Source organism: Rutidosis leptorrhynchoides, chromosome 1 (genome assembly GCF_046630445.1).
Source record: "Rutidosis leptorrhynchoides isolate AG116_Rl617_1_P2 chromosome 1, CSIRO_AGI_Rlap_v1, whole genome shotgun sequence".
NCBI classification, from domain to species: domain Eukaryota; kingdom Viridiplantae; phylum Streptophyta; class Magnoliopsida; order Asterales; family Asteraceae; genus Rutidosis; species Rutidosis leptorrhynchoides.
In genome coordinates, this window is record NC_092333.1 from 684,704,100 (window position 1) to 684,776,188 (window position 72,089).

Here is a 72,089-nt window from a genome sequence, read left to right on the forward strand (position 1 = left end):
CTCAAAACAACAAATCGAGCAAACTAAACACATATTCATGTTAGACTTAAGCCATAGACCCTAATTAACACCATTTCAAGTCAAAAACACTAAGAATATGAAATCTAGAGTTTTAGAAAAGTTACCCAAACGAGATGAAATTGGTATCAAATTGTAGAGGATGAAGAGAGGATCACGAATATGTAATTTGTTTTGTAGCAAGCTTTCTAGATTCGAAATGGATGATGAATGAATGATTTGGGTGTTTGAGTTCAAAAATGGAAGTAGAGAAAGAGAGAAAGAGATGAGGAGGTGAAAATGGAATGAGTGGTGGAAAGAGTGGGTTGACTAGTTGACCTAGTCAACTAGTTTTCCCACTTGGCAACTTCAGCCCCTCAAGTTTCAAAGCCGGTGCGTGAATTAACCAAACGAATATTTTAAAAACGCTAGAGTAACCGGGAGATGTTATAACCAAATAACGGAAATATTTAGAACGTTAATGAACGAAAGGTACGAATTTAGATAACGAAAGATATTATCTAGAAAAAAAGACGGGCGTTAAAATAATTTAACGGAAAAATGCGGGATGTTACATTACCTACACCTTAAAAGAAATTTCGTCTCGAAATTTAGTTGGAAGTAGTAGTCGTTGTTTCTTCCTCGAGATCTTGCGTTGCCAATTCTACTAATAAGTGAAGGTACTTCCTTGGGCATTTCAACGAACTTTGACAGTCGGGATCTTACGTTGTTTCAGAGTTTGGTTACACGATTCATAGTTTCAACCGGTTCTCCTAGGAAGTGAAGTTTATCATCGATAGTAATTTCATCGAAGAAGATAACAAGTTCTTGTTTCGCAAGACACGTCTTTAAGTTTGATACACAGAATGTAGGATGAACGGAATTTGTTTGAGTTTGGGAATTCGAAACGGTAAGCAATGGGTCCAATACATCCCAAGATTTCAAAAGGATTAAAATATCGCGGATTTAGCTTCCTACATTTCCTGAAACGGATTACACCTCCTCAAGGTGCAACTTTTAACGTTACGCGGTTTTCCACTCGGAATTCGAGAGGTTTACGTCTAACATTTGCATGGCTCTTTTGGCGGCTACGGATCATCTTGGGCCTCTCTTGGATTTGAACGATCTTAAAGGTTATTTCATGAATGAGTTCGATTCCGGTGGTTTGATTGTTGCCTACGTCGGCCCAACAAATTGTAGAATGATAATTGTGGTCATATAAAGTTTCGAAAAGGTGCGGCGTTAATACATGAAAGAAAATTTTGTAGTAAGAGAATTTGACTAAAGGCAAGTACTTTTCCTCAAGTAAATTTGAAGTCGATAACACGAATTCGTTTTATGGCTTCCGAGGTTTGACTCGTACATTTACTTGGTCTGTCGGTTTGTGGTTGATACGCCGTACTCATGTCTAAACGTGGTCCCGATGTTTTTTGTAAGTCTAGAAGTGAAACGAGCATCTCGATCCGAAATGAGGTACATTCCTTTAAGGTATATTTGAACAAGTTTTCGTTTCCCAAGAATTTCGCGCCGCTGAAGATTTATAGGTTTCCGAAAACGTTTGTTAGAGCAAGTTTCTTATCGGTTTCTGAAAATGTTCGTTAGGACTATTCCCCCTCGTGGCGAATACTAGTATAATGTGAAGAGTCTCTCTCTCCATTGAGAATTTAGATAAAAGATTTCCTTAAACGAAAGTACGAGTGTAATGCGAGAGAAGTTTCCGCCTCGATGTGAACATACCAAACATTTTGTAGTTCGTCGATAAAACTGTGCGAAAACGAGATAGTATACGCGTGTAACACATGTTTGAAGTTGAAAGAATTTGTCATTCATTCGGAAGTATAAATATGGTTCGAAAATAACCGAAGATGTGTCCCTAGTATGGTTGTTATCAATATTCTCGGAGTTTTCGAATATCCATCCAGAAAAATGAAGTCATGTACATGGCACATGGTGGTGATTAGGTTGATCGAGTCCAATCACCATCATGAGTCATTAGAACTTTGGTATGACTTACCGTAATATAACCACGTTGATCGAGTGTCGTTATATTACGCTAACTCATACCTCCATTCCCACATCACTCCGTAGATTCAAGTTCGTATAATCGTGAAGTTTTAAAATGAACAAAGTGTAACGACGTCTCTAACGTGACTCGTATTGAATCGAAAGAATTAGTGCAACTCTAAAGAAGCGTTTCCCGAGGGAAGTGTATAAATGATTGTTCACGTCAATGCGGTTCAAGTCAAACAATAATGTATTCCGGTACGAGAAGTGTAACGAATCATGATAACGAATAGTACGCAACCGTAGTGATAAATAGTGATGACGATACTCACCTAGAGTAGTGATGGTAGTAACAAGAAGTGGTAGATAGTAAGGAACACCGGTGTGACACCGATAGTAAGTTAAAACGGTGGCGAATAACAATCTGGGATACAGAGTTCCCTAACAAGTATGACTAATGAAGTCGTCTTCGTCCTTACGCGTATGAATCTTAAGTTTACGTGTGTTACCTGAAAGTTTCAGAATACGAGTTCGTATGATGAAAGTTTGGTACCACTAAGAAGTTTGCTTAAGAATGATTCAAGTATAATGCACAAGTAGTCAAGTAAGTGCTATCTATAGCAAATGTATGTCAGAATGCAATGGCTAACTATCCGGTTGTAGTCTAGATTTACTAATGCGTCCTAACGACTCTGTCAGACACACTAATGCACATCCTAGATCCTTACAACCAACGCTCTGATACCATCTGTAACGACCCGACAAAATCGTCATTGACTTAACTTAGATCCCGTTACGTGGTCATAGTCCCTAAATGAGACGCGTTTGACCAAAATTATGTCGCATTCATTTGAAACGTACAAGATTTACAAAGTTTAGTTTACCACACGGTTCGACAACAAGTTTAAGTTTACAAAAGTTATAAAGTATAAATGAAATAACTTGCGACATAATTAGTTTAAAATCACGGTTGCTATAATTAGCGTAAGTATGTAAACATTTGTTTGCATCCCAAGGTGCTATCACTAGCGTATGCATGTATGTTTGACTCCAAGCAAGTAATCAAAGTGTATGCATGTATACTTGACCTCAAGCAAGTATGAGTGTACGCGGAAGCATGTGTCAATTAGCCATTCATGAACCTGAGAAACATATAGAAAACTGTCAACGAAAAACGTTGGTGAAATCATAGGTGTATTTGTAAACGTATGTTTTTGAACCACAAGATTTTGTATTTTCATAACGTTGATTATCTGAATCATTTGCATTCCAAAAGTATGATCGCAAGCACCCAATTATCAAGACTTAACTGTTTTGTACCCTGTTACATAGTGTTAGAACATACACTAAACCCGAAAATATATTTCATCCGCTAACGGTAGCGAACCGTTCGAATGAGGCTCGTCAAGCCCATGTGATCACATAATATAAGCTCTCGCTTACACCCTACAAGTGTAACTAATGATAATTGAATTGAGACTTTTTGTTCTAACTCGTTGTGGAATGTTTGTTTTCGTATTTGTGTTCAAAGTATAAAGTATGTAGTATAAAACTGTATATGTTTCTCATCCCATGATTTAAAAGTATAAAAGTTGTCGAAAGATGGGGCTATGATCTCACCTCAAGTGCACGAGTATAAATGTACTTCACAAAGTAAACGTGTGCATGAAAGTTGCTTAGCCTTGACCTAAACAAGTAAGCTGTATCAATTAATCGGTTACGACACAAGGTCGGGCGAAATGTGCTCAATTAGTCCTATGGCTCGTTTCGACTTGATTAGTATAGCATGTGAATCACGTTGTCAAGTTTCATGCAAGAATCAAGTATAAAAGCACGTTAGAACGATCGCATAAGTATTTGGTTAAGTTTGACTAAAAGTCAAACTTTGGTCAAAGTCAACGAAAAAGTCAACACGTTCGGGTCGGGTCTCGGACTATTTTTCTGAGCTAATAAATCATATATAAGCATGTTAGAACAAGTTATATGTTAATCGGAGGTGCGTAGCATAGTTGGAATTAAACGAAAAAGTGCAAAGTTGATCAGCCCCTGAACAAGGCAAATGTCGCGCCGCGACATATGGTGGCCGCGCCGCGACAATGAGCGTGGTCTGGTGCCTGGTCTGTTTCAAATGTTCAAGTCTCGAATCAAACTTCATTCAAACACATTTTATGAACCGAAAACACTTACAACACGTATCTTATATCGTTGGAAAGGTAATTTAAAGAGGAATACAACTAAACACCTTTCATAATCCAAAAACATCATTTACAATAATCAAATCCAAGTTGAATGCTCGTTAAAAGTTCATCATTAGAGTTTCTAGTTCGTAAAACGCATTTCATGATTCGGGAACTTACTACACGCATATAATATGTCGTTTCGAAGGTAATTGAACATACATTGCAACTAAACACTTACTAACAACATTAACAAGCATTCAATGCATCAAAAGTTCATTTTAAAAGCTATCAAACCCTAACCAAGAATCACAAAATCAATAATCATGTTAGTGATGTTTTTCAAATCAACCTACACATCAAATTGAAGCTAATGATGCTAGTAACACATTTAATACATGAACTTTAACATTAAAACAACATCTAATCATCCAAAATTCAAAGATTAAGCACACCCATTTCAAGTGTTCATGCTAGTTACTCAAAACAACAAATCGAGCAAACTAAACACATATTCATGTTAGACTTGAGCCATAGACCATAATTAACACCATTTCAAGTAAAAAACACTAAGAATATGAAATCTAAAGTTTTAGAAAAGTTACCCAAACGAGATGAAATTGGTATCAAATTGTAGAGGATGAAGAGAGGTTCACGAATATGTAATTTGTTTTGTAGCAAGCTTCCTAGATTCGAAATGGATGATGAATGAATGATTTGGGTGTTTGAGTTCAAAAATGGAAGTAGAGAAAGAGATGAGGAGGTGAAAATGGAATGAGTGTGTGATGACCCAGAAATTTCGACTAAATTTAAACTTAATCTTTGTATGATTAACATTTCCGACACGATAAGAAAAGTCTGTAAAACTGAATCTCAAAATTTTTGAATTACTTTTATATATTTAAATACCCTTCGGTTGTTTTCGAAGATTCGCGAACAATTATATGTAAATAGATACATATATACTATAACATGAAAAGGTAACAATGTATTAATTGTTTGATACCGTACATTAAACTTATTGGTTTAAATATATTTGAATGTATATGATAAGTTGAAATATTTATTATTAAAATTTATTTATAAATAACTTCCAATGTGTATTTAAAAACTGATTTATGTATATTAAAAAGATATATAAATATATATAATAAACGATAGTAACATTCGAATATTGATTCAATTGATATTTAGATAAGTTAACTAAAGCGTTTAAGATGAACCAGTTAAACACTAATTTGCTACAGTGTTTTCAAATTGCCACATTACTCAAAATGCTACAGTGTTTTCGAAAATCACTATTTGCTACAGTGAATTGCTACAGTAAAACACTATTTCAAAATGAAAATGTATATATTATATATATATTAACAAATAGCGAGACGATGATTTATAGAAGTAAATGACCAAAACATTTGAAAGTTTAAGTTATACTATGAGTGGTATAGTTTATGAATAATTTAAGGCTATATTTTGACAAAGGTACGTGACACGAAACGTAAAATGCAAGTGTTCTAAAGGTACGAAAGGACATTCGAAAAACCGGAACCGGGACATAAGTCGAGTGATGACGTACGACTTATCGGAACAAAAATTACAAGTCAACTATGCACGTGAATTTAATATAATATATAATTAATTATATAAATTATATATATTATATTTATATTAATTTAATATTATGTCGACAAACAAGAAAACAAAAATTTGTGAGCTGGAATCTGAGGCCATGCGATCGCATGGCCACAAGCCTATAAATCCATGCGATCGCATGGAGGCAAAAGTCTGGCCTGATGCTATAAAATGGCATTTTGCTCGACACATTAACACACACACATACATATTGCTCCGTATTTATTTTATTATTATTATTATTATTATTATTATTATTATTATTATTATTATTATTATTATTATTATTAAGATTAATATTATTAATAATCTTATTATTATTATTAATTAGTATTATACATAAAATACTACGAAGAGGTTATGAGCTTGTCACTTTCAAAATGGTTTCCAAGCGAGCTAGAGCTAAGAAAATTATGGGTTATTGCCAAGAAAATTATGGGTAATGTTCGGGGGTATTTTTGTGAATCAAACCTCGTGTTTATCATCTCCGATGTGTCTACGTGCTTTCCTACAATATTGTATATCAATATTAAACAGTGAGTTTCATATGATCCCTTTTACTCTCTACATTTTTGGGCTGAGAATACATGCAAATCCTTTATTAACCGATATACAATATTTATATGCGTGAGTTTCATAAGATCCCTTTTAAATCTATATTTTTGGGCTGAAAATACATGCACTTTATTTTAAACGCAATGGATACAAGTACATACTAAATTCTACACCGAGTTTGAACCGAAAATCCCTTAGCTTTGGTAACTAGTAACTACCAGTTATAAGAACTGGTGGGCGCGGGTAGTAGTATATGGATCCATAGGGCTTGATATCCCCGTCTGAGCTAGAGCACTAGCCTTTTAATGGACGTATGCTATTTGAGAAGCGTACACGTTGGTTTGTGTGTATTATTAAGATGATTATACAAAGGGTATAAATTATATATACGTTAAGTTTAGTTACCAGGGTGCTCAATTTCGTAGAATATTTTGATAAACGTTTCGGATGAAACAACTGAAATCTTGTGATCCACCTTTATATACAGATTATGCGAAACACTAAAACTATGAACTCACCAACCTTTGTGTTGACACTTGTTAGCATGTTTATTCTCAGGTTCCCTAGAAGTCTTCCGCTGTTTGCTTAGATGTTAAGCAAGCTATGTGCATGGAGTCTTACATGACATATTTTTCAAGGAGACGTTGCATTCACCAAATCATCACCATGTATCATATTTTGACTGCATTGTCAACGAAAATACTGTTGTAAACTATTATTTATGGTGATTGTCTATATGTAAAAATCATTAGATGTCGAAAACCTTTGATTTAAATATTCATTTATGGTGTGCCTTTTCAAAAGAATGCAATGTTTACAAAACGTATCATATAGAGGTCAAATACCTCGCAATGAAATCAATGAATGACGTGTTCGTCCATATGGATTTAGAGCGATCGTCACAGAGTGGTGGAAAGAGTGGGTTGACTAGTTGACCTAGTCAACTAGTTTGCCCACTTGGCAACTTCGGTCTCTCAAGTTTCAAAGCGGGTGTGTGAATTAACCAAACGAATATTTTAAAAACGCTAGAGTAACCGGGAGATGTTATAACCAAATAACGGAAATATTTAGAACGTTAGTCAACGAAAGGTACGAATTTAGATAACGAAAGATATTATCTAGAAAAAAAAGACGGGCGTTAAAATAATTTAACGGAAAAATGCGGGATGTTACACCATTGAAGCCATCTTCTTAACCGCCTCATAATCTGTCGGTATCCTTAAACTTGACTAACTTATTCTTCTTGTGAGATTTGCAAACAAGAGCTACATCGTTTGAGTCATTAACCGAAAGCCTAAGGTCCTCATGGATACGGACATTATTCTTAAATGTGTCGCAACAAGACCATTATTTACCGTCTTCGAGGCCTAAGCACTCGAAACAACAGCACCACAATCATGCGTGTTTACTTTTTTATTGGCGATAAATAAATAAATATATTAAAATAGGCTAAACATTTAGATGATGGAAAACCCACCAGTTACAAAACAAACCATAAACAAGAGCTCTACACCGACAAACACATACATCAAACACCATAAAACGAACCCGGACATTAATTAAGACCTGACAAGAAACAACCTCTAGCTATCTGCCGATCTACGCATACGTGAAAATGATGCCCATTACAAATTTTGCACTAGAAAACGCCCAACATACAAAAACGCATAAAAAGCACCTAACCCACAATAAACACAAAGCAAATAAGCGATCTGAGGAAAGGAGAAACAAAACAAAAGGTCTAAGGTCCTGATAAGTTTAAACCTTCAAACATTTGATCCATACTTTTTCTAAAAAAAATTCAGTTCCGCATTAACAACTTTGTCTTTGAAAAAAAAATATATTAAATATTAAGTATAGACAATAAGTATAAAATATCATTTATTAATAATAATAATAATAAATAATAAAAAGAGATGTTTCTAAATTCAACCATAAATATTCTATTACCTTATCATTTTAAAATATTCTATTACTGTCATTTTCATTTTTTAATACTGTCACCAAGATAAGTTTTTAACTACAACCATAACTTTTAATAATGTCATTATCATTTATTAAATGATACCCGTAAAAATTAAGTGATAACAAATTAATTCCTCTATACGTAGCCAATATCTATATGTTCTAGGGGTTTCTTAATTACCTTGTTACTACTTGTACTATTTAGTGTATTTTTGTGGGACTATTATTTTTCTTTTTCTCTTACATTAAAATACCTTTAACTCAAGTTTGCTTAAAATAATAATGTTACGTTAAAGAAATTTAACCAAATCAAGTTAATATAAAAACGTCAAGTAGTTTGTTTATGAACTCATATTTCAGACCCTGAACTTTTTAGAATGTTACATAATAATTACAACAAAAATTGAATATAAGCAAACTTTCTTTTTTTACATGAAATTTATTTCAATAGTTTTTTTTTTTTTATATATATACTTTGGTAGAGTATACATGTACTTTTTTACTTTTCATTTAATAAAAGATTTGTACCAACCGTCGGTACGTGAAATGTAATTATAAATGTATAAAGCGAAACTCCAGACCTTGTGTGCATTGTTGTAGTCCCTGAGAGTCGAACTCTTGACATCTAACAAAGAGTGTCAGGTCACTACCACTTGAGCTACAAATACAACACAAGGTTTGTGCTTATACATATTATTGGATTATGAGAACTAAAACTTATTTTTTCTATAAGATTTAACTTTTAACGCTGTTTGGTAAACAAAAATTTAAGAATTCACTGACATCCAACTTTTACGAGGTAAGTTTTTAGAATGAAATATAGGATTTGAGTGTTCTTGCCGATCTATACCTTTTGTCAAATTTAAGAGTTTATAGCAAAAATAAGTTGTGGAAAAATTAACTAATCAAATTAGCTTTTAAAATTAATTATGAGCTTATAAAAGATAAAATTACATTATTATTCCTATCATTTACTTTCTCATAGAATTTTACGTATTTAAGCTAGAGTTAGTTTATCTAAGTGTCTGACCCTTATAAACTTTAGGTTTCAACTTTTAACTTAGAAATATAAGGCTTCAGTATCACCCACAATTATAAATTTATAGTTTCAACTATCATTTAGTTTTAAGTTTTAACAAACTCACCCATTATAATTTATAAGCTATTAACTAGGAATAGTAATATGGTGTATTGGAATATGTTTAAAGGCCATTAATGATATTCACCATATATTTTTTCATATTTTTTTGACCGTTTCTTGAAATATGTTGATGTATAAACTCTTTGGTGTGTTTGGATGACCTATTTTTAGGAGCTTAAAAAAGTAAAGCTTATGGTTTTTAAGAGCTTGTGATTTTTAAACTTTGTTTGATAACTTTCGAAAAAGTAGAGTTTAAAAAAGAAGCTCCTCCTATCAAGCATAAAAAATAAGCTCATAGCTTATGATATGTTAAATTACATAACTACCGTTTAAATAATTATTTAACATATATTACGTTATCCTTTTTAGTCAATTTACATGTATAAGCTCCAACTCCAACTACTTTATCAAACACTTATGAAAAGTAATAAGATTCAGATTCAAGCTTAAAAAATTAGCTCCAGCTATAAGCTACAACTCCAGCTACCAGTTTCAGCTATAAGCTCGTTTCACCCAAACACGACCTTAGTGTACAAATTTAGTGAATCTCATAAAAAAATTATGATGAATATATCATCAACCCTGGATCGATTGTTGATGTTGTTCTATGTTTGTTTACAAAACTGCATTATAGACGACAGCTGCCTTTATAGTATAGACTAAGACTAAGTTTTGCCATAAAAATCCCCTACAAGAAAAAAGGGGTTTAGTGACGAGAGCTTTTTAGTCACTAACTAAACAAAAATGGTCACTAAATCAAATTAGTGACCAAAATTAGTTGGTCACTCTTCGTCACTATAGGTCCGTCACAAATTTTAATTAGTGACCAAAATACTAACTTGGTCACTATACTGACCAATTGATTATGGTCACTAATATCAGTGACGAAAAAAAATGGTCACTCTCACTTACCATTTGTGACCAAAAAGTGGTCACATTTTTCTTGTTAATGACTAAAAAGTGGTCACAATTTAGAGACCAAAAAGTGGTAACTATTTTTTTATTAGTGTCCAAAATATGGTAACAATTGTTAATCCTTCTTAGTGGCACAATATGATATAAATTCTCAAATTATGCAATAATTGTTTTTGCATTTAATTATAGCTCAACTTATATATCAAACAAAAATATCTCATTTCTAAAATGTACCAACAATATGATAATTTCTAATCTTCCATGCTTTCTATCTAACAACAATGCATACACCAATAAACTCTCAACATAATCCTAAAATCTATAGCTACAAATATAAAGAAACAAGTTTAATTTTGTGCTTGGTCAAATCTTTAGTCGCACCAACTCTTTTGTTCGTGCCAAGCTTTGGGTGATTTTGGACGTGTTGTTGGTATCTACAAACATAAAACCATATGTTAAAAGAGAACCACGAAAACAACAATCACACGAAATGTTTACCTAGTTCAACTATATGACAGTATTAACCATGCAGAAATCATACATAATCTATAGTGCAAAATTTTATTAATATTAATAACATGATATACTGGAAATCTAAAGCAAGGGACTGAACTGATTGATATTGCTTTAAACATACATATTATTCGACGCAATATCATTTATATTTCATAGGTTTTTACTGTTTACTAAGACATTCAAATGTATAAATCACGAGAAAACGACAAAAGATAATACGAGCTCGAAGTTTGAAGAAAAGACGATAAACGATGGATTTAAACCAAATATATGTCGAGATAACATTACCCGAATACAAGTTCAAGATGAGCAAAGAATAAAAGTTCAAATGAAAAGTTCCAAATCGATAAACGTCAACGCGGGATCAAAAGAGAACAAAACATAAAATAAAAACAAAGAAAACTGTCGATTACTCCTACGCGAAACGTGTAAAGCTACGCGAAACGCGTAGTATTTTACACCTACGCGATACGTGTACTCCTACGCGAAACGCGTAATGTTAGGCCAACTTTAATCATGAATCAGAAATGGGACGGTGGCTTTTGTGATTAAAAATTACTTCTTTTTCAAGTGCTACGGCAAGGAAAGCCAGTTTAAAGCTTACCTACTACTGGATCAACATGTTAAATACGGAGGACTAGTACACATATCAAGGAGACAAGAATTACTATACACATACAAAATTTATTACTCTAGTTACTTTGTATTTTGAAGTACTCTGTATAATTTAGTTCTGTACCAATTTAATTCTCAAGTCAAGATTAGGATAGTTTCAAATATTAAGGGTGTATTGTTCGTGATTAAGGGTGTTATTGTACGCGTGAAAGGGTGTTGTTATTGTAATTTTCTACCGTTTGAAGTTAATGAAAGTGAAGAATTTTTAGTAAGTATATCCTGTTAAAATTATCGTTATTATTATGTTTGCATATTTATGTTTTTATGTTTACCCTAGTATAATGAGTAGCTAAATACCCTTAGTGTTTGCTTAGATGTAGAGCCCCTAGTGAAATGGATTGTTATCATTTATAAAAGTTAAAATGTAACTTAAGTATTTTTAACATTGAGCCTAGTTAAAAGAACCATTATTATATAATTAGGTATTTAACCCTTGTCACTTAATTTATTAGATTTAAATAACGAAAGTTATTTTTAGCTATATAAATTAAGCTTCAACACTAAAAAGTGATCTAGACGAATTTATGAATAAGTTATTAACACTAAGTTATAAATAAACTTCGGTGGTTTCGGTAATATCAATAATTATATGATAGTGAAATTGTAAAAAGGGAAACCGTTATGATTTGGGTTTTGGCGAAGGTCAAAACTGGGTTGGTCTCAATTTAAATACTTAAGGACTAGTAACTATCTAAATATAATCCAATGAAAATTAGATTTAATTTAGTTAGTCAAAACTTATTATTTTTTCGAAAGGAAAATATAAGTTTTATACTAAACATTTTAATACGAGCTTAAACTTAAAACAATCCATGGACCTAGAGGTGACACATTTAAGTAAACACTCCCTTTTATTTTATAAATCATTATTATTATTATTTACGTTCATTTATTCAGTAAAGTTAAAAGTAAAATAAAAAAAAATATTACACAACATTATATTCCAGTTTATTCGTCACTGTTTTGTCACCTGGATTATAACATACGCGGATCGCGTATATCTCTACACGATACGCGTACATATTAAACCATACTCGAAACGCGTATTATACTACGCGAAACGCGTAAGTATAATACGGGTACTGTACGAACTAGGTTAAAAATCTAGGGTTTTAATTATTTTATTATTATACTTAAGTAATTAATATATAATTTGTATTAGTTATTATAAATTATTTAATACATGTTTTAATCCTACTAATCAGTGTTAAAAATAATACTTTATAATTAGTAATTAGTTTATAATTAGTTAATTATTATAATTCCTATTAAATTGTATTAGTTTCATTAAAACATGTCATTTAGTTAATTTAAATAAATTTATATTATAATTGCTCAAAACAAAATTCTAATCATATAGTTTTATTAAAAGTTATTATTTTACTAATTACCATTTAGTAATAAAATTGTTACATCATAATTAGTATAATTTCATTTAATTCACTTTTTAGTTAATAATTGTAATCTTGTAATCTTGTAATTTTATTTATGAAGTAAATTAGTTAAGTTATTTTCCATTATTGTTATATTATAAATTCCTAATTCAAAACTCCCTTAAAATAAGTTTGACTTCAAAGATTATTAAAAACCATTAAACACTCCATCTCCCTGTGGAACGAATCGGATTTACCTACAAACTAAACTACACGAATAGGACTAGTTGCCTATATATGCGTGAAATCAACCTGAATTCATTAAAACACCATATATACAATAAATCAATTCGTGTAACAAAACAACTCAAATCCGTTCATAAATAAAGGTACTGTTTCAGCACATCAACTTTTTGGCGTCGCTGCCGGGGAGTTGGCAGTTAAATAAATAGATAATTTTTCTGATTCGTAGTAGTAGTTGGATTTGTACGTGGACCGGGTTGTTGGATCACCAATTTTATTGGTCAATAGAAGGATCCTGCCCCTCTGCTGCATCTTTTGGCTATTCGAAACGTGGGCAAAATCAGAAGGAAAATCTGTTTGTTTAAGGGTTTTTATCATTGTTTTTATGTTATTCGATCCTCTCGAGGAAATTCATTTCCAAGAAAGTTCAAAGTTTATGAATAAATCCTTTAGTTCTTTGTACAATTTCCCAATTGTATGATCCGTTCAGAAAATCCTAAACTCGTTAAACTTAATCCGGAACCGCAAAGAATTAATAAAGGATAAAAACAACAAAAAGAAGCAGGAAGTACTAGTAATTTTAAAACACAGAAAAACACTAAAAAAGAAACAAGTAAGTAACACTAGAAAAGCTTTTGGTGTTATGATCTCATAATAGAAATTAATGCATGAACTTACGTTCCTCCAACACTGAATTAACTCCTTCATATCCTGAACCCGAAAGGGAATTCCACGAACGCTTAAGAGCTCAAGAAGTAAAATCTCTTGCTGAGAATTTACAATCACTTTCCTTAGAATCTGACTCTGAACCAGTTATCCAACCAATCATAGAGCCATTTATTAAAGAAGAAGAAGAGATGGCGGCTACAAATCAAACGATGGAAGCATTAATGAAGGCAACAAGAACAGGTCAAGACCACGCAATTATTCAACCCACTATGACTGACGGTTTTGAAATAAAGGGTCAATTTCTCCACATGGTGACTAATACATGTCAATTCGGTGGAGCCCCAAATGAGGATGCTAACTAGCATCTTCGTAAGTTTGTAAGCATTTGCAAGCTTTTCAAAATCAAAGATGTCACCGATGAAGTTGCATGTTTAAAAATCTTTCCATGGTCCTTAAAGGATGATGCAAGAGATTGGCTAGACTCATTACCAGAAGGTTATATTGAAGACTGGAATGATATGATGGATAAGTTTTTGTCAGAATTCTTTCCTGCTTCAAAAGCAGCAAAATTGCAAAGTGATATAAACCACTTTATGCAAAAGCCTAATGAAACTCTTTATGAAGCTTGGACCCGATTCAACAAAATGCTTAGGGTATGTCCTCAACACGGGTTGAATACATTCCAAAAGGTCCAAATATTCTATAAAGGAGTCAATGTGGCAACTAGAAAAGATATAGATGTTGCAGCCGGAGGTTCGATCATGAAGAAAACACCTGAAGACGCTCACACAATCATTGCCGATATAGCAGCCCATTCCCATAATTGGCATCAAGAGATGGAATTCTCTAGATCATCAAAGGTTGCTAGTATCGAAAGTAATGATGAAATTGCTTCTTTAAAAGTCCAAATAGCAAATCAAGCAAGGCAAATTGAGAAGGTAACCAAAGAAATGCACGCTATCAGAGTAGGGTGTGAACTGTGCCAAGGTCCCCATCTTACTAGAGATTGTGATCAAAGTACAATGGAAGAGCAAGCAAATTTCTTAGGTTACTTGCGAAAAGGTGAAATGAATTTCAATGATTTTCCAGCAATAGAAGCAAACAACCGAAAATATCCTCCTATAAATAGCTATCAAATAGGAGGACCTTCAGGTTCAAATAATAATAACTATCAAGGAGGAAATCCAGGTTACCAAAATAACCGGAATTTCCCAAATCAAAATCAAAGAAATGCACCACCATGTTACAATCACTTAAATAACCGAAATCAACCTCAACGAATTTATCAAAATAATTTCCAACACAATCAACCACAACCACAAGCACTCATACAACCACAACCCGAGAAGAAATCCGGTTTAGAAGATCTCTTGAGAGATTTTATGGTTAAGCACGAGCAAAATGCAGAGCTCCAAACTCAGCAAATTCGAAATCAACAAGCCACAATTCAGAATTTAGAAAGAGATGTTGGAAGGATCTCACAGTTACTATCAGAGAGACCACCAGGTACTCTCCCCTCAAATACTCAAGTGAATCCCAACAACAACCAAACAAGAAATGAGCATGTAAATGCTATAACTACTAGAAGTGGTTTAACTATTAACCCGGAGACTCTAAAGTCCCCGGAAGTTCCTTTATCTCCTTCTATTTTACAAGTACCGGTTGATAAAAATGAGCAAGTTGACAACGAACAAAAAAAAGATGATCCACCAGAGGTCATATCGAAGAAAAGTGAAGAACCACCAGTAAAGGTGTATAAGGAACCTATTCCATACCCAAAAGCATTGAAGAAAGATAGACTCGCGAGTCGATATCAGAAATTTGCGGACATGATCAAGCAAATTAGCATTAACATGCCACTCGCGGAGGTTCTTAGGGATATGCCCAATTACGGGAAGTTTTTGAAAGATCTCATATCTTCGAAGGGTAAATACCACGACGTTTCTGCCACATTCCTCCATGAGGAGTGTTCGGCCATCTTGAAGAAACAAAATGTACCTCCAAAATTGGGAGACCCGGGTAGTTTTATCATTCCATGTATGATGGGTGATTCGGTAGTGTACGATGCACTAGCCGACCTAGGTGCAAGTGTTAACCTAATGCCTTACTCGTTATATTTAAAACTTGACTTAGGAGACTTAAAACCAACCCGGATGGGTATTCGATTAGCAAACCAATCATTTGATACTCCCATAGGTATAGCCGAGGATATTCTTGTAAAAGTTGGCTCACTTATCTTTCCCGTCGACTTTGTTATTCTAGAAATGCAAGAGGACACAAAAGTTCCTATCATTTTAGGACGTCCTTTCCTTAACACTGCAGATGCTATCATTAATGTCCAAAAAGAACAATTGAGTCTAGGTGTGGGAAACGAGAGAATAATTTGTCACATTGACAAAGCCATGAAAAGACCCACTTCCACCGATGACTCTTGTTTTCAAATTGATGTTATAGATCTTTGTGTCGAGAATGAATTGCAGGAGCTACTGGAAATTGATATCCCGGGGTTAGCCCCGGTAAGTGAGAATGAATACTTCAATATTGATAAAGATTTTGATGAGTTGATGAAGGTGGTCACGGATGTCGAGACCATCAAAGAAGAAATTCCCAAGGAAGAGGAATCGTTTGAGGAAATCAAGAATGAAGATAGATTCCGTATAAAGAATTCCTTGGAAGAACCACCCGTACTAGAGCTTAAAGAGCTACCCAAACACTTGGAGTATGCTTATCTCGAAAGTACATCTCAATTACCGGTAATTATTGCTTCACATCTTTCCGGTAACGAGAAGGATAGGTTAATCTCTGTTTTAAAAACCCATAAAAAGGCTATAGCCTGGAAAACAACCCACATTCCAGGGATAAACCCGTCTTATTGTACACATAAAATTCTCCTTGAGAATGACTTCAAACCAGTAGTACAAAGACAACGCAGGCTAAATCCCAACATGAAAGAGGTTGTTAAAAAGGAGGTAGTCAATCTTCTTGACGCCGGGTTAATCTATCCCATCTCCGATAGTCCTTGGGTTAGTCCAGTACAAGTAGTACCCAAAAAGGGTGTACAACCGTTATTCTAAATGAAAAGGACGAACTCGTTCCAACTAGAACGGTTACCGGCTGGAGAGTCTGTATTGATTACAGACGTCTCAATGATGCCACAAGAAAGGATCATTTTTCGTTACCTTTTATTGATCAAATGATTGAACGATTAGCGGGGAAAGAATATTATTGCTTTCTAGATGGTTTCTCCGGTTACTTCCAAATTCCAATTGATCCCAACGACCAAGAAAAGACCACATTCACTTGTCCTTTTGGTACCTTTGCCTATCGCCGCATGCCGTTTGGTTTATGCAATGCACCCGGAACCTTTCAAAGGTGCATGATGGCAATTTTCGATGATATGGTAGAGGATTGTATGGAAGTCTTCATGGATGACTTTTCCGTGTTTGGAGATTCCTTTGAATCGTGTCTTTTTAACCTTGAACGTATGCTTATCCGATGTGAGAAAGCAAATTTGGTCCTAAATTGGGAAAAATGCCACTTCATGGTAAAGGAGGGCATTGTACTTGGTCACAAAATATCTCGTGCGGGAATAGAGGTAGATAAAGCTAAAATTGAAGTTATATCTAAGCTACCTAAACCGTCGAATGTTAAGGCCATTAGAAGCTTTCTTGGTCACGCGGGATTCTATAGGCGATTTATCAAAGATTTTTCTAAAATCGCCCGCCCATTGACCAAGCTTCTTGAAAAGGATGCTCCATTTGACTTTGATTCTAATTGCGAAAATGCATTCTCGATTCTAAAGTCAAAACTCACACAAGCTCCCATTATCGTATCTCCGGATTGGAGTATGCCATTTGAGCTAATGTGTGACGCAAGCGACTATGCCTTAGGTGCTGTCTTAGGACAACGACCCGATAATCATTTTCTTCCAATTTATTATGCAAGCAAAACGCTAACGGGGGCTCAAATTAATTATACCACCACGGAAAAGGAGCTCCTAGCGGTTGTTTATGCGTTTGATAAATTTCGGTCATATTTGGTGTTGTCCAAGACCATTGTTTACATGGACCATTCGGCACTTAGGTACTTATTCTCGAAACTAGATGCAAAGCATCGTCTCATACGTTGGGTTCTTTTACTTCAAGAATTTGACATTGAGATACGTGACAAGAAAGGAGCCGAGAATCTAGCTGCCGACCATTTATCCCGACTTGAAAACCCTGAATTAGATAAACTCGATGATACAATCATCAAGGACACATTTCCAGACGAATCTCTAATGAGGGTTGACAAGGAATCTGAAATCCCATGGTTTGCTCATTTTGCAAACTATCTTGCTTCAGGCATTCTTCAAAAAGGACTTTCTTACCAACAAAAGAAGAAATTCTTTGCGGATTTGAAATCCTATTTCTGGGAACACCCCGACCTATTTCGTGTTGGTGCAGATCAAATAATTCGCCGTTGTGTGTACGGACAAGAGGCTCAACAAATTCTTGAGCATTGCCATCAAGGGCCCACCGGCGGTCATTTCGGACCAAACCACACTGCAAGAAAAATCCTTGACTCGGGCTTTTATTGGCCCAAGATCTTTAAAGATGCCCATAATTTCGTTCGGACTTGTAATGCATGCCAACGAACGGGTAATATCACAAAAAAGGATGAGATGCCTCAAACCGGCATCCAAGTTTGTGAAATCTTTGATATTTGGGGAATCGATTTCATGGGACCATTTTCAAGTTCCCATAAGTGCAAGTACATCCTAGTAGCCGTTGACTATGTATCCAAGTGGGCTGAAGCAAAAGCTTTGCCTACAAATGATGCTAGGGTGGTGGTGAACTTCTTGAAAAATCTCTTCTCACGATTTGGAATCCCAAAGGCGCTCATATCCGACCTAGGAACACATTTTGCCAACAACCTTCTTGAAAAGGTGTTGAAGAAGTATGGCGTAACTCATCGTTTCTCTACTCCGTACCACCCGCAAACAAGTGGTCAAGTGGAGAACACGAATCGTGCCTTGAAACGCATACTTGGGAAAACGGTTAATAACAACCCTAAGATTTGGCAACGCAAGTTAGACGACGCGTTGTGGGCTTTTAGGACTGCGTATAAAACACCAATCGGTACCACACCCTTTAGACTTGTATATGGTAAAGCATGTCATCTACCTGTAGAAGTTGAACACAAGGCATATTGGGCTCTGAGAGTGTGTAATACTGACCTTGTGCAAGCCGGAGAAAATCGTTTCTTACAACTTCACGAACTAGATGAATTAAGATTACAAGCATATGAAAATTCTAAAACATACAAAGATAAAACTAAAAAATGGCACGATGCACGATTAAAAAAGAAAGAATTTGAACAAGGGGATAAAGTATTAGTATTCCAATCACGTTTCAAGTTTTCACCTGGTAAACTTAGATCCCGATGGACTGGGCCATATATAATAAAACAGGTTTTTCCATCTGGATATGCAGAATTATATAGCAAAGACGGTGGAACTTTCAAAGTGAACGGTCATCGACTCAAATTATACTTTGAAGGAATCAATACTATGGAAAGAGACGAGATCACATTCTACCCTAAGGACAAGTAAATTCAGGGTAACTTTAAGGTTTTAAACTCCATTCTCGATTTTTATTTTTATCTTTAAGAGTGGGGTTAGATTGGTCTTTCCCTAGCAAACCCTAAAGAACTAGTCTTCTCCCTCCATTCTACCTTTTTATTTTCTTCTTTTCGTTTTTATTTATTGTTTATTTTCAAGATGCGCAATCAATATGTCTACAACCACTTCTTTTTAATGTGCGATAAAATTTTACCGAGAGATGTGGTGTTAGATATAAAGAGAAGATGCGATCAGGCGAGTAAAGAAATAAGGCAAGAACTTAACGAGAAAAATTATGCCAAAGGAAAATCAAAATCAGCTAAGAAACGTCGAGCGCGTCATTTGGGCAAATGTGTAAAATGCGGAAAACCAGCTCATTATGGAAATTGTCCAAAGAACCAGACAGACTCTAATTTCGAGTACGTAACCTTATGCCGAGAAGGACCTTTTAAATGTTCAAAGGAAAACCTCTTAAACCAACGAGGTTACGCCTACGAAGCCATGGGGGGCGAAATGATGCGACTACACTACGAGGCGAGTCAACGCGGTTTCACAATCTAAGTCTTTTTCTCGCCAATTGTGTTTTTGTGCATTTTTTGTATTTTTGTGCATTTTTGTATTTTTGAATTTTTGTGTGTTTATGTTTTGGTGTGTTTTAGTTTGTATTTGTTTGCTGTGATGTTATTAAAAAGGGTCTACCGTTTAAAATTGATAAACCTTGAGTTTAACCTGTTTTCATTGAAAACGATAATGCTAAGTGTAATAACTGAATTGTCGTTCTTCAAATTGCACGAAATTTATTATTGGATTCATAATATATCTTTTATATGGTAAACCACCAAAAACAGAAGAAAAATCAAAACTACTAAAATTATACTTTTTTATCAATAACTGTAAAAATATATAACTTATAAACCTTTGTAGTGGGTAATGATAGGTGTAACAACCGAGATTGTCTCTACCTAGTTGATAGGAAACAAAGTTTTAAGTTTGAAAATTAGTTGGTTTAAAAGTATATATATATATAAAAAAAATATAGTGTGTATTTTAAATTCATTTAATTTTTATTTTTCATGTACTTGTTTTTAATTCTAAATATTAATTTTCTTTTATAAAATTTTTTTTTAAAAAAAAAAATTAAAAAAAATTGGAGTGTTTTATTTTCAAGTTGTTTTTGAAAAATATTAAAACGTTAACTTTTGAAGTATTAAATTATAAATTGAAATTGAAAATTTATAAACGGATAAAAACTAGGTGTAACAACCGAAATTTCCGTTACATCAAATATGAATTTAAAATTGATATTTTGAAATTTTAAGTACTTATAAAGTTGAGAAAAAATATATATATATATATATATATATATATATATATATATATATATATATATATATATATATATATATATATATATATATATATATATAATAAAAAATTTAAATAAATAAATAAGAATGATTTTGTTTTTATTTTTATTTTCATAAAATTTTAAAAAAATTTAACTTTTAAATTATTAAATTTTATAAATTAATTTTTAAAATTTATAAACGGATTAAGACTAGGTATAACAACCGAAATTTCCGTAGCAACACATATTAATTTATAAAAGAAATTTTAAAGTTTTAAGTACTTATAAAGTTGGAAAAAAAAAAAAAAAAAAAAGGGGACAGAAAACTTACGCGAATCGTGGGGATATCCACACGAAACGCGTATAATCAACATCCACGCGAAACGCGTAAGACTACGCGAAACGCGTAGGTTCAAAAATAGGTCCAGATAATCAGTCGATTTCTTTCTCTCCTTCACACATCATTATTGTTTTTGCTTACTGAGAGGACGAAGGAGAAGCACAAAAATCACCAAAATCACACCCAAACACTAAATTAACACTATCAATCTCCTTCAATTCATCTATCTTTCAACATGCCGAGATTGGTAAGGGTCCTAAACCCGTTTTTTACCACTTGCTTTTCAAATTTTTCATTATTTATTGGTTTAGTCTTAATCCGAATTAATGCATGATATTGTTGAATTTTGTTTGATTAATGCTATATCTATATTGTTAGTGTGATGTTAAACCCGATTAGCATAAGAATTTGATGTTTAAATGGATTATTGAAAAATTAGTGTTTATGTAAATTGGGGAAATTGAAGAATTGCTATTAAATTGTGTTATTTTGAGTCTAATTAGATGTTTTTAGATGTTTTGATAGTAGTAGAAGCTTTGAATTTAAATTTGATTGATTGATTGTGTGATTTTTATTTTCGTCTAAATTTGATAAATTTTTGTAATTATCATGAATCGAGTATAAATTGTGATGATGATTAGAAGCTGGATTATACACAATGTGATTGAATTGGATTATATATACTTAGCTCATTGCGTATTTCCATTTGTGATTCACATTTTTGTTTTTGAAACTTAATTTTTGATTAGGAATTTTTGATTTATTTTTGTTTGTTTTTATTTGTTGTTAAGATATTGATTCATGTGGTGTTGAAACAAGCTTGTATGTCAAGAATAAATTCGTTGCTAACATTAACATACCCAATTGGGACGGTTCTCTTGTTTTAAAATGTTATGCAGGGATTATTCAGAATGAGAGCTGTTAACCAACAGCAAGGGGAAGAACAAGTAACCCCAGAAATGGAACAACAACTACAGAATCTACACCCAAACCTGAGATTTCCTGATGATGTACCTAACCGATTACAAAAGGTTAAGGACTTACTTTCTCTGGTCACTAGAAACATCTCTCCAGTATACGTTGTGGACTGGGCTCCTTTAGGACCACCAGTCAATTTAGATTTGCAAATAAAGGGAATTTTAAACCAAAGTTTTACAAATGAATTTGGAATGACTTTGGTTTTTAATGATTTTGAGAGATTGTTTAGTTTAAATAGCCCTGTATACAGAGAATGGTGTTTAGAATTCTACTCTACCGTTAGAATAAGTTTACACCCAAAAAATATCGATGATATTAATTTTCTACAATTTAGGCTGGGTGGGGTAGATAGAGCAATGTCCCTAAGTGACGTGACTACCGCATTAGGGATTTACACCGTAGACGAGATGATAGCTCCCGGTTTTAGGGAATATATTTTTACAGGGGCTAGATATACAGGTAACTATGATTCTGGTATAGTCTGGCGATCTTTCACTAATAGAAATACATATGAGCCAGGCCAGGAATCTTATCTAAAGATCACTGATGTTCGCTTCAGAATAATTCATAAGTTTATAGCGAACACAATAAACCAAAGGTCATTTACTAATACAGATAAAATTAATTATATTGACCTTTGGTACTTAGATGCGATCAGAGATAGGGATACATTTATTAGTATACCCTATGGAGTTGCTTACTTTTTGGCCCATGTTGGTAAGGGTGCTCGAGGGACGAGTGACATGTCAGGGGGTCACTATATCACGTGTCTAGGAAGCTGGTTCGGACTCGACCCGAGTGAATCAGAACCTCCAATCCAACCGGTAAATCAAGCTGTTAGAACTTTAGGATTGGACGTGTATAGGACGGCTAAGGCCATACAAGTGAGGGGTGGGGTAATTAGTTTGAGACGGCAAGAAGTAGTCGCTCACGCTCCTATGGAGGAGGATGAGGAACCCGCTAGGGAAACTAGGAGGAGACGAAGACAGCCAGATGAGGCTAGTACGTCTAACGTAGGTGTTTCTGATTTCGATATGCTACAAAATTCGTTTAATTCATTGAGTTTAGATTTAAGGAACTCGTATGATAATTGGGGACGGAGATCAGAAGAACAGTACACTAGTTTGTCTAGGCAAATAGGGGATATTAGGCATACCCAACTGGCCCAGGATACTATGTTAGAAAACATCCGCTACGATCAGAGGGGCCAGGGAGCACAGTTAGAGTGGGCGCATCATCAGGCTTATTTATACGCAGCTAACCCACAACAATACGCTCCCTCAGCTTTTCCATCATACCCCCAGTGGCAAGAACACGGTGACCCTCTACCTCCACCTTATGATCCCAACGCTGCCCTTGCCGCGAGTCAGGAAGCCTATAGGCGTTTTTACGAGGAACAACGCCTAAACGAACAACGGCAGCAACAGGAGCGAGAACAGGAAGATCAGGGAGGCCCTGCGTGGTCATTTTTCTAGTTTTTCTTTTCATTTTTAGAATTATTTATTTTGTATTTGTTTGTATAAAATGATTTTTATGGTGTGTTAATTTATTCTTATCTTTAATTATCTTTACAAAAACTCTAGTGTGGGGTAAAATTTTTGTACTACTAAAGTACAACCCCATCTCGTTTGTGATTGACATATTTGTTGACAGGTACTTATGATGATGAGATTCGACATAGCGAAACACGAAAGTTTTATTGTGATAAAACGGATTGGATATGTTCATACGATAAGCATTTTACAATATCCAATTACTTAACAAAGGAAGTTTTATATACTGTACACTTTTTGTCCTCTCAAATTTATACATTTTAATCTGATTTTATGTAATGAGGGCATTACATAATCTTAAGTGTGGGGTAGGGAATATATAAATTCTCGAGAACTTATTACTTGGTGGTTTTTATGAAAAATTTTACATTTTTTAAACAAATATAACTAATCAATTTTTAAGGTAATTACGAGCAATTAAAGATTAGGTGTCAAAAACCGAAATTATTGTCTCCATACATTAAAAATACATAAGTTTATCTGATTGAAATATATAAAAGAAAACCAAGTATAACAGAATTTATAAACTCTATATGTTTAGAACTATTTATCACATGTTTCTATGAAGTATTGCAGATATCATCGCTTTGGAATATATAAACCTGAATATCTCGTTAAGGAAGTAAAGTCTTCCAAAATGACACACTTGTTAACTTATGTTAGAAGATGTAGTCCAGAACAGCTGTAGGTTGACGAAAAATCTTGAAAAGTCATCTCTATCATCGGCTGGAAATCCACCTCACCTCAGCATCAAACAGGGTTTTTGGTGGTCAGACTTATCCTAACCATGAGATGGATCTGTCTCGTACAATGGGGGGGCACATTGCAAATTAGCTTTTAAGACTAATGAATCTAATCCCCAGATGGATGATCTCCGTAAAGATCAACCGCATCTATGTTTGACCGCGGTCAACATACATATGCCATAACAAATTGAGGTGTGCAAACTCATGGTTCACCGATGATATTTGGACACGATATAATTTTACTCTAAAACTTGTGCTATTTTATGAATTATATTGTGTAAAACCATTTTTAGGACATTCGGTTTCAAGTTCCATGATACTTCAATTATGGGGGCGGATAGCTTGCTAATCGCCGACTGAGACTTTGGTTTTCAGTTACCCTCAACCGGAATTTGAGGTTAAAACCGGAAAACGTGTCTAGTGTAAAAACTAGCATGACATTTTATAAAATCATAAAACGTTTTCACAAGGTCCAATTTTCCCTAAGGATCCAAATTTTTAAACCTTAATCACGAGTTTCAACTTTGTTTCTGTTGTCAGAATTTCGTTTCGTGTGGTGTGCGTGTGATTCAATAAAAATTGTGTAGTGTTTCCAACTTATTCCTTATAGCGTGTGTTTCATTTCGTGTAGCGTGTGTTGTGTGATTTAATGATCGATAAGGAAAAATATGTAATGTTCCGATTCTATTTAGAAGATGTAATTGCTAGAGGACAAGCAACGTTCAAGTGTGGGGTATTTTGATATTGCTTTAAACATACATATTATTCGACGCAATATCATTTATATTTCATAGGTTTTTACTGTTTACTAAGACATTCAAATGTATAAATCACGAGAAAACGACAAAAGATAATACGAGCTCGAAGTTTGAAGAAAAGACGATAAACGATGGATTTAAACCAAATATATGTCGAGATAACATTACCCGAATACAAGTTCAAGATGAGCAAAGAATAAAAGTTCAAATGAAAAGTTCCAAATCGATAAACGTCAACGCGGAATCAAAAGAGAACAAAACATAAAATAAAAACAAAGAAAACTGTCGATTACTCCTACGCGAAACGTGTAAAGCTACGCGAAACGCGTAGTATTTTACACCTACGCGATACGTGTACTCCTACGCGAAACGCGTAATGTTAGGCCAACTTTAATCATGAATCAGAAATGGGACGGTGGCTTTTGTGATTAAAAATTACTTCTTTTTCAAGTGCTACAGCAAGGAAAGCCAGTTTAAAGCTTACCTACTACTGGATCAACATGTTAAATACGGAGGACTAGTACACATATCAAGGAGACAAGAATTACTATACACATACAAAATTTATTACTCTAGTTACTTTGTATTTTGAAGTACTCTGTATAATTTAGTTCTGTACCAATTTAATTCTCAAGTCAAGATTAGGATAGTTTCAAATATTAAGGGTGTATTGTTCGTGATTAAGGGTGTTATTGTACGCGTGAAAGGGTGTTGTTATTGTAATTTTCTACCGTTTGAAGTTAATGAAAGTGAAGAATTTTTAGTAAGTATATCCTGTTAAAATTATCGTTATTATTATGTTTGCATATTTATGTTTTTATGTTTACCCTAGTATAATGAGTAGCTAAATACCCTTAGTGTTTGCTTAGATGTAGAGCCCCTAGTGAAATGGATTGTTATCATTTGTAAAAGTTAAAATGTAACTTAAGTATTTTTAACATTGAACCTAGTTAAAAGAACCATTATTATATAATTAGGTATTTAACCCTTGTCACTTAATTTATTAGATTTAAATAACGAAAGTTATTTTTAGCTATATAAATTAAGCTTCAACACTAAAAAGTGATCTAGACGAATTTATGAATAAGTTATTAACACTAAGTTATAAATAAACTTCGGTGGTTTGGGTAATATCAATAATTATATGATAGTGAAATTGTAAAAAGGGAAACCGTTATGATTTGGGTTTTGGCGAAGGTCAAAACTGGGTTGGTCTCAATTTAAATACTTAAGGACTAGTAACTATCTAAATATAATCCAATGAAAATTAGATTTAATTTAGTTAGTCAAAACTTATTATTTTTTCGGAAGGAAAATATAAGTTTTATACTAAACATTTTAATACGAGCTTAAACTTAAAACAATCCATGGACCTAGAGGTGACACATTTAAGTAAACACTCCCTTTTATTTTATAAATCATTATTATTATTATTTACGTTCATTTATTCAGTAAAGTTAAAAGTAAAATAAAAAAAAATATTACACAACATTATATTCCAGTTTATTCGTCACTGTTTTGTCACCTGGATTATAACATACGCGGATCGCGTATATCTCTACACGATACGCGTACATATTAAACCATACGCGAAACGCGTATTATACTACGCGAAACGCGTAAGTATAATACGGGTACTGTACGAACTAGGTTAAAAATCTAGGGTTTTAATTATTTTATTATTATACTTAAGTAATTAATATATAATTTGTATTAGTTATTATAAATTATTTAATACATGTTTTAATCCTACTAATCAGTGTTAAAAATAATACTTTATAATTAGTAATTAGTTTATAATTAGTTAATTATTATAATTCCTATTAAATTGTATTAGTTTCATTAAAACATGTCATTTAGTTAATTTAAATAAATTTATATTATAATTGCTCAAAACAAAATTCTAATCATATAGTTTTATTAAAAGTTATTATTTTACTAATTACCATTTAGTAATAAAATTGTTACATCATAATTAGTATAATTTCATTAATTCACTTTTTAGTTAATAATTGTAATCTTGTAATCTTGTAATTTTATTTATGAAGTAAATTAGTTAAGTTATTTTCCATTATTGTTATATTATAAATTCCTAATCCAAAACCCCCTTTAAATAAGTTTGACTTCAAAGATTATTAAAAACCATTAAACACTCCATCTCCCTGTGGAACGAATCGAATTTACCTACAAACTAAACTACACGAATAGGACTAGTTGCCTACATATGTGTGAAATCAACCTGAATTCATTAAAACACCATATATACAATAAATCAATTCGTGTAACAAAACAACTCAAATCCGTTCATAAATAAAGGTACTGTTTCAGCACATCACTGATATTCTATAATATTCATCATTAAGTTTCCAACAAATAAGGATGATTGAGTTTGTGTCATGAAACAGATTTTGCAACTATTAAGCACTTGTATTTCATAAGAGTTCTAACTTATATGTCAAGATTTTGGTACCTACAGGTCAGTGCTCGTAAGAGTTTTTAGCATTGTATTTAATAAAGTTCCACAAATGATTCTCTGCAGCTTAAGGCTCTAACAGAGTTTGTCAACACACAAATGTTTCTTGTAGTGATTGTTAACGAATTTGTGGTATAATAGGGTGCATAAAAGAACTTATTAGTGTGTGGACTAAAAAACTAATTGAAATAATATATCTTATTACAACATTTATTAAATTGGATGTAGGATAACAAGCACATCAATATAACATCAGATGCAAAACCTTGAGGTTATATAAACCATAAACAAATCATATCAAATGATAAGCTAAAATATTATCTAACAAGTTCACAAGCAAAAAAAGGTACCTTCATTTTCCTTCTCTCTAGACTGAGAAGATACAAGCCAAGAGTGAATAGAGGCCCTTCCATTTCCTACATAACCACGTAATGAAAAACAACACGAAGTTAAGCTGATTGAAAAAACACCATAAACGGGTAATAAACCAATAATTTCAAGAAAATAATTAGTATGCACCAGAAGGATCATTAGGCAAAGAAAATAAGCCTAAGCTAGCAATTAGCATGTAAATGCGGTGGTGTTCTTTAGTAATCCACATATTTTCTTGATTTGATCTAAAGGACCAATCTTCTCATCTTCATGTGGTTCTTCCTTTATTTGTACTTTCTCCTTTTTGACATTCATTCCATTATTAGCATTAAGCATTAAGCATTATCACTAAAGGATGACAAATGTGGTGGGGTATTTAACCTATTCAATTACATTAGATGAATTAAAAATTTATGCATTACCAGAAGATTTCCCTTTGGAGTAAACCTGAAACTATAGAAACTTATCAATTAATTGAGAGGTCTAGAAGAACAAATCATGCTCTATAGAGAATTGCATCTCCTTTACTCAGTTTAACTCAAAGTCCCTTCACCATTTTCCCATCACAGCTGCATTTACCTGCAAAATCTCAAAATAGTGGAGATAGCACGTTCATAACATGCCTCCAAGAGAAGACTCCCCCATGAAACTTATGCACAAAAGTGATCTCAAACTGACCATTTGTGTCTTGAACTTTTTCAAGTGAGTGATAAACAGCAGTTTTACGATTAAATTCTCATCAGTAACTACATATAGGTTATTAGACGTATCTTTTGACTGGTTATGTCTTTAACTTGCCATTTACTAGTTAATGGATTGGTTGTTTACTTGTTTCAAATCTGAAAAGGGTAAATGGATCAAACAAGCATACCTGTAGCGTGCTCTAACAAGAGGTCCTCACCCAGCACCTACAAGGCTACAACCATCAATACCTATACCTATTACCTATAATACCTATAAAGTAACATAAGAGGATGTAAATAAGTAGATATCTAAACAAAGAAATGGAGACAGATATGCAAGTAGAGTATGTTTAGGTTCAACTATTGTCGTCTATTGATATATGATGGGGACTGATATGCAAGGAAATCTTACAATGGTTTGAGTAGATGCATTCTCATCAGCGATCCTATGATTTATCCACGAATGCTTTACTGACAGCCCTTTGATATTTCCAATATGTTCACTGTTATCAAACAGGTAATCAATACATGAACTAACATTTTGTAGATTTAAAGATAAGGATATCGAATATACATATTGACAATTAAACAATGATATATAAAGATAAAGCTAGTAACCATAACAGATTGCAATTACATTTAATGATGGAGTGTAACCAAAACCCTAATAATGCTGCAGACCTGCAATATACAATATATACTGCAATTGTGGTGTACTTTGGTATATAAATATATGTATATAAGATGATGATAATAGTCATTAACCTTTTTCACGGCAAAATCTCCAAATTATCATAACCTCCGTCATTCAAATTATCGTCCTCGTCAGTAAAACAGAAAATTCATAGATTACATGCCGATATAAATCAGAACCTAATCAAATAAATAATAAAATTTAAGCTCTAAATGTAATGAAATAAATAAGCCACAAAACAACCGAAGTGAAAGCATGATGCAAAAATTGAATTATAAACAGTTATTTACATACCATACGAATAGCTTACTCCATCGCACTCGTTCTTCAATAACCATCTCTCAAGTGTCCGTCAATACCGACGCAATCATCCGTCAATACCGTCGCAATCGCCCCTGTCGCAATCGTCCGGCAATAACGTCAGAATAATCCGTCAATCACCGTCACAAATAGTCCTTAAATCTCCGTCAGAAAGTGAAAATCGATACTAGCAAGTAGGGGGTTCGATTGTAAGATTATCTGCCAATTTTCGTTTTCACCGGATTCAATTATATGTCAATTTATTGTATTTGTGGTTTAATCCAATTTTAGTTGTTGTCGATGGAGAGAATGAGGATATGATAACTTGTTACTTGCTGGATTTTAGGGTTTGTGACAGAGATAACATGAGCGAGTATGTGAATTAAGAAGTGAGGAATAACATGCCCGCTAATTTTCAGGCTGATTTTATTATGAAGTGAGCAGGTAATTATTTTACAAATTCATTCCATAAAAATCAACGGACTCTCAGGAAAAAGCTTATAAACGACTAAAGTATAGAAAGACAGGAAAAGACCATTATACCCTTTCAACGTGCAGCAAACAAAAATCATCAGGACTGCTTCCAAATATGAGCAAAAGCACCATCTTTTTTGGAAGTGTAAATCCTGTTACTCAAAGTAAAATTGTGCAGATTCTACCATTTGAAGTGGGTATTTTACCTATGAAGTACTTGGGAGTTCCCCTTCTTGCAAAAAGGTTGGGTATTAAAGATTGTAAGAGCTTGGTGGACAAAGTTAGAACTAAAGTTAATAACTGGAGATTAAAGAAGCTTTCTTATGCTGGAAGGCTGCAATTGGTTGCATCTGTCTTGTCTGCTATGCAAACCTATTGGGCTTATGTGTATACCTTACCTTATGGTACAGTGAATGAAATTGAAAAGTTATTAAAAGGATTCTTGTAGGCTCAGTCTGACAGTTCAAAAGGTAAGGCAAAAGTTGCTTGGAAGAATGTATGTATCCCAAAAGATCAAGGAGGGCTTGGGTTAAGGCCTTTAAAAGAATGGAATGAAACTCTTATTGTAAAGCAGATTTGGAGGTTGATTGCAAAACAGGATTCCTTATGGAGTAAGTGGGTTAATGTGGTAAAGTTAAAAGGAGTGAGCTTTTGGGATATTAATCCAAGTTATAATGATAGTTGGGGATGGAAGTTTTTGTTGAAATTAAGGGAGAAAGTTAAATTTCATGTTGGTATTGATCATGTTAATGGTGCTGTTAAAAATGTATGGGTCACTAATGAAGGCAAGAAAGTTCCTTTTTCAACCCATGACTGACCTTAGAGTCAATAGACCAAAAGTTTCATGGAGTAATGTGGTTTGGTTCAAAGGCTTTGATCCTAAACATACCTTTATCTTATGGCTTGCTATGCTTAATCGTTTGAACACTCAGGATAGAATGGTAATTTGGGTGAAAAATCGGAATTTTAGTTGTGCCCTCTGTGATACTGAGATGGACTCTGTAAATCATCTTTTTTTCAAGTGTCCATTCAGTTTGAAGGTCTGGAGTTGTTTAAAATTGAAGCTTGTTTACAGGGGCCTGTAGGATCAGTTAAATGAGATTGTACATGGTATCTCAAATTATCCTGGTACAGACAATATCTGGAATGTTGTTAATAGATTGGTTGTTGCTGCTAGTGTATATTTTCTATGGCAGGAAAGGAATAACAGATTGTTCAGAATGACCAAAAGGTCTGCTGAAGATATTTGCAAAGATATTCACAAATTTGTTCAATGTAAATTGCTGATGTATAAAGTTAAGCATAATGATGCTGTTAACAGAGTAGCTAGGGTATGGGATTTGCAGCTGAAAGATGGTAAATTTTACCTTTAGTATGTAGTTGGGTGTTGTATAGGCTGATTTTGCTGTTTCTGTATTGTTTTGTTTTCGTTTTGGGCTTTGGGATATGTCCAGCCCTTTGTATGTTTTTTTGAAAATTAATATTTCTATGTTTGCCCGGGAAAAAAAAAACAAAAATCATCGTGCAGCGTAGTTAAAAGTAAAACTAACATATGAATGGACCTAATAAGTTTTATATTCCTCAACTTGCACATATGTATTATTGGAATATCGAAGGCACAAGAGGATATACAACTATGATTATGCTTTTTCATGAGTAAAGATGTTCTGAATATATAACCATAGAATCTATCTTAGTTTTTGGTATGTATTTTTTTCGTTTTTTTCAAATGAGTGACCACTTTTTTTTTTTTTGTCTCTATTTTTATATTTTAGTGAAGATTATATTTTGGTCACTAATTACATATAGTGACCAAAATTTAGTGACGACTTTTTAATGGTAATTAAATCACATTATTAGTGACCAAATAATAAGTGGTCACTAAAAAATGGTCACTAACGATCAATTTTCTTGTAGTGGATATATATTCGAGATTTAATTTCGTGTGTGAATTTTGATTGTTGGGACTAATTCTCACACCGGGCAGTTTGTCATATGATATTTATGAGATATTTTTTTTTTTTTTTTTTTTTTTCTTTCTTCATATTTATGCATCATCTAAATGTGACAAAAGTAAGCTTTAGGTCTCACTCCTACACATTTTTAGAAGTTTGGATATTACTACTGAGACTCATATGATCTTGTCTTAATATATATTCATGCATTGAGTTGGCTCCAGTATTCCACATTTTTAGAAGTTTGGACATATAACATGAATATGAACAAACAAAACAATCGAGAGGGGTAAAAATGACCCAAAAGACCATCCATACACAATTGTTACATTTCATCATCAGTGTATGCGTATATTGTTTCAATATATCATTTCTAAACCAAATTTGTCTAAATTTTTACCTTCAATTTTGAAATCCTTCAAAAAGGTTTCTGAAATCCAAGTTTGGATTAGGAAGTGGTTTCGAGAAGCCCTTATCGATATTGAAATATGGAAATTTGACAACTTGATTCAGCCAACACTCATTCAATCTCAGCATCTTGATTGCTCTTTCGACCGCATTACCTGCACAAGTCCACACACGTTGACTTTTTAGGTAAAAAAAAAAAAAAATCCAAATTCCAACTCAATCAATAAGGAATCCTACCCAATTTTCACTAATTTTTGATGGTTTTCTCACATTACTTGCCATATCTAACAACCAAGATAATTATCAAAATGTTATACATAAATTAGTATATTAGTATATAAAGCATGTTCAATCTTTTACTTTAAAAGTCAACAAATGATTCTGAATAATAAAGAGATTCTATCTGAACCTGTTTTGCAACCGTCGTATAACTTGTATTCTACAATCTTGTCAAATTTGTGTGAGTAGTTCAGTGAGGCCGTAAAATCACGCTTGCGACACAACTCAATCATCTTTTGTTGCTCCAAATAGAATTTTAGTCGCGGCAAGTAAGAAAAGTAAACCTGCACCCGAATCATGAACAAAAAGGCAAACAATACTCGTAATTAACAAATATATCAGATATGCAATTCATAAGAAGATGCAAATAATGTGTTGATACCGTTGTTTGTCTTTTGTCAATGAGACGAATGATGTCATAAAATTGATTATTCATGATAAGATTTTTAATTGTCTTCTGAGTCTTGAATATGGAGAGATCATCTGTTCCCACTACATGTTTTCAAATATTAATGTTACCAATAGCAATGAAATATTGAATAAAAAAAAATATAGATAAAGGATCAAGTATGTTACATGAGCATCCCAGTTGTTTAGTGAACACTGTCTTTTTAAGCATCTGGCTCCAATGGTCCTCCGATGTTTGTTTCATTAATCGTACATTAACTTGTTCATCAACCGGTTGAATTTGTGGTACAACTTGATCACCTTCTTGTTCAATCTGTGGCACTGTTGGAGTGTGGAGACATTTAAACAAAACTGGAAAAATTGTCACTAAAAACTGTTTCAACACAATGGGGTCGCCGAACATATGAATCGTACGTTAAATGAAAGGGCTAAGAGTATGAGACTACATGCCGGTTTGCCTAAAATGTTTTGGGCGGATGCGGTTAACACGGCGGCTTATTTGATAAATAGGGGACCCTCAACACCGTTAGGTTTCCGAATTCCCGAGAAAGAATGGCAAGGCAAGAAGGTGAGTTATGGTCACCTTAGGATCTTTGGGTGTAATGCATATGTGAAGACCAAAGATGCGGATAAAGACAAGCTTGAAGCTAAGTCAAAGAAGTGTATTTTCGTAGGCTACGGGTCGGATGAAATGGGCTATCGTTGTTTGGGTCCTAATATCCTAACAACTGGTATCAGAGCTAGTATGGTTGAAGAACTTCTTAGGCGAGTTGGGTAAAAGACAAGACTATTGCGTCTTGTATTGTGATAATCAAAGTGCGGTTCATCTTGGGAAGAATCCGGTGTTTCATAGTCGAACGAAACACATCAAGATAAGGTATCATTTTATTCGACAACATATAAATGATGGCACTTTATTCTTGGAGAAAATCCTTGGTACAAAGAATCCTGCCGATATGTTTACTAAGGTGGTTACGACGGAAAAATTGAGGTTTTGCATTACCTCAATTGGTCTTCTCATGAATTGATGAGAGAAGACCCCAGCTAGAGATGTGAATGGTGTTACAAGTTTAACAAGTAGTATTGAAGACCTTTTATCGAAAGTCTACTCATCCGAAGAATGTGTTGAGCGGGCGTGTCCCAAATGATATTTGGCGGTAATCGAAGGTGGTTTAATGTTCTTGGTAAATTCATTGATATGAATGGAGCTTGTTCAAAGTCTCCAAGTGGGAGATTGTTGGAGTGTGGAGACATTTAAACAAAACTGGAAAAAGTGTCACTAAAAACTGTTTCAACACTTGCACGGATTTTGCAGATTTCGGTAAGCGTGAAACAGAGAAAAACAGATCAAAAACAGAGCAAATTGATTGTACGCGTTGATGGTGCGCTGCGCGCACTAGAGAAGTTTTGATCAGAAGGCTTGCTCGAATTTTGGGAGTGTGCACGGCGCGCACGTTTAAATGTGCACGACGCGCACGATGTCTGGCAGCAAGTGGGCAACTTGCACACATGGGATCCGATCTTGATTGATTCTCCTTTCACTTTAGGTGCTTAGTGGGTTGCTTTACACCACTAATTGTGGCTGTGATCATGTCATTAGTGGGTGTAAAGCATGGCTAGTTGGTTTATCTTTCATGATTACTAGCACACTTGAAGATCAAGTTGTAGTTTGGTTGGTTTCTTGTTTGCTCTATATATAGAGCTCATTCATAGTCATTGTAACACACCACTCTCAAGTATTCAGTAATATACTAGTTGGTCCGTGGACTAAAGCAATCACAACGATTGCATATAACCACGTTATATCTTGTGTCGTTTTTACATTTTCGCATTTATTATCTTTCTTTCATTAAGTGGGTTGAGTGATCTTGATAGTATCACTACTCGGCTAGTAATCTTGTAGAATTACTAGCGTTGTTTGGGTCCTAATATCCTAACAACTGGTATCTAGAGCACAAGGTTTCGTTAAGGGAACGATGGCGGAAGATGGGAAGTTTAGAATCGACCGATTCGATGGAAGAGACTTTGGCTTTTGGAAGATGCAAATTGAAGATTACTTGTATCAAAAGAAGCTACACCAACCCTTGTTAGAGACCAAGCCCGAAAGCATGGACGATGCCGATTGGACGCTTTTGGATCGTCAAGCTTTGGGTGCTATTCGTCTTTCACTTGCTAAGAACGTTGCATACAACGTTGTGAATGAGAAGACGACGTTTGCTTGCTTGAAAGCAATCTCTAACATGTATGAGAAACCTACAGCTGCAAATAAGGTATTTCTCATGCGTCAATTGTTTAATACTAAGATGAAGGAAGGTATGAGTGCAACGGATCATATCAATGAATTTAATAATATCGTTTCAAGACTTGAATCGGTAGAGATTAAGTTTGATGATGAACTAAAAGCACTTATCTTGCTTTCATCATTACCGGAAAGTTGGTCGGGTACGGTTACCGCGGTTAGTAGCTCTACGGGAACTACTAAGCTAGCGTTTGAAGCTATAAGGGATTTGATTCTTGGTGAAGATACTCGCAGAAGAAACTCGGGAGAATCGACATCCGGTTCTTTGTTAAGTACCGACAACCGTGGTAGAAAATTTGAACGCGGTGAGAAGAAGGGTAGGAAGAAGTCTAAGAAGAGGCATCCATCGAAAGATAGAAGTGAAGTTACTTGTTGGGGTTGCAATCAAAAAGGGCACTTTCAAAGGAATTGCAAAAATGGTTCCACGAAAGGTGTAAACTTGGCCGAAGGGGAAAGTGATGATGCACTTTTGTGTAGTGTTGAAAATTCTATGGAGTCTTGGATCTTGGATTCGGGAGCTTCGTTTCATGCTACTCATATCAAAAGCATGATGAAGAATTTTCGTTCATATCAAGGCAAGGTGAGATTGGCGGACAACAAGCAACTCAACATAGAGGGCATTGGAGATGTTGTTTTGAAGACTACTCTTGGTTCTAATTGAACTTTGAAGAACGCAAGGTACATTCCTAAATTGAAAAGGAAATTTATTTCGGTTGGTCAATTAGATGATGAAGGTAACGCGGTTACTTTTGAAAACCGCCAATGGAAGGTGGTTAAGGGTAGTAGTATTGTGGCTCGTGGACATAAAAGGGGAACACTTTATATGGTTGAAGTGTTTGATGAAGACACGGTGGTTGCTACGGTTAATGTTGAGTCCGAATCAACTCTATGGCACCGAAGACTCGGGCATATGAGTGAGAAGGGTATGAAGATGCTTGTTTCGAGTGGGAGAATTCCGGATTTGAAGAAGGTAGAACTTGGGTTTTGTGAACCATGTGTTTATGGGAAGCAAAAGAAGGTGACTTTTGGGAAATCGGGGAATGCACCTAAGTTGGAGAAATTGGAGCTCGTTCATACGGATGTGTTTGGTCCAACTAATGTAGAATCACATGGAGGTTCTCGTTATTATGTCACCTTCATTGACGACTCCACTCGAAAGGTATGGGTTTATTTTCTTAAAGCTAAATCCGATGTATTTAATACTTTTGTGAAGTGGAAAGCTATGGTAGAAAATGAGACTAACTTGAAGGTTAAGTGCTTAAAGTCGGATAATGGAGGAGAATATGGTAGTCTTGAGTTTAAAGACCATTGTGCAAAGCTCGGTATTAGAATGTTGAAAACGGTACCGGAGACACCGCAACACAATGGGGTCGCCGAACGTATGAATCGTACGTTAAATGAAAGGGCTAAGAGTATGAGACTACATGCCGGTTTGCCTAAAATGTTTTGGGCGGATGCGGTTAACACGGCGGCTTATTTGATAAATAGGGGACCCTCAACACCGTTAGGTTTCCGAATTCCCGAGGAAGAATGGCAAGGCAAGAAGGTGAGTTATGGTCACCTTAGGATCTTTGGGTGTAATGCATATGTGAAGACCAAAGATGCGGATAAAGACAAGCTTGAAGCTAAGTCAAAGAAGTGTATTTTCGTAGGCTACGGGTCGGATGAAATGGGCTATCGTTGTTTGGGTCCTAATATCCTAACAACTGGTATCAGAGCTAGTATGGTTGAAGAACTTCTTAGGCGAGTTGGGTAAAAGACAAGACTATTGCGTCTTGTATTGTGATAATCAAAGTGCGGTTTATCTTGGGAAGAATCCGGTGTTTCATAGTCGAACGAAACACATCAAGATAAGGTATCATTTTATTCGACAACATATAAATGATGGCACTTTATTCTTGGAGAAAATCCTTGGTACAAAGAATCCTGCCGATATGTTTACTAAGGTGGTTACGACGGAAAAATTGAGGTTTTGCATTACCTCAATTGGTCTTCTCATGAATTGATGAGAGAAGACCCCAGCTAGAGATGTGAATGGTGTTACAAGTTTAACAAGTAGTATTGAAGACCTTTTATCGAAAGTCTACTCATCCGAAGAATTTGTTGAGCGTGCGTGTCCCAAATGATATTTGGCGGTAATCGAAGGTGGTTTAATGTTCTTGGTAAATTCATTGATATGAATGGAGCTTGTTCAAAGTCTTCAAGTGGGAGATTGTTGGAGTGTGGAGACATTTAAACAAAACTGGAAAAAGTGTCACTAAAAACTGTTTCAACACTTGCACGGATTTTGCAGATTTCGGTAAGCGTGAAACAGAGAAAAACAGATCAAAAACAGAGCAAATTGATTGTGCGCGTTGATGGTGCGCTGCGCGCACTAGAGAAGTTTTGATCAGAAGGCTTGCTCGAATTTTGGGAGTGTGCACAGCGCGCACGTTTAAGTGTGCACGGCGCGCACGATGTCTGGCAGCAAGTGGGCAACTTGCACACATGGGATCCGATCTTGATTGATTCTCCTTTCACTTTAGGTGCTTAGTGGGTTGCTTTACACCACTAATTGTGGCTGTGATCATGTCATTAGTGGGTGTAAAGCATGGCTAGTTGGTTTATCTTTCATGATTACTAGCACACTTGAAGATCAAGTTGTAGTTTGGTTGGTTTCTTGTTTGCTCTATATATAGAGCTCATTCATAGTCATTGTAACACACCACTCTCAAGTATTCAGTAATATACTAGTTGGTCCGTGGACTAAAACAATCACAACGATTGCATATAACCACGTTATATCTTGTGTCGTTTTTACATTTTCGCATTTATTATCTTTCGTTCATTAAGTGGGTTGAGTGATCTTGATAGTATCACTACTCGGCTAGTAATCTTGTAGAATTACTAGCGTTGTTTGGGTCCTAATATCCTAACAGGCACAACTTGATCAACTTAGGGTGCAATTTGTGGTACAACTTGTTCATCTTCTGATTCGCTTGATGGTTGAATCTGTGGTACAACTTGATCACGTTCTTGTTCAATCTGTGGCACAACTTGAACATCTTCGGGTTCGATTTGTGGTACAATTTGATCACCTTCTTATTCAATCTGTGGCACAACATGATCATCTTCTGTACATTCATTTTCTGGTACATTATGTGGTACAACTTGGTCATTTTCTGATTCAGTTTCAGAATGTTCACCATTGACAACATGTGGTTGTTCATTTTCTTATTCACTTTCTGATTGTACCTGCAAAAGTTTCAAAATTGATAGTTACCTAAAAATGTGTACTAGTATTCCAAATCTATTCATTGAATCTTGGTTTTCCAGCATCACAAAATCAAGATTACACCAAATTAGGGTAGAACATACATAATAACAATTATTCAAAAAAGGGAATTTAGTAGAATATTCAGTGTCCTAGTTGATCAATCAACGACAGTTTACTATGCATGATGAGATGATGATGATGATGATGATGAGATGATGATGATGATGATGATGATGATGATGATACAAACAGAGAATTTATTAAAGAGACATATTCAAATAACTCAGAGGTGAAATACACAACCTGAAATGTAAAAGAAAATCGAACACGGAACGACGTACCTGTCCGTTTTCTGGCACTTCCATTGTTTAATTCTTCAAAGAAAATGAAGGTAAAAGAGTACTAAATTTCCGTGTGAATGTTACAATGCAGCCAAAAAGAATTATTATTAATGGATTCTGAATTGAAAAGATGAGTACATAAAGAGCTGTTTAATTTTGTGTATATGAAGGATATAAAGAAAGAAGGTTTCTGTTTATTGGGTGAAGGAAATGAGTGTAGATTAAAGAAATGGGGTTCTTGTTTTGGCGGGTAAATCTGTTTCTAAATTTGGAATATGCCGTTATTTCTGTTACTAGAAGAGTATCATTGAACAGCAATGATCAAAAATTATACCCCTATACTTAGGTTTTCAAAAGTACCACCCTTTAATTTGTATAAGCTTACATTTGGCTTGATATCTTTTGAATTCAATAATATTAGTAGTATCATACTTGAGGTTAAACTGTTAATTCTTATTATCAAGAAACCATTATTTACAATGTTAATAAAATATCATTATCTCGCTATTTTAGATATTATCTTATACATGGTTGACGTTGGCTTAAAAGCACTGTTGTAAAAGTCGGCCGACGCGTCATTTTTTTGGGTTCTCCGTCCCGTTTTTTCTAAAAACGACTCAAAAGATGGTCAAAACTAAAAATTCGGTCAAAGTCTGTCAAACACAGTCAAAGTTGGTCAAAACAGTCAAAATCAGTCAAATTTTCGTCAAATATGTGATATGTTTTAAAATTAGGGTTTTTTTTCATTTTTTAGACCACTCTTTTCTCTGTGTCCTTACTGATTATGTACTCGGTAACATTAATTGAGTTTGAAGTTTGATTGTATTTAAATTCAAGTTCTTATTTAAAAAATTTATGGTACAAAATCATATATTTTATACATATATAAATATATATTTAAGAAATTATTAATAAAGTCAACGTTGGTCAACGACCGACGCGTCCCCGACGCGTCCCCGACTCGGCCGACGCGTCCTTTTTAGGTCTCGACTGATGCGTCCCCGACTCGCGACTTTCACAACCTTGCTTAAAAGTAAATTTTTTTTTTAATTTGTGTTCATGTAATATACATGTTTTAAACTTATAAAATAAAGAATAGAGTTAATGAGTTATATACATGATATTTTAGCACTAGTAGATCTTATACTCTACCAACAGAACAAGAATGTCACAGCATCAATAGGTGTGATATATCTAGATATTCTGCATACTAATTATAAATGTGATTTCAGCTATTGAATGTTATTTTTCAAAAATCAAAATGATCATTCATGTTTAATAACATGCATTACTAATTGACCAACTAGGTGAATCTAAAAACTCAACTGATACTGAGTCAAAAACGACCCATAACATGAATCCTGAAAAACCAAATAACCAAAAGCATCACCAGGGAAAACATCAAAACACTATTTTAACAGTAGAATATCATGTTTGTATGTATATATTGTAAAATTATATCCAATTGTTCAACTCCATAGATGAACTCCTTTAATCGTGTTCATGTTCTTGAAGTCCGCTATCGATATTGAAATTTGGAAACTTGAGTACTTGGTTCAGTTGATCCTGCTCCAATTTCAACATTTTCATTGCCTTTTCTATCAGGCTACCTGCATAAATTCATAAACTTTGACTTCAGGTCAAACATCTTAATATTACAACTTAAAATCGTTACTGAATTAACACTTTTTTTCAGCAATACTTTACTTTCTAGCATAACTTATCATATGGTCTAGTCAGCATATCAAATTGTCTTAAATATCCAAATGTTTTACAATAATAAAGCTAAAAACTTGATCATTTATTTACCACAAAATTCAAACTTTTATTCTAAAGAAAAGTCATACTATACGAACCTGTTTCGCGACCTTGAAATTTGATCATCTCTTCGACAACATATGTAGCTAAATCAGAGCATCTCATGGGATTCAAAAGACCGGCTGAGGGGGATTCTGGATCATATCCGAATAACATCAGTATTAGAGTGTTACATAATTCTACTTTGAAATCATCATTAGGAGACTCAAATTTTTCCCACTCGTTAAACTCGAGCGAAAAGTTAATCGCATCTTCCATCTCATTCCTACGACACATTTCAATCATCTTTTGTTGATCCAAACGGAAACTTATTCGTGGCCTATCATTCAAAAAGCTCTGCACCCGAATCATGAACAGTTTTGGTTAATTTTCAATAGATAAGAAGTCCAAATAACAACTTCCTTTAAATGAATCTGATGAACACATAATTATTGTTTACTTACAGTGCCCAGTCTCTCATTGAGAAGATTCTTCGCCTCATCAAATTGACAATTGACTATCAGATTTCGCACATTCTTTTGAACATTAAGAAGGGATATATCATTGATTCCCACTACAAATTTCAAAGATAAGCGCTCAAAATTAGTGGTAATGAAACTAATAATAACGAAAACAAAAAACAAGATCAAGAATAGTACGTGGGCAGCCAGTTGCTGTATGAAACGCTTGAGCGACTGCTGGAAGTTCTCGGTTTACAAGATAATCCATAACCAACTTATCCATATCTTCTTTCTCGACCTTCACGGTTTTAAGCATTTGATTCCAATCGTGCTCCGATATTTCTTTCATTTCCGGTACAACATTAGGCTCATTGACTGGTACATCTTCTTGTTCATCGTCTGATACAATATTCTCTTGTGGTTCATGGATTTCTGGTTCATGAATACCTTGTGGTTCATCATCTGGTTCGTTTACTATAAAATGATGTGGTTCATGTTCTTGTTCATTTTCTGACTCGTTATCTGAATATACGTGCGCCGGAAAGCCGTTAACAACCAGTGATTGATTTATTAGTTCATCCATTATCTCATCTAGTAGTTCATCATCTTCTGATTCAGTTTCTGGTTCATCTATTATTACTACCTGCTCCTGGAAATCATTTGCAACATCGTGTTCATCTTCAGATTGAACACCGTTAGCAATATGTGGTTGTTCATTTTCCGATCCGTTATCTGAATGTACCTGCACTAGGAATTGGAACCAAATACTGAAGTTAAACAATGAACCAAATACTTATACTAATGATGAATTGCATATAAAAAAAGTTTGATCATCAACAACTTAAACATTTGATGAACCAATTTAACAAATTATGATGAAAATCAACAACGTACCTCTCCATTTCCAGGTTCCATTGTTCTTGAAAGAAAACGAGTAGTGATTAGTTTCTGAATATGAGTAACAGTAGGGTTATTGATTTGATGATTTCTGAATTCATCAGAGAAGGATCTATATGTATAGTTATATGTATAGGTATAGGATATGATGGAAAAGAAAGGAGGGTTTTTGTTTGTTATGTTGGCGCTGATTCTGTTTTTGAAAATATGCCAGCTGTCATTCTGTTGCAACAAACCCATTGCCTCAGTAAAAGTATGGGAATTTTATTAGAATAAATACCATTTCAGTAAAAGTATTAAAACTGTTAATATTTAAATATAAAGAATATTTTTAAATAAATAGCTCTTTAATTAGAATTTGAAACTACATCAAATTTAGAAAAATACATGTTAAACATCACACTATAGAACAAGTGATCAAACTGTCACACTCTATATGTAAATCAGAAGTAGAATGCCCCTATCATATTACGTATGAAATCTTAATATACACATGATATAAAAAACAGTCCTTTGAGTTGCATGTTACAAACCGAAAGTACCGGTGCCGACTCTAGCTTTTAACTCGTAGAGTCGCAGGATACCACTAGTTTAAAATTTATATGTAAAAAATACTCTTTAAATTGTATAGGACACCACTAAATTTACCTACGTGACCCGTGTATTTTTAAATTCATAGTTTTTTCTTTAAATTGTATAAACACCACTAATTTAACTACTCGGGCCACATATATTTTTCGAATTTGTAGTTTGTTTTTTTTAAGTAAACAACCACTAAATAAAATTCAGATATAATTAGTACCGAAAAATAATTTCGGGACCCTATTGAGTTTTGATCTTGAAATCGCCACTGACAGATACACTCCATTAAAATTTTATTGAGCACTAACTGTTAAAACTACAAACAGATCACACTTATAAGGATGCAAATACAAGATTTGTTACTATCTAAAAAATTAACTTCGTGTAGACCCACACCCAGTGACATTCAATAATCAAAATAAAAAATAATGATAAAATAGATATGAAATTTCTATTGGTGCATCCAGTAGACCAAAATGTAGACCAAAATGCAGGGCAAGTTGAGCAGCATAATAATGATAAGGGCAAAGCTCGAGCAGCAAAACTAGTTGTGCCATCTCTGAACGTTTCGTGCAGCTTGTGATAGATGATCGACACTCGACACCCTCAAACTAAAAAATATAGCAGCAAGTTTAAGTTGTCATGCATCAAGCCGGAATGCAAAACGATGAGCTTAAAGGCGGGGGTAGAACACACACCAAATGAGGAGCAGCAGGATTGCAACAAATATTTGCCCGATTAACATTTTGCAAGTCCAGTAGTGGAGGCCGAACATATCCAGCAGCAAGCGGTACACACAATATTGAAATCTCAATTTTTGAACCTGTCACAATGCAATAAAATTATCCAAAAAATTATTATCACTCGGGTCATATACATGGATCAGACCTGATCTAGAAAGATATTACACGACCCATGGACGTACCTTGCTTACTGGAGAGAGTGGCGTGACCTCGTTTTCTACCGGCAATCATCCATTTTTCGCAACTCGCTTTGACTTCATACATTATTTCCTCTTCAAAAAACTTGACTCTTTCAACTCTCCATTTCATAGTGATTAGCTGCCCAACTCTAAGACCATTTGTAGGAAGAGGAACAAAACCGACCACCAACAAAGGTTCTAACACAGGACGTTTTAATACAACTACACTCTTAAAAGACAACAATGGTGTCGCATCGTCCTCAGCGCCTTTTTTTACGAGAGACATTGGGGTATGGGATCCAAGTTTTCTATCCCCAGATATTTCGTATTTTATATTTAATATTGTATCGGGATGCACAACTTTCCCTTCAGCTGTAAAACCAGAAATAATGAAGTTTGAAATGGTATATATTTGATATTGTGTTTAAGTAATTAATTGATTGATTGATTACCTTGAGTGATTGTAGGTTCCATGATTATACCAAACAAAATTCCAGTTCTAGATGTTGCGGGGACCACGAGCGGAAATATATTAGACGTTGGCCTACCGTCACCTCGTGCAGTATGAGCAAAACCATCTTGTAAATCTAACCACGCATCGTGAATAGTTAACGTGGCCTTCACCTGTGAGTGTAGTATCACCTAGAAGAAGAAAAAATGCCATAAAGAAAAGTTAGTATGATCTTTGACCCAACCCGACCCAACCCAGCCCGTTTTTGCCAGGTATACCTAATATAGAAACAGGACCAAAGTTGCTTACAATTGTATTCAATTAAACCTTTTTTATGAAAAATAAAGATTAAGATTACTTTATAAAGGAAATAGACCTGCAAAAGCGAAGAACCATCACTGCCCTGTTCTGCTATATGTGTGCTAACATGGAACGGGTCAGTGAAATGAACAGCTACAGTCCTAAATACAAAAATGGCGTTATAAAGTTTAACAACCTCCATAAAGATATTGAATAGGACTTGCGAAACCTTTTGAACATCTGATTATGTGCCACTCCAAATTCAAGTTTAAGAGGTAATGTCCTTAAGCCATCAACAATGCTTGTTCTTTGAGAAGATACTTCCCCTGAAAGAAGATGTTCAAATAGAATAAAAGTTAGTTAAGAAGAGGTAGTTGTGAACTTGTGACACTTTTGACTTATACATGTTTTGACCCATTATCCAACCCACCCATATTGCCACCTCTAAGATACGGAGAGAAACTAATGTCATGAAAACCTGTTGATGTTCCTTTTGCTAGCCCATCCTTGATGGCACATACGGGAATCCATAAAACGCTATCGATATTGCTTGCCCGATCGGGTAACTCTATACAACCGTTCTTAAGAGTAAGCTGAGCAAATTTTTTGGAATCAGCAGAATCAATGTAACTATCACCATCCGTATATTTCTCCATTTCAATGGCATACGATTCCTCAATCCTCAAGCCTGGGCCAGCGTCAATGTACAAAACAGCACCTTCGAGAGTGTAATTAACTGGCTTTACAATTATCCCGACCCACTGAGGCTCATTCATCAGTAATGCAGATGAAACTGCTGCAGTAAGATCGACAAGTGGCCTAGGTTTTAACACCTAAGATTGTAACACAACATTAACTTTGAAATATCACTAATATAGTTATATACTACTAAGAAACATGTTCAGGATAGATTAAATGGGTAATGTTGACCCAAAATACCTTTTGTCCAGAAAATTTCATAATTGTTAAAAAATAATTTGTGTCAATCATGAAGACGGAAGTTCAGTAAATAATGAGATAACACAAAGCTCCTTTGGGCCATTAGACCCAGTGTCTTTTAAGGTGATTTTATTTCTTTTGACCCATTAGAAATAGAATATAACCCAAATCAACCCATTTGGGTTAAAATCGCCACCCTAGAATCGCAGTTATGACTTGTATGTATAGAGTGCAATAATATCCTTTGGCAGTTTTGCGTATGAAAACAGGTACTACCTTCAAAATGGGCTTAGTTGGCTTATCGTAACTCATGAGATCGTCACTGTCTGCGGGCCCACCTCTAGAATACCCATGAGACCTAAATCGTAAATGACCTATCTGCCCTGTAAGAACACCCAAGACATACGAACCAGGCTTTTGTGGGGGCAACGAAAGAGTTATTGTATTTCTACCGGGGTTCAATATTGTAGCACCACAGCTCCTGATCGCCTAAAAAATCATAAAATATTTATAATAATTTTACCTTTGTAAATTTAAGTTATTATTGAGTGTGTATGCAACATACCTTAACACGAGCATCTGCGTTATTGGTAGCTGTCAAGGTAAGTTCAAGTGATTCAAGAGTGATGTCATCAGGAAACTCACTACATAAGCTTACCGACAATGTACCCGGGTCCCCATCACATAGCTCCAGGGGTGGCCCACAATTACCAGAAAACGTTATCAAAGATGAAACATCTAACGGTACGGGATCTTCCATTTCACTGTGTGCAAGGCGCACTACTTCTGACTGAAACGCTTGGCGTTCATTGGTCAAAAACAAAGTTTTATCTAAATAAAGTAATCTAACACAAGACGTTAAGTAACCGGGTCGATCGTCGAGTAGTTTCTGGCATTCGGCTAAATTGGGAAGCACGTCTGATAATAAATCTTGCCATCCTTCACCAGAGTAAAGCGCACAAACTTTTTCGTATAGTTTTGCGGCTAAATCATAATTACCATGCTTAAGTAAAATAGCTGCGATTTCACCGTCGAGGACAACCCCGTGCCGTTTCCACCATGAAAGATGGTAATTATCAGCAGCACCCTTTGTTAGCTCTAGATATTTTAGCTGTTGGTAACATAAATAAATAATGGTTAAAAGTATTAAAATATACTCGTATCATACAACTAATTTTGATTGTACCTGGCAATTGATACCCATTTTCTCAAATTTGGGTCAAATGGGTCAAGCTTTCGGGTCAATTGGGTCTTGAAAAGACTTAGGCCTAACAATATAAATCAAAACTTAAAAAAAGGTCCAGTGAGTTTTTCTTCAACCTAATGGGTCTTATACAAAATATAAAAGAACGGGTCAAATGGGTATCAAATCCTAAAGTTCAATAAATAGACAGGTCTAATGGGTCTTGTGAATGGGTCAAATGGGTTGAGTATAACAAGTTTCTTGCACTAATCATTTATGAAAGCATTAATGATTATATCTATTAGTATGTATATTAATATTTTCTTATATATAATAAATATTAATAATAACTAAAACAATATAATAAATGTAAAAGTATATGACTTGTTTGGACCTATTTGACCCATTATCCGTGTCGACCTGCTACCCAAACCGACCCAACCTGACCCATTTGGACCCATTTAAATTTTTTTTACCTGTTTGACCCATGACCCATTTCAACCCAAAACCGTTTTGACCCGTTACCCAAACCGGCCCAACCTGAACCATTTCCCAGGTAATTTTGATACTGACATGTAGCAAGTACCTCGAACTCCTCTAAAGAAGACAACGATTTCCATAAATCAGAATCGGATATAGTTTTACGGAGAGCGTGTTCGGCAGCTACAAAAGCTTCTGCGAGTCTCATAGTATCAATCGAGCTCTCAAAGTTAACAGGTATAGAACTTGTCTTTGATAATGAAGAAGAAGAAGAAGGTGGTTTAAGTGAAGAAAATGTGTCTGCTTCTGAACCTGAGCTGGCAGTTTATAACATGTTCAACCAAACAGGTGACAATAATTGGAACTTATGGGGTTCATTTAATCATAAAGCATATATTTCGATTGAAATTTTTAACAATTATCAAATTCGGTATTAGTTTACGTGCCTGACACTTCAAACATATTTCCAGCAGAAACGGATGGTCTTCGACGATTAGCTTCGCGCAGAAGAAGCGAGGGTTCAAGAGGCAATTGTTTCTTCTGAATACCAAAGTGCTTCATCCTCGGAGTCTCTTGAAGAATTTTCTACAAATCATGTTTATTGTTTAGAACAAAAATGAATTTGTCATCATAAAAGTATATATCATACAGGATATTAAAGAAGATATACCTTTTCTTTCGTAAGGACCTCAGATGAAGCGTCAGAAGGAACTGACGGCCAAATTGCTGGCTTCGGCCAAGGTACCATACTAAGTGACGCGCTGTACAAGAAAAAAGACACATTTGGAAAAAATAATAACACTATTACAAATGCAAGTCGAGGTCGAAACTGAGGGGCCCACCTGTTGACTGGACTTCTTTCAATATCAGATCCATAACCAAGCAAATATGCAAGCCTCAAGAACTAACAAGTTGATGAATGAAACTTCAGTAGGATAGCATCTTATGCATTCAGATAAGATACTCAGCATATCAATTAGGTTTACCTTAACTCGGCATAGAGAATATAATTCTCCCCTTACACGATAATATTCTTTTTGTATCTCCGGTGTCACTAATCTATCTCTGTAATGGTCAGAAGTTGCCTTCACCAAGCTCAAGCATGAGGTTAGAACCCAAACCTCCCTCAAACAAAAGGGTAAAATACTCTGTTAAGCAACCACAGATAATAAACGGAAACAAATGAGAAATTTTGAAGTGGCCAGAATCATTAAAAATAAATACGAATAATTAATCTATATTAACCTCATGCATGGCCATTGCTTCGGAAAAAGTAACTATGAATGCAAAACCCCTAGTTGCAACCTCGAATGGACGGTCTAGATTGAACAACAGCTGCATAAAACTGGACTCATCAGTCGAAACATTTTTGAGATAATCATTCATGCTAAAATGAAAGATGATACAGTTTTCAGATACAAGAATAGAAAACATATCTTAGATAACCTTAGCTTGACGGGAAAATAAATACTGTCGAAATTCAAACTCCCTAAATGAGCTATCTTGAACAATCTGTGTCAGTTGTTTGTTTCCAGGGTTTATTATTGTAGCTTGATCATCTCCGTGGTCCATTCCTCCAAAGTCCCTCGGTTTGCCTACCTTGTTGACTGTCGCACGCAAAAGAAGAATAAAAAGATTAAGAACCTCGATTAATTTATTATACTAGTTAACGTAAAAGAATTTTAGATAGTAAATCAACTTTAACAGATACATCAAGCACCTGATTCCGAGTAACATAGCTCTAGCTCATCATATTCCCCCAATGCATCTTCATAAAGATGAGCCATCTCAAACATGAATGCCAAGCTTTCCTATATGTACATTTAACGATTTACAAAAAAGGTCGACTAAAACATACATTTAAAGTTTTATACTGACAATGTGATAAAGAGTTGGGTACCTTGAGGATGAAAAGATTACAGAAACTCCAAATTGGCATCAAACGTAGTTCAGTGAGCTTACGAATCTCGTCCTCGTAAAACTGGATACGCTTATCAAGAGTGTTTCTAAGGCACTCCATAACTTTGACTTCAAAATCTTCCCAAAAAGTTACTTCAGGCTCAAACAGATCAAGTTTTAAGCATCTGATGAACCAGTAGTCCTCAGTCAGAACACAGACTCAAATCTCTACTAACTATCAGTAAATTACATATTTGATCATGCACATGATCAAATCATGTGAATATATTTTTATTTATGCCACTGATGTTCCAAAATGAACTCACGAAAAAAGTAACGGTGCATGTAACTTTACCTTTCTCTCCTTCTTGAGTTAAAATCAACTTCAAGTCTGGCATAAACTTTTTTCGCCATCTTATAAGCTTGGTCGTTATCTGGTGAAGCTTTGGACACAAATACAATGAACCACTCCTCGTCATTTTGCATGATTAATTTCAGACGTGGTTTTAAAATCGTCTTAAACTCATCTAGGTCCTAGAGAAACACACACAGTGTTATTCAAGATACAAAATTTAGACATTTCCAACTAACTTGTTTACTAATAATGTAAACTTGTACAGATAACGAAATATTTAGATGTTACCTCGCACGTCACAAGAACTAAAGTTGCATATGGTTCTTGAAAACAAAAGGACAACTGCTCCTGCGAGAAGCGGCTACGAAGCCTTGGATCTGTTGTCAGTACAAATTCAGCTGGCAGGTTATCCACGGTTACAGGATTACGTGTTTTGTTGTTGAATGTAACTCTTTTAAACGGAAGCCGTTTCTCAAATTCCTCCTTCACAAGGGGCCACAAATCACTTGCATCTTTAACTGAAAAAGCAGTTCATTTTGAATATTTGAGTTTACACCTTTAGTCCTAAAAATAGTTAAGCATAAACTTGTATACTAAAGATATAAACAGTAAAAAAAAAAAGCACCTGGTATTCAAATTATTATTATTCATTTATTTCAGTTTTCAGTATATTTGTTTTTGCATTTGTAGCTCCTTTTGGTAATCAAATTAAATTTTGTTCTTTAATATTCGAAATGCAGCTTCTAATCATGTTTTGATAATGTGAATAGCTCAACAATACAACATTTATAATTGCGTTATTAAAACTAGGGTTTATAAACAAGAAACTGCAGGTAGGTAAATAGGAATTGGTAAACGTACCGGCGATAACAATGTGATCCCGTGAGTTTTTGACAGACTGAAATCGAGCTAGAAAATTAGCCATTTATTTACATAATCAATCAATCAATTAAACTGAAAATGATTAAAACCGTTTTAATTCATCAGTGTGAGAATGAAAGTGGATTGATTTGACTGTAAGCGGTTGATCCGGATCATTGCAAGACTCATTCAAACGGTTTAACGGATCGGATCTTAACCTAATGTTTATATGTCTCAATTCCATTTTAATTGATGAACCGGGTATCATTAACATTAATTAATTAAAATCAACGGTTGATCCGGTTTAATTGTAGAGCCGCGTTAAATTATTATTCTAGAATAAATAAATAAATAAATAAATAAATAAATAAATAAATAAATAAATAAAAAACAGCCCAAGCTAAATCACAGAAATACAAATACAAATAACAAATAGTTGAAAATTGAAATTGAATAAATGAATTATCAATTACAACACTGAATTAATTTAATTATAAACAATGATTACAAATGGAAAATATATCCTAAGCAGCAGCAGCCATTGACATAACCGAAAGGCGACTAGGAGTTGGCAGGAAATCGAAAAATCGCCGGCTAAATTTCCGACCAGGTGGCGACAACGCTCTCCTTATAATCTCTTTACTTGCACGCCGCCGTCTAGGGACCATTTCACGACTATTGTTTCTTCTAACCAACGATGAACTTATCCGGCAAGACCTTGGCGATGGTGAAGTCGAAGCGTTGATCAGATCGTCGGAAATTGTTGACCGTTTGATCGGAGATCGGTGTCGAAGGCTAGACATATATGTGTTCTCTTTTTTAATGATAATGAAGATGAAGATGAATATGAAGAAAACAAGTTTTTTTATGAGTGATCTGCAAGTGCTTTATATACGTCCCAATTGCATAGTGTTGAAATTTGACTTGTTGAATTTTGGTTTGACTTTGAAGATGTCAGCCTTTTTGATGTACTCGTTGTAACATATAGTTATGTGTTGGTTTATTCGCCACTTGTAACCATTAATCGATTAAACAACAAGTTTATTAGCGATTTGTTTGTTGTTTAGTTTAAAACTTACAAAAATTTAATTTTATCGTTATTATTGCGCCTCACACTTTTTTTGAACATATTTATTAATCGAAGATCCATTCATAATTAATCACTTTATTCATAAAACATTGAGAAAAATAATTTTTTTACTTTTCAAGTGTTTCATCATAAGATTGAGTTTTGTTATTGTTGTAACATAGTTTTAGATATTTTTATAAATTTATCCAACTAGTAGACTATTATTACACTATAACGTGTCATTGTGGTGGGCCTTTTTTTTAGCTTAGAACATAGCGTTCTGAATCACTACCTTGTGTCTTTAAAAACAAATAAACTGTTGGTGATTTTAGCATGATCCAACATTTATTTTAGGGATTGGATTACTATGTTGAAAGTGTTTTTCGAACCATTGATACGTTACACGAATTCGGAGAGTGTGGAGTACACGTCCGTAAAACGTGAGGTGGTTTGAGGATTCTTTTGGACTTGAAAATGACATTTGGAACTTAAGGAATGCAAAACATGACTTGAAAGAATGCAAAACGCGACTTGAAAGGCTAAACTCACTTGAAAATAAGCTTAAACTTAATTTTGGTGTGCAGTAGCTTTAAGCCGCGGCGCGGCTCCTGGGCCCGCGGCGCGGCTTAAGGCATGATTTCAAGTTCGAGAGTTTTTGCATGTTGGGAAGTATTTTGCTTTGTTAGCCCGCGGCGCGGCTCCTGGACCCGCAGCGCGGCTTAACACTGAACTCGCTGAAAATGTGCCTTTTCAACCCAAAAGGCACATTTGAACCCCAAACGTTTTAGGGTTGTTTCAGGGCATTTAAACTGCGTTTTTACATGTTTTTAGACCATTTTAAGTCTAAATACATGAATGTAAACTTCCAAGACACTAATGGGAATGAATCAAAGGTTGTGACTTTTCAAGAACCTTTTGACCCGTTATAAATACACCCTTTGTGTATTTGAAAAAAGGTTCCAGATTGTAACGACCCAACCCGTTATCCAACCGAAGGTGCAACAATTTTTTATTTTTTTATACAGAAGGGGTGCGCGGCGCGCAGCCCCATATGTGCGCGGCGCGCACATAGCCTGACAGCTTGCTGTCCAAAATTTCCAATTTTCGGTTAAAGATCTTCTACTTCCCGACACTTTTAGACAAAACGGTTTTCACAACACATTATAATAGTTATAACTAGCACGTTCCAATAATAAAACGAGTTTTACGACACCGAGCCCACATCGACCGTTTTACGACTTTCGTACAAAAATACAAGTTTCGACCACATGATTTTAACACAATATAAAGACCGAGCATGGCGATTGGGGATACGATACCCAATCCTAATCAATCCAAAAGCACGTCTTCTAAAGCAACTACGCGAGTCCACTAGTCCCCATGCTTACCCGAGCCACCGCCTCCACGCGAATCTATAAAAATGTAAACAACGAGAGGGTAAACTAACGCTTAGTGAGTGAGAATATACTACATACATATATATGCATAAAGTGGACACGTCACACAACGATAATCAAATAGCACATACCGGAGCATCCAAGCATAAAGGCAAGTTAGTCTAAGCATACCGTACAATCACTATACAATAAGCTAACAATAACAACAAAGTAAGTTCACTAACAACGATATGAACAACGCCATCAAGCTACACCCGGAGGGCTAGCTACATCACAACAGTATGACGATATATAACAATAAAGCGTAAAACGCCCAAGGTTAACCCCTTAACCCATTACCGAAACCAACTACCAAATACCAAAATGAAGATTGGCCGAACTACACGAGCCTTGGTAAATCCGCATCCACAAGAGACTACCATCTTCAATAACACAACGACATCGAGGTTGGCCGAACTACACGAGCCTTAGTAAATCCGCAACCACACGAGATCACTACCTCAATAAGATGACCGAACTACACGCGTCATCGTGAATCCGCATCCACACGTGATTCACTTCCCACATCAAAACCCACATCATCGGGGTATTCAATTCACAACACAATATCAACCCTTCGCCATTGGGGTTCTATAATCCACATCACAAGCACATGTGATAACGTACACACAAAGTGTGCACCTCGCCAAAGGTGGCCAACCAAAACGCACAACCGTGCTAATTGGACCCATACGCAAGTCCATCAAATCCACCTATATGTGAAGTGAGCTCTATAACCGAGAACCACTTCACCCGACCCGCACCCATCCTACACATACATATGCACATAGGATATTAACACTCACCTTGTCGTCTTGAAGAGTGCTACCGAATAATCCACAACTCGCCAATGGAAAGTACCTATTCCATTATCACAATACAAACAACACACTTAGAGTGGATTTACAAACCAACTCAAGTCGACACTTAGTGCAATTTCGACCTATCACACTTTCAAGCACAAACCGCACCCAAACTAACCAATAATCACTAACACTAGTGACAATGGTCTTAATATGCTAATTTAACCCAATCATAAGTGTTAAACACTTATCATTCTCAAAAGCACCCATAAACCCTAATTTTGACTCATTTCAAAATTAGTCTTTCAAATACACTAAAATGGGTTCCAACACTTCCATAATTACCAAACCTAGTGATTAAACTCAATTCCAAGTTCTAAATCATGGCCAAGTAGGTTTCCAACCCAAAACCCACCAACAACAGCAATAAACCCGATTACTAGCAACACTAAACTCACCTCATGAGTTTAAATGGGTTTCTCAACAATTTAAGTTCAAACCCTAACTTGAATATCAAAATCAAACAATGAAATTCGGAGTTAGAACTTACCAAAACAACCAAAACATAGCTAGGAACGAGGTGAACAACTTTAACACTCTAGCTCTTGATTGAATCAAGCTTCTTCTTCTCCAATACAAGCTTTCTCTCTCTAAACTCTTCCTCTCTCTCTCTCTCTCTCTCTCTCTAAGATGGATGAGAGTGTTGTGGATGTGAAAATGATCCAAAGTTGGATCTAATTCTGCTAAAATGGCCATAGATCCGTGAAATGTCCCGTTCATATTGATTATAAACTTTCCATATTAATTGATTTCGTTACGAGGTTTTGACCTCTATATGAGACGTTTTTCAAAGACTGCATTCATTTTTAAAACAACCATAACCTTTATTTTATCAATAAAGGTTTCAAAAGCATTACGTAGATTATCAAATAATGATAATCTAAAATATACTGTTTACACATGACCATTACATAATGGTTTACAATAGAAATATATTACATCGACATATGTTTCTTGAATGCGGTTTTTACATAATATCATACAAACATGGACTCCAAATCTTGTCCTTATTTTAGTATGCAATAGCGGAAGCTCTTAGTATTCACCTGAGAATAAACATGCTTTAAACGTCAACAAAAATGTTGGTGAGTTATAGGTTTAACCTATATATATCAAATCGTAACAATAGACCACAAGATTTCATATTTCAATATACATCCTATACATAGAGATAAAAATCATTCATATGGTGAACACCTGGTAACCTACATTAACAAGATGCATATATAAGAATATTCCCATCATTCCGGGACACCCTTCGGATATGATATAAATTTCGAAGTACTAAAGCATCCGGTACTTTAGATGGGGTTTGTTAGGCCCAATAGATCTATCTTTAGGATTCACGTCAATTAGGGTGTCTGTTCCCTAATTCTTAGATTACCAGACTTAATAAAAAGGGGCATATTCGATTTCGATAATTCAACCATAGAATGTAGTTTCACGTACTTGTGTCTATTTTGTAAATCATTTATAAAACCTGCATGTATTCTCATCCCAAAAATATTAGATTTTAAAAGTGGGACTATAACTCACTTTTACAGATTTTTACTTCGTCGGAAAGTAAGACTTGGCCACTGGTCGATTCACGAACCTATAACAAATATGTACATATATATCAAAGTATGTTCAAAATATATTTACAACACTTTTAATACATTTTGATGTTTTAAGTTTATTAAGTCAGCTGTCCTCGTTAGTAACCTACAACTAGTTGTCCAACGTTAGATGTACAGAAAAAAAAAATTGATATATATTATCTTGAATCAATCCACGACCCAGTGTATACACGTCTCAGGCTAGATCACAACTCAAAGTATATATATTTTTGGAATCAATCTCAACCCTGTATAGCTAACTCCCACATTACTGCATATAGAGTGTCTATGGTTGTTCCAAATAATATATACACATGGGTCGATATGATATGTCAAAACATTTGCATACGTGTCTATGGTATCCCAAGATTACACAATATATTAGAATACATGTATAATACAATATAAGTTAACTAGGATATGATTAATATAGATTTGTTACCAATTTTCACGTTGCTACAACAAGAAAAATTATCCAATCTTGTTTTACCCATAACTTCTTCATTTTGAATCCGCACCACACGCGACTCACCACCTCCACCGCAACAACAATCGGGATTGGCCGAACTACACGCGCCGTAGTGAATCTGAACTACACGAGACTCACTATCCCAATAGAATGACCGCATCCATACGTGTCATTGTGAATCCGAACTACACGAGACTCACTTCCTCAATAAGATGACCGAACTACACGTGTCATCGTGAATCCAGATCCACACGTGATTCACCTCACAAATCTCAACACAGGAATGGTACTCCCATTCCCCATCGGTACTCGCATTTCCCGATATCGTTATACCATACCGATATAACACTACTCCCAAGGTGAAGTTAGCGGACCACGTCAACGGTCATAACCCACCAATCACACACGCTCTTTTGGCCTCATATGTAGTAACCCGAACTCTTCCATGATTATATATTATATGAGATTAATAATTACATGAATAAATGTTTCCAACATGTTAAATAATCAAACTTGTTAAGACTTGATTAATTGAAACGGATTTTGTGTTAACGTTTGACCACCCAATTTGTCCGATGATTCACGAACGTTATAACTTGTATATGACTTGATATTATATATATATATATATATATATATATATATATATATATATATATATATATATATATATATATATATATATATATATATATGTATATATATATATATACATATATATGTATATATATATATATATATATATATATATATATATTTGTTTAACATGATGAAATGATAATTAAGTATCTCATTATGTATATTAACAATGAACTTTATACATAAAACAAGACTACTAACTTAAGAAATTCAAAACGATATCTATACGTAACGATTATCGTTGTAATAACGTCTTAATATTTATATATCATATTAAGACATATTATGTAGCGACCCGATAAAATCGTCATTTGACGGCGCCGCTAACTTAGGTCCCGTTACGTGGTCGTAGTCCCTATATGAGACTCGTTTGACCAAAACTATGTCGCATTCATTTGAAAAGTACAAGACTTGCAAAGTTTAGTTTACCAAACGGATTGACAACAAGTTTAGGTTTACAAAAGTAGTAATGTATAAATGAAATAACTTGCGACATAATTAGTTGAAAAATCACAGTTGCTATAAATAGCGTAAGTATGTATGTATGCTTGACTCCAAGCAAGAAATCAGAGTGTATGCATGTATGCTCGACCTCAAGCAAGTATGAAAGTACGCGGAAGCATGTATCAAATAGCCATGTATGAACCTGAGAAACATATAGAAAACTGTCAACGAAAAACGTTGGTGAAATCATAGGTGTATTAATAAAAGTTATATTTTGAACCACAAGATTTAGTATTTCCATAAAATTGATCATCCAAAAGTTGCATTCCAAAAGTTTGTTCGCGAGCACCCAATTATCAATACTTAACATTCCTTCCATAGAACCCCATCACAATAGTGTTAGAACATACACTGTTTCTCGAAAATATATTCCATTCGTAAACGGTAGCGAACCGTTTGAATGAGGGTTTGTCAAACCCGTATGGCCACACAATATAAGTTCTCGCTTACACCCTGCAAGTGTAACTAATGATAATTGAATTGAGGATTTTTGTTCTAACTCGCTGTGGAATGTTTGTTTCATCGTACTTGTGTTCAAAGTATAAAAGTAAGTAGTACAAAATGTAACAAAGTATATATTTCTCAGCCCACAATTTAAAAGTATAAAAAGTTGTTGAAAAGGTGGGACTATGATCTCACCTCGAGTGCACGAGTATAAATGTACTTCACAAAGTAAACGTGTGCATGAAAGTTGCTTAGCCTTGACCTAAACAAATAAGTTGCATCAATTAACCGGTTACGACTCAAGGTCGGGTGAAATGTGTTCAATTAGTCCTATGGCTCGTTACGACTCGATTATATAGCATGTGAATCAATTTGTCAAGTTTTGTCATAACCCGTCCTTAACCATAAGAACGCGTTAGATAACGTATGATTTCATTGCGAGGTATTGACCTCTATATGAGACATTTTTGAAAGAAAACTGCATATATTATACATTACAAACCATAACCATTATTTTTGTTACAAGCTTAAGACAATAAAAAGAAGATTAACGTTTAGCGATAATCTTCGACTTACAAACTTTACAAATGATGACAACAACACGGTTTCTAGCATATTTTACAATACAACATCTCGGATATGCAGTTTTATTTTTGACACAAACATGCATACGCAAGATTCTGGTTAGATCCAACATGATGCAGCGGAAGCTTTAGAAATCACCTGAGAATAGACATGTTTTAAAAGGTCAACATAAAGTTGGTGAGATATAGGTTTAATGCCGGCAGCAATATATATAGACCACAAGATTTCGTATATAAACAGTTTAATAAAAGTATTCTAAGTGGTTGAGCACTTGGTAACCATACTTAACATTTTCACGTCGCATATTCCCTTTAATATGAAATCTTACTACACCGTACCAAGTGTAGTCACAAAACGAAGTACTGTGCAACCGTTGAATACTGGTCGTCCAGTCCGGTTGGGGTTGTCAGGCCCGATAGATCTATCAACAGGATTCGCGTTTACAATACCGCTGTAAATATTAGTTACCAAGCTACAGGGAAGTATGCCAGTGGTACAACTCAACGTAGAACATATTTTTCAGTTACTTGTGTCCATATCGTAAAACATAAAATACATGTATTCTCATCCCGAAATATTTAGAGTTTAAAAGTGGGACTATATACTCACTCTTGTCTTGATGATATATATATTTTGACTCGGTCTTCCGGTTGATATCACGAACCTATCCATATATAATATATCAATATGTTTTCATTTTAAAACAAACGTTATATATATATATACTTGTTATACTTTTAATACTTTGAATATTTCCTTAGTCCGAAGTTAGCTGTCCGAGGTTAGCAATTCAATTTTTAATGGTTCATTTTTAGATGTTTAATATACCCGCAATAAATAAAACCCCCAACGAAATAAATAAAACCCCAACGTATATGTATTGGTCGAGATTAATCTTGACCCATGGTACCGGTGTTGTCAAATGACGTGTTGCGTACATAAAGTACCGGTGTTGTCAAATGACGTGTTGCGTACAAACATGGGATCTTATGATTAATCTTCTCGTGTTGTTTGCGGGTGATCCTGAACCATATGAAATTGAATTATGAGTACATATATATAAAATATCATGTTATCTTAGAAGTATGTGATTTTATGTAAATTTTTCCAATGAATCCCGAAGTTGAAAATGTCTAGGATAGCCAATTTTGTTTCGGTCATAGTTTCTTCGTTACAAGTCCGTTTTCGTTGATTCAAATTGCCATCTTCTTGGATCGAGTTCTTCTTTAAGACTATGAACTGTAAATACCTTGGTTTGTATTCAAAATCATACGGCATAAGTGAAAGTTTAGTGAAACATATAAAGTTAAACATTTTGTTACAACAAAATCATTTAATGACCATTTTTCCCAAAAATACTAATACTTTGAAAAACCAAGTTTTACCTTGTTAAATTAGCATATACATAAGTTATATTACAGGTCTTGAAGTATTTTAAAAGTTAAGTTAGAAGGATCTATTTAGTTTGCAAACAAGTTTGAAAACATTCAAACTATGTTCTTGTTGTTAAACTTGTATACCACAAAATATGATAGCTATATATATATGAATCGAATAAGGTTATGAACATAGATTCTACCTCAAGTTCCTTGGATGAAGTTGCTGTAAAAGAGAAGTAAGAAGCTAGAATCAAAAGGGTGATAGAAGTGGATGAAAGATTGGAAGTAAGTTGGTGTTCTTGGAGGGTTTTCTTGAAGTGTTTTTGTATGGTTTTCTTTATGGTGTTTAAGTAAGGTTTTTATGGCTAGATCTTCTTGGTAAGTTACTGAATTGTTATGGAGTTCAAAGGGTAAGAGAGAATGTGTGTTTAGCTTAAGAAATTTGAAGTTAAAATGAATGAAAATGATGATACATATAAGCTAAAAAAAAACGTGGCCTTTAGTATACATGGACAAAATTTCAAGTGATAATTTTATGTATCTAGTCCTAATTGCTTCCAAGTTCAATTACCTAGCCCTCATGGCATGAATAATGGCTGGTTAGGTGGTGATTTTGATGTGTATTTACTATTAGTAAATACGTATAGGAGCTTGGTATGATACGAGTACAAATACTCTAGGTATACGTATAGAAATTTTGTGAAAAATGGAATGAGGATTCAAATATAGCTATCTTTTGTGAATACACTTATATGGTTTTATGTATTTAAGTCTTTAAAAGTGATTAAATACATTACTTATACAATATATGTATAAACATTATATGTCTTAAGTATTTATGTCAAATAACGTTACGTATAGTTATCGTTTTGAAAACTTAAGTTAGTAGTTTCAAAATACACATATAACTTGTTGTTATTAATACAAAATGAGATATTAAAACATTTATTAATCATGTTAAATATGTATATATACATTTATATACACAAACGTATAATTATCATATATTGTATAGTTCGTGATATCATCGGTCAAACTAGACGGTCAAACGTTGTGTAAAACTCTTTTCGGAAATATAAGTCTCGACAAATTGGATTACTTATCATGTTGGCAAGGTTTAATTTATGTAAATATTAATCTTATAAGTATAGTATGATCGAAAAAGTGCGGGTCGTTACATTACCTCCCCGTTAAATAAATTTCGTCCCGAAATTTTAAAATTGTACCTATTTTGCGTCATCGAGAAACAAGTGTGGATACTTTTGCTTCATCTGATCCTCTCGTTCCCAAGTAAACTCGGGACCTCTTCTAGCATTCCAACGAACCTTAACAATCGGTATATTGCTCTGTTTGAGCTGTTTAACTTCACGGTCCATGATTTCGATTGGTTCTTCGACGAATTGTAGTTTCTCGTCGACATGGATTTCTTCAAGAGGAATGGTGAGGTCTTCCTTTGCAAGACACTTCTTAAGGTTTGAGACGTGAAAGGTATTATGTACTCCGGCGAGTTGTTGCGGTAACTCGAGTCGATAAGCTACCGGTCCAATGCGTTCGATGATCTTGAACGGGCCTACGTACCTTGGGTTCAGTTTACCCCTTTTGCCGAAACGTATTACACCTTTCCAAGGTGACACCTTTAGCATAACCATGTCCCCGACCTGAAACTCTAATGGTTTCCTTCGAAGATCGGCGTAGCTCTTTTGGCGACTACGAGCTGTTTTCAATCTCTCCTTGATTTGTACTATCTTCTCGGTCGTTTCGTGTATGATTTCGGGACCAGTTAAATGTCGATCTCCTACTTCATTCCAACAGATAGGAGATCTACACTTCCTTCCATACAATGCTTCGAATGGCGCAGCTCCAATGCTCGCATGATAACTATTATTATACGAGAATTCTGCTAACGGTAGATATTTATCCCATCCGTTTCCAAAATCGATCACACATGCCCTGAGCATGTCTTCGAGAGTCTGAATCGTTCTCTCACTCTGTCCATCGGTTTGTGGATGATATGCGGTACTCATATCCAAACGAGTTCCTAGTGCCTCCTGTAGTGATTGCCAAAACTTTGAGGTAAATCTACTATCACGATCGGATATAATGGAAATAGGTATTCCATGCCTTGAAACAACTTCCTTTATATACAATCGTAATAGTTTCTCCATTCTATCCGTTTCCTTTATAGGCAAGAAATGTGCAGACTTGGTGAGACGATCGACAATCACCCAAATGGTGTCGTAACCCCAGGCAGTCTTTGGTAACTTCGTGATGAAATCCATGGTAATACCATCCCATTTCCATTCTGGGATTTCTGGTTGTTGAAGTAACCCAGACGGCTTTTGATGTTCTGCTTTGACCTTGGAACAAGTTAAACACTCCCCAACATATGTTGCTACGTCTGTCTTTAAATTAGGCCACCAATAACGTGTCTTAAGATCTTGATACATCTTTCCAACTCCAGGATGTATCGAGTATCTTGTCTTATGTGCCTCATTCAATATCAACTTCCTTAATCCACCCAACTTCGGTACCCAAATACGATTTGCAAAATATCGAATTCCATCTTCCCGCATAACAAGTTGCTTCTCATACTTCTTCATTATTTCATTTCCTATATTTTCTTTAGTAAGTGCTTCTCGTTGAACTTCTTTGATTTGTGAGTTGAGATTCATGCGAATTTTTATGTTCATCGCTCGTACTCGAATTGGTTTTCGTTCTTTTCTGCTTAAAGCATCAGCCACCACATTTGCCTTCCCGGGATGATAACGAATTTCACAATCATAGTCGTTTATTAACTCGACCCACCTACGTTGCCTCATGTTCAATTGTTTCTGATCAAAAATATGTTGAAGGCTTTTATGATCAGTAAACACAGTGAATTTAACCCCATACAAGTAGTGTCTCCACATCTTCAATGCAAACACGACTGCTCCCAATTCTAGATCATGCGTCGTATAATTTCGCTCGTGAATCTTCAATTGTCGGGATACAAATGCAATAACTTTCTTCCGTTGCATAAGAACACAACCAAAACCTTGTCGCGAAGCGTCACAATATATTTCAAAATCATCGTTCCCTTCAGGTAACGATAAAATAGGCGCCGTAGTTAACTTCTTCTTCAGTAATTGAAATGCGTTCTCCTGCTCCGAGGTCCATTCGTATTTCTTCCCTTTTTGTGTTAATGCTGTCAACGGCTTAGCTATTCGGGAAAAATCTTGAATAAACCTTCTATAATAACCGGCTAAACCCAAAAATTAGCGTATCTGTGTTGGTGTCTTAGGAGTCTCCCATTTTTCAATAGCTTCAGTTTTTGCTGGATCAACCTGAATTCCTTTGCTATTAACAACGTGACCAAGAAATTGCACTTCTTTCAACCAGAAAGCACACTTAGAAAATTTAGCGTATAGCTGTTCTTTTCTCAACAACTCTAATATCAACCTTAAATGCTGCTCATGCTCTTGCTCACTCTTGGAATAGATAAGAATATCATCAATGAAAACGATAACAAACTTATCCAAATACGGACTACAAACTCGATTCATGAGGTCCATGAATACAGCTGGCGCATTTGTCAACCCAAACGGCATGACCAAAAATTCGTAATGACCATAACGTGTTCGAAAAGCAGTTTTCGGAATGTCCTCTTCTTTGACACGTAGTTGATGATAGCCCGATCTTAGGTCGATTTTCGAATAAACACATGATCCCTGGAGTTGATCAAATAAGTCGTCAATTCTCGGTAGTGGATACCGATTTTTGATAGTTAACTTATTTAATTCACGATAATCTATGCACATCCTAAAAGATCCATCTTTCTTTTTAACAAATAGAATCGGAGCTCCCCACGGTGAAGTACTTGGTCGTATGAATCCACGGTCTAGTAATTCTTTTAACTGACTTTGAAGTTCTTTTAATTCGGACGGTGCAAGTCTATATGGCGCACGAGCCACTGGTGCAGCTCCTGGTACTAAATCTATTTGAAATTCTACAGATCTAAATGGAGGTAATCCCGGCAATTCTTCCGGAAAAACTTCAGGAAAATCTCTTGCCACAGGCACGTCGTTGATGCACTTTTCTTTCTTTTCGACTTTATTAACATGTGCTAAAATAGCGTAACATCCCTTTTCTAAACACTTCTTGGCTTTCAAACAGCTAATGAGTTTTAGCTTTGAATTACCCTTCTCTCCATAAATCATCACCGGTATTTTATCCTTACCAGGAATACGAATTGCCTTCTTGGCACAAACAACTTCCGCTCCTATTTTGGACATCCAGTCCATGCCGACTATTACATCAAAACCTCCTAATTCCACGGGTATTAAGTCGATTTTAAACGTTTCTCCGGCTAGATTTATTTCACAATCACGACAAATTTTATCGGCTTTAATTAGTTTACCATTAGCTAACTCAATCAAGTACTTAGCATCTAGAGGTAATGATGAACAATTCAATTTAGTGTAAAAATTTATACACACGTAACTTCTATCGGCGCCAGTATCAAATAAAATAGATGCTGATAAGTTATTAATGGTAAACGTACCCGTAACAAGCTCCGGGTCTTCTCGTGCCTCTCTAGCATTAATAACAAACGCTCTTCCACGTGCAGGTCCGCCATTCTGATTCGGGCACTGGCTCTTATAGTGACCTTGTTTTCCACACCCAAAACAAGTAATGTTAGCCAAAGCAGTTCTATTTGCGTTGGTGGCAGGAGTCTTGTTACCATTTGTAACGAGAGCCTTACAATCTTCAGCAAGATGTCCCTGTCTATTGCATTTAGTGCACAACACACTACAGTAACCAAAATGATGTTTGTGACAACGGTTGCATAAAGGACTTTGTCCTTTATAACCAAAGCTTGAACCACCACCTGCACCTTGTATGGTTTCTTGTTTCTTAAAAGATTGTTGTTGGTTACCTCGATCATAATTTCCATTCCACTTTCTTTTGTTACCTGATACCTTCACATCAGTATTGGATGCTTTCTTATCCAGAATGACCTGATCCATTAACTCGTTCGCCATGGTTATAGCTTCATGAATTGTCTTAGGTTTCGATGCTGTAACGTTTGCCTTGACCTTTTTGGGCAAACCACCTTTGTACATTTCAATCTTCCGTGCTTCGGTTGGAACCAATTCAGGACATAGTAAAACCAATTCCATGAATCGCTGATTGTAGTTGGTGATTTCAGTACCAACCACCTTCAAACTTCGTAACTCATCTTCTAACTTAATAACCTCATTCCTTGGACAATACTCGGTGATTATCATCGCTTTGAATTCTTCCCATGGAGTATCATAAGCTACATCTCCTCCTACCGCCTTCACATAATTCTTCCACCATGTGAGTGCACTATCTTGTAAAGTGCACGATGCAAACTTGGTCATGTCTTTTTCATCACAACCACTGATTTTGAACACCGTCTCCATCTTTTCTATCCATCGGGTTAAACCGATCGGTCCTTCCGTTCCACTGAATGATGATGGCTTGCAAGCTTGAAACGTCTTGTAGGAGCATCCTACACGAGGATTTGGGTTAACTGCAGCAGCTCTTGCAGCTTCGACCCATAGCATTCTATCGTTCACTCGCTGGTTGATGAGTTCCTCGAGTTCTTGTTCCGTCATTCGATTCAATCGCGCCATTTCCTAATGAAAGAAAATAATTATTCACATGGAATATTATAGATGTAGTGTGTATTTATAGTACATTTATAGCTTGTTAATAATATGAACCAGGTATTATTATAAAAGCCTTTTCTTCTTATTAGCGTTTTATAATTATATCTTGGGTAGTACCTACCCGTTAATGTTCATACTTAATAGCTTAGTACAGAATCAATTACTACAATCTAAATAATACTTAACCATGGAAAATTATTGCATTTCATACTTCGCTATTTTACATATGCTTATCTTACATCAAACTTTAAGCAAACCACACTAATAATATTATACAAAACATTATATGATTCCATGGCTTAATACGGCAGTGCATCGTTCGGTCTATTTTCTAGGGCGTTTAGTTCCAATGAATGGCCTAACGCTTATCCTAGCTGTCTGCCTACGTTTTGGCTGAGGAGCCGAAGAACTAGATGCGGGGATAGCACTAATAGGAATAGCGGGAATAGGGGTGGTAGTGTTGAGTGGAATTGGTGCTACGTCATTCTCACTAAGTTCGGGATTTGAATTTTCTAATTCATTCGCTTTTCGTTTCTTTCCTTGATCGAATTTTTCTTTCGTAATTTCTAGTATTTCTTCCTCGGGTTCACTTTCTTCTTCGGGTTCACTTTCCTCTTCGGGTTCACTTTCCTCCTCGGGTTCACTTTCCGATATTTCTATAGTTGGTTCATCCGGAAATTGTGAGTCTTCCCCAAAAATACCACTTTCGTCATCGGATATGTTAATGACTGAAACACAATCTGAAGGTTCTGATTCGGAGTCGCTGAATGTGATAATAAGTTTCGAGCCCGACATCTAACACATAACAACTAACCCATTAGTACTTACATAATATTTACATATAAATTTTTAACCAACAGTGATAAGCAATGGTTTTTTTTTTTTAAAATCAGACCCGGTCTAAGTCCAGACTTTACTAATGTATCCTAACGACTTCTCGGTTAGACACACTAATGCAAACCTGGTTCGCTAAGACCAACGCTCTGATACCACATGTCATAACCCGTCCTTAACCATAAGAACGCGTTAGATAACGTATGATTTCATTGCGAGGTATTGACCTCTATATGAGACATTTTTGAAAGAAAACTGCATATATTATACATTACAAACCATAACCATTATTTTTGTTACAAGCTTAAGACAATAAAAAGAAGATTAACGTTTAGCGATAATCTTCGACTTACAAACTTTACAAATGATGACAACAACACGGTTTCTAGCATATTTTACAATACAACATCTCGGATATGCAGTTTTATTTTTGACACAAACATGCGTACGCAAGATCCTGGTTAGATCCAACATGATGCAGCGGAAGCTTTAGAAATCACCTGAGAATAGACATGTTTTAAAAGGTCAACATAAAGTTGGTGAGATATAGGTTTAATGCCGGCAGCAATATATATAGACCACAAGATTTCGTATATAAACAGTTTAATAAAAGTATTCTAAGTGGTTGAGCACTTGGTAACCATACTTAACATTTTCACGTCGCATATTCCCTTTAATATGAAATCTTACTACACCGTACCAAGTGTAGTCACAAAACGAAGTACTGTGCAACCGTTGAATACTGGTCGTCCAGTCCGGTTGGGGTTGTCAGGCCCGATAGATCTATCAACAGGATTCGCGTTTACAATACCGCTGTAAATATTAGTTACCAAGCTACAGGGAAGTATGCCAGTGGTACAACTCAACGTAGAACATATTTTTCAGTTACTTGTGTCCATATCGTAAAACATAAAATACATGTATTCTCATCCCGAAATATTTAGAGTTTAAAAGTGGGACTATATACTCACTCTTGTCTTGATGATATATATATTTTGACTCGGTCTTCCGGTTGATATCACGAACCTATCCATATATAATATATCAATATGTTTTCATTTTAAAACAAACGTTATATATATATATATACTTGTTATACTTTTAATACTTTGAATATTTCCTTAGTCCGAAGTTAGCTGTCCGAGGTTAGCAATTCAATTTTTAATGGTTCATTTTTAGATGTTTAATATACCCGCAATAAATAAAACCCCCAACGAAATAAATAAAACCCCAACGTATATGTATTGGTCGAGATTAATCTTGACCCATGGTACCGGTGTTGTCAAATGACGTGTTGCGTACATAAAGTACCGGTGTTGTCAAATGACGTGTTGCGTACAAACATGGGATCTTATGATTAATCTTCTCGTGTTGTTTGCGGGTGATCCTGAACCATATGAAATTGAATTATGAGTACATATATATAAAATATCATGTTATCTTAGAAGTATGTGATTTTATGTAAATTTTTCCAATGAATCCCGAAGTTGAAAATGTCTAGGATAGCCAATTTTGTTTCGGTCATAGTTTCTTCGTTACAAGTCCGTTTTCGTTGATTCAAATTGCCATCTTCTTGGATCGAGTTCTTCTTTAAGACTATGAACTGTAAATACCTTGGTTTGTATTCAAAATCATACGGCATAAGTGAAAGTTTAGTGAAACATATAAAGTTAAACATTTTGTTACAACAAAATCATTTAATGACCATTTTTCCCAAAAATACTAATACTTTGAAAAACCAAGTTTTACCTTGTTAAATTAGCATATACATAAGTTATATTACAGGTCTTGAAGTATTTTAAAAGTTAAGTTAGAAGGATCTATTTAGTTTGCAAACAAGTTTGAAAACATTCAAACTATGTTCTTGTTGTTAAACTTGTATACCACAAAATATGATAGCTATATATATATGAATCGAATAAGGTTATGAACATAGATTCTACCTCAAGTTCCTTGGATGAAGTTGCTGTAAAAGAGAAGTAAGAAGCTAGAATCAAAAGGGTGATAGAAGTGGATGAAAGATTGGAAGTAAGTTGGTGTTCTTGGAGGGTTTTCTTGAAGTGTTTTTGTATGGTTTTCTTTATGGTGTTTAAGTAAGGTTTTTATGGCTAGATCTTCTTGGTAAGTTACTGAATTGTTATGGAGTTCAAAGGGTAAGAGAGAATGTGTGTTTAGCTTAAGAAATTTGAAGTTAAAATGAATGAAAATGATGATACATATAAGCTAAAAAAAAACGTGGCCTTTAGTATACATGGACAAAATTTCAAGTGATAATTTTATGTATCTAGTCCTAATTGCTTCCAAGTTCAATTACCTAGCCCTCATGGCATGAATAATGGCTGGTTAGGTGGTGATTTTGATGTGTATTTACTATTAGTAAATACGTATAGGAGCTTGGTATGATACGAGTACAAATACTCTAGGTATACGTATAGAAATTTTGTGAAAAATGGAATGAGGATTCAAATATAGCTATCTTTTGTGAATACACTTATATGGTTTTATGTATTTAAGTCTTTAAAAGTGATTAAATACATTACTTATACAATATATGTATAAACATTATATGTCTTAAGTATTTATGTCAAATAACGTTACGTATAGTTATCGTTTTGAAAACTTAAGTTAGTAGTTTCAAAATACACATATAACTTGTTGTTATTAATACAAAATGAGATATTAAAACATTTATTAATCATGTTAAATATGTATATATACATTTATATACACAAACGTATAATTATCATATATTGTATAGTTCGTGATATCATCGGTCAAACTAGACGGTCAAACGTTGTGTAAAACTCTTTTCGGAAATATAAGTCTCGACAAATTGGATTACTTATCATGTTGGCAAGGTTTAATTTATGTAAATATTAATCTTATAAGTATAGTATGATCGAAAAAGTGCGGGTCGTTACAAGTTTCATGCAAGATACAAGTATAGAAACAAGTTAGGAAGGTTGCACAATCATTTGGTTAAGTTTGACAAAAAGTCGAACTTCGGTCGGTCAAAGTCAACGAAAAGTCAACACGTTCGGGTCGGGTCCCGAACTATTTTTCTGAGGTTTTTAATCATATATGAGCATGTTAGAACAAGTTACATGTGAATCGGAGGTGCGTAGCATAGCAAACATTATTCAAAAATTGACAAAGTTGGACAGACCACTTTGGCGCGCCGCGCGGGTACATGGCGCGCCGCGCCATTACCTGTGCAGAGAATTCTGGCAGTTTTCACACTCAAGCACGAATCCAACTTCAAATACCCATAAATCCTAAACCGTAAACATCCAAAACAAGTATCTTATATCGTTGGAAAGGTATTTTGACAAGGAATACAACTAACCACTTTTCATCAAGCAAAAACATTATTTACAATAGCCGAAATCTCGTCAAGTGGTCATTAAATGTTCAAAACCATCGTTTCAAGTTTACAAAACGCATTTTAAGATTCGGGAAATGCAATTCACACATATGATATGCCGTTTTGAAGGTAATGAAACATACAATATAACTAATCACTAACTAATAACATTTCATGGCATTCAAAGCATCAAAATTTCCTTTTAGAGTTCATCAAACCCTAATCAAGAATCACAAAACCAACAATCATGTTAATGATGTTTTCCAAATCAACCTACACATCAAATTGATGCTAAAGATGCTAGTAACACTTTTAAAACATAAACTCTAACAATTTAACAACATTAACTCATCCAAAATTAAGGATTAAGCACACCCATTTCAAATGTTCAAACTAGTTACTCAAAATAACGAATCGAGCAAACAAAACATATATTCATATTATACACGAGCCATAGACACTAACTAACACAATTTCAAGTCAAAAACACGAATTTAGAGAAATCTAGAGTTTTTAGAAACTTTACCCCAAGCTATGAAATTGGTACCAAATCGAAGAGGATGAAGAGAGGATCACGAAAATGTAATTTGTTTTGATGTTTGCTTCTCCAATCGGATTTAGATGATGAATTTGTGAGTTGGGTGTTTGAGTTCATGAAAGGGAAGTAGAGAGAAAAGAGGAAGAAGGTGGGAGGTGAAATGAATGGATGCATAAGGTAGGTTGACTAGTTGACCTAGTCAACTAGTTTGCCCACTTGGCAACCTCGGTCCCTCAAGTTTCAAAGCGGGTGCGGGAATTAACCAAACGAATATTTTAAAAAAACGCTCGAGTAAACGAGTGATGTTATAATTAAATAACGGGAAAATTAAGAACGTTGGTCAACGGAAACTACGAATTTAAATAACGAAAGGTATTATTTAAAAAAAAAGATAGTGTTAAAAATAAATTTAACGGAAAAACGCGGGATGTTACATTACCTACACCTTAAAAGAAATTTCGTCCCGAAATTTAGTTGGAAGTAGTAGTCGTTGTTTCTTCCTCGAGATCTTGGGTTGTCGGTTCTACGAATAAGTGAAGGTACTCCCTCGGGTATTTCAACAAACTTCGACAGTCGCGATTTTACGTTGGTTTAAAGTTTGGTTTCACGATTCATAGTTTCATCGATAGGAATAATAAGTTTTTGTTTCGCGAGACACGTCTTTAAGTTTAGCGCATGGAATGTAGGATGAATGGAGACTCAAACGAGTCGGAAAATCTAAATGGCTAGCAACGGGTCCAAAACGCCCCAAGATTTTTAAAAGGATCAAAATATCGCGGATTTAGCTTTCTACGTTTCCCGAAATGAATTACACCTCCTCAAGATGCGACTTTTTACGTTACGCGGTTTTCCACATGGAATTTGAAAAGTTTACGTCTAACAGTGGCATAGCTCCTTTGGCGACTACGGTCGTCTCGAGCCTTTATGAGGTTAAAGAAGTTTCTTGGTTGTTCCATGAATTAGCTCGGGTTCGGTGGTTTGATTATCATTAACTTGGTTCTACAAGAGGAGAATGACGTTTCCGGTCACATAAGATTTCAAAAGGTGTGACGTTAAGACTTGAATGATAACCATCGGCGTAAGAGAATTTAGTAAAGGCAATGACTTTTCTCAAGAAATTTTGAAGTCGATAACACGAATTCGTTTTATGATTCCCACGGTTTGAATTGTATGTTTGTTTGGCCCTTCGAGATGCGTTGATGTGTTGTACTCATGTTTAAACGCGGTCCCGAGGCTTTTCGTAAAGCACTCCGAATCTAGAAGTGAAACAAGAATCTCGATCTGAAATGAGGTACATTTCTGTAAGGTATGTTTGAACGGGTACATCAGGACTCGAAAACGTTAGTTAGAACAAGTTTCTCAAGAAATTTGTGTCGCGAAAGATTTATCTGTTTCCAAAAACGTTTGTCGGAGCAAGTTCTCATCGGTTTCTGAAAACGTTCGTCGGGGCTATTCACCCTCGAGGCGAGTACTAGTACAACGTGAAGAGTCTATCTCTCCATTGAAAATTTAGAATCAAAGATTTCCTTATACGGAAGTACGAGTGTAATACGAGAGAAGTTTCCACCTCGGTGTGAGCATAACAGGTATATTGTAGTTCGTTGATAAAACTGTGCGAGGACGAGATAGTATTCATGTATAACGTATGTTTGAAGTTGAAAGAATTCGTCATTCATTCGGAAGCATAAATATGGTTCGACAATATTCGAAGGTGTGTCCCCGGTATGGTTGTTGTCAGTACTTTCGGAGTTTTCAGATGTCCAAACATGAATAGATGAAATCATGTACATGGCACATGGTGGTGATTAGGTTGATCGAGTCTAACCACCCTCACGTGTCATTAGAACTTTGGTATGTCTTACCGTAATATAACCACGTTGATCGAGTGTCGTTATATTACGCTAACTCATACCTCCATTCCCACATCACTCCATAACATCAAGTTCGTGTAACTGTGAAGATCTAAAATGAACAAAATGTAACGACGTCTCAAACGTGACTCGTATTAAATCGAAAGAATTTCTGCAACTCTAAGGAAGCGTTCCCCGAGGGAAGTGTATAAATGATTGTTCACGTCAATGCGGTTCGAGTCAGACAATAAGGTATTCAGGTATGAAAAGAGTAACGAGTCATGATAACGAGTAGCACGTAACCGTAGTGATAAATGTTGATGATGACACTCACCTAGAGTAGTAATGGTAGTAACACCAAAAAGTAGATAGTAAGAAACACCAGTGGGAAACCGATAGTAAGTTGAAACGGTGGCAAATAACAATCTGGGAGACAGAGTTCCCGAACAAGTGTGACTAATGAAGTCGTCGTCATCCATACGTGTATGAATCTTGAATTTACGTGTGTTACCAGAAAGTGGCAGAATACGGATTCGTATGATGAAAGTTGGGTACCATTAAAAAGTTTGCCTAAGAATGATTCAAG

General features: G+C 34.9%; 1 long non-coding RNA gene and 1 pseudogene across 2 annotated transcripts; both read right to left on the reverse strand.

The window, feature by feature from the left end:
- Positions 1–10,580: 10,580 nt before the first annotated feature.
- LOC139886039 (uncharacterized) lies at positions 10,581–30,170 on the reverse strand. 2 transcript variants are annotated; one of them, XR_011772238.1, is made up of 8 exons: positions 29,704–30,170; positions 29,481–29,588; positions 29,353–29,396; positions 29,128–29,218; positions 28,904–28,940; positions 28,180–28,611; positions 28,011–28,076; positions 10,581–10,820 (listed from the first exon to the last, which is right to left on the reverse strand). It is a non-coding gene; the product is annotated as an uncharacterized lncRNA (long non-coding RNA). The 2 variants fall into 2 exon arrangements; XR_011772237.1 differs by having other exon boundaries at positions 28,180–28,940.
- Positions 30,171–43,352: 13,182 nt separating this feature from the next.
- Positions 43,353–50,320, reverse strand: LOC139886040 (trafficking protein particle complex II-specific subunit 130 homolog; annotated as a pseudogene).
- Between the last annotated feature and the right edge of the window lie 21,769 nt (positions 50,321–72,089).